Source organism: Eublepharis macularius, chromosome 19 (assembly GCF_028583425.1).
Source record: "Eublepharis macularius isolate TG4126 chromosome 19, MPM_Emac_v1.0, whole genome shotgun sequence".
Taxonomy (NCBI): Eukaryota; Metazoa; Chordata; class Lepidosauria; order Squamata; family Eublepharidae; genus Eublepharis; species Eublepharis macularius.
The window spans coordinates 23,571,501-23,642,935 of NC_072808.1; the positions used below are offsets into that span (position 1 = coordinate 23,571,501).

Sequence of the window (71,435 nt, forward strand, 5' to 3'; positions counted from 1 at the left end):
TCTAGGCCACAGGACTCAAATCTGGCATCAACCAAGCTTAATTTGGCCCTCTTTGGACACAAGAGTCCCTTTGCAGAAACAAGTCTAAAAAGCCAGGCAAAGTCAGTTTCAAGGGATCCTTCTTTGCTGGGGCTGACCCTGATGGCGTATGTATTCCCTTCACTTCTCCTCTGGAGGGGGCTGGATCTTGCCACAAAACCTCATTTCTCCTGCCTAGGTACGGTTTATATGGTACGCTGTTTCCTGCATTGGTCTTCGCAGGGCTTTTTTTTCTGGGAAAAGAGGTGGTGGAACTCAGTGGGTTGCCCTCGGAGAAAATGGTCACATGGCTGGTGGCCCCGCCCCCTGATCTCCAGACAGAGGGGAGTTGAGATTGCCCTCTGCACCGGAAGGCAATCTCAACTCCCCTCTTTCTGGAGACCAGGGGGCGGGGCCACCAGCCATGTGACCATTTTCAAGAGGTTCCGGAACTCCGTTCCCCCGTGTTCCTGCTGAAAAAAAGCCCTGGGTCTTTGCCAAGGGCTGCAGATTTCCCAGAGACCTAGATAATTCCCTACATTCAATTCCCTTGTCCCCCAACCTCTGGCTAGGGCCAAAACAATTGTCTAATGCCTTGAAGCGGAGTTTGGGGGGTTAGGCGGCAAGTAGGGTTGCCAGCCTCCAGGTGGTGCCTGGAGATCTCCCAGAATTGCAACTGACCTCCAGGCTATACAGCTCTCCTGGAGAAAACGGCTGCTGTGGAGGGTGGACTCTATGGCATTATACCCTGTTAAGGTCCCTTCCTTCCCCAAACCCTTCCCTCTCCAGGTTCCCCCCCCCCATTTCCTAACCTGACGCGAGCAACCTTAGCTGCAAGGGAGGGGCTGAAGTTTCAGGGCAAGGAGCATCTCAGGGAGAGGAGCCAGGAGGAGGGGAGCAGGCTCCCTTGGAGAGTTTCTGCCTCCTCCCAGGTCCATCAAGAGTCACCCCTGAAACTCCAGCCACGGCCAGGCTCTTCCCCTGCTCAGGGCAGACCGGCTTTTAATTTACTGGGGAAATCCTTGTAGGCCACTGTAAGAAGAGCTTGCCTGGATCAGGCCAGAGGTCCGTCTAGCCCAGCCACCAGAGGGCCAAGAAGCAGGGCACGGGGCCCCTCCACACACTGACCATGGCTGAGTCACAGCCAAGCCGCCCCCAAAGGGCTGGCTGGCTGCCAGCAGTGGTAGGGCCACCCCCCTCTCCTCTGTGGCAAGGCCTTCCAATTGCCTGCAGAGGCAGCAAGGGGGGCTTTTGCAGGCACACCCCTGAGCACAGCCAGCCGGGGACTGAATCTCTGCAGAGCATTCTCGGCAGATGCCCAGGTCACGCTCAGGCACACGCAGGCCCAGCCTTGATTAGGAGGGCAGGCGCCTTCTGCAAGGTGGGAATGGTTATGGCATTGGGGGTTTTGTTGTTGTTGTTGTCAGTATCGGGAAGACCTCCATGCATATGTGGGGGAAATGCCCTGGTGTGGAAATTTCCATGTGATAGAATACATGTGGCCAGACAGGAGTACAAAAGCTATGTAACTTGTGAACCTGCCCTTCCGGCGTCCCACCATGGCAGCTCTGGGTGGCAGGAAAGAAACCTAACAGGTTCTCCCAGCACTGTCCAGGCTCTCACCCGCCTGCCCCCTTGTCCTCTGCAACCATACAGGCCAACCAAGATGTGCTCACACTGCCTCTGGGGTGCCTCTAGTGCGCCCACCACGCTGCTTCTGGGGTGTCTGCGTAAGCAGAGGGACACACACACACCTCGCCCCAAGGATGCTCTGCACTGCTTCTCCAGGTGTGGCCCTCACGGCATCGCTGCCCGCTTGCTTTTCTATCACAACGAATTTTAAACGCAGGGCTGCTGTCTAGCCTGGCTGGGGCTGGTCCTGGTGGAATATCTGCAGCTTGTTTCCTCTTCCTTTGTTTTTGACATCCCTGGGGAGATCCGCCGCTCTGGCTGGCATTGTCTTTCCGTCATCAGCCCCTGTTGGCTCTTCTGCCTCTGGGTCCCCCACCACAGACCCCCTCCGCCCCCAGAACAGTCCCTGCTTCCCTCCCCCTCCAGTTTCCCCATTGGCTCCCTGTTTGTCCCCCCTCCCCCCTCCCCATAGCCCTCCTCTAATTTCTTTATTTTTTGTAGTTTCCAAACTGGATGGCCAGGCGGTCGGTGGCACAACGGAAGGTTGCCGGTTGGACCTCCCAGTATGGCACGGGATTGCCGAAGAGGCTGATGCCGTGGTAGGAGGCACGCTTGACCCCGAAGCCAATAGGGCAGAATTCATTCACTCCGATCTTTGTAATGTTGTTGGAGTGAAGGTACACAACCTGTGGGGAGAAAGGAAACGGGGATAGAGCTGGGACCATAATTAACTTGCAGGGGGTGTGAAAGCGGGTGGCTAATTCTGTACACAGCGAATGATCACACGTTGATTTCAAGGTGATGTTGGCTGAACACGCTGGGGGCCCATGAGGCATAGTGGGACGAGGAACCAATATGGAAGTCCTCCATATCTCCCCCTCCGGGATGCTCTAAAACATTTTCCACACAGGGAAAGGCTTGTGTGGTTTCGCTGGTGCACAGTGGCAAGGGGGCTTCAGGGTTCCCCCCCCACCTTCCCTGCCCATGCCACCTGCCGTGGTAATTTCCCCTCCTCTGCGCCATGAGCAGGGGCAGCTTTTTCTGAGCTTTAAACATTCAGCAATTGAAATATATAGCATTAGAATGATCTATCTACGAGTTCCTCTCAATTCCAGGCTTTCATTTAAAAACAAAATGGCATCTGTAGCCAATGTGTGTGAGACCAGGAAGATCCAGAGCTTTCCATCCACATTAATTGTCCCTGCCCCCCGGCCTTGCCACAATCCTTCCTACACATTGCAGTGAAGCAGGAAAAGATTAGGAAAACCCGGGAGCTGTGCCATATTTTTTTTGCATCCCTGGGCAGTAGAAACCCCTCCCTTGCGAGGGGGCAGCCAAGTTCTGCTGTGCTGGGGCCACCCGCTCTGCAATTAGATATAGAGATGGAGGGCCTAGAGAGGTTTTTGTAAGCCACTCTGCAGGTAGAGTTGCCAGGTGTTAATTTACAGCAGGCAATCTCCCAGCAATTGACTTTTGAGGCAGGAGAAATTGGGGATGGGGGAAAGGGGGAAGCTCGGCATGCTGACATCATGCTGGCCTGCTGGTGTCACTTCTGGTTTAAACTGGAAACGACGAAGGATGTTCTAGCATTTCTCAAAGACTTCACAGTAAAACTAGAAGAGTTTTTTAGAAAAACCAGAGCGTCCCTAGCAACACAGCAATGTCACTGTCACTTCCGGTGCACAGCGAATGACGCCAGACCATAACCAGTGACACGACCACGTAGCCAGCAGCGCCATGATGTCACCCAACAGCAGGTAACTCCCCTGTCAGTTGCCGTAGGGGACCTAGCATCCCGAACTGTGAAGGGACTTCCACATTCGAATGCTTTGTGCTGCTTAGTCAATTCTACAATCAGTTGTAAGGGGAATTAAAACTGAAGTCCCTGCTTAAGAAACTCGGGCCCGCCAAGACCGTGTGTCCTTTCAGCCGGCCTGCAAGACAGAGATGTCCTGCCAGGCATTTGCCTGAGGCTGGCATTTAGATCCATTAAACCAGCCTCCCTGTTGGTCTCCAACCAGTGTGTGTGGGGGGCAACATGGCCATCTGCCCCCCACGTATGAGTAGTGACCAACGTCTCCAGCCCCTCTCTTCTCCTTATACGGGTTGAAGGGAAGGGTGGAGGGAATCTCGTCCCAGAACACCAGGAATTTATGTTGTGAAGCTATGTTTTATGCCACTGATCTTGTGGTTCTGTGACTTTAGTGTTTTATTTATTGTATTTATTTGTATGCTGTAATCCACCCTGAGCCTGCTTGTGGGGAGGGCGGACTATAAATTTAATAAATAAAATAAAATAAAAAATTAATATGGCACTGTATTCTTTAAAAAACTTTTTTTTTGCCTTTCCTCTGCAAAAATTTCGTATCTTCTTGAAACTGCTCCTGTAAAATGTATTCCTGTTTTTCATCCACACTGCTTGGTTAGGCTTGGCTCCAGACTAACATTTCCGCAGGCACAGGGATTTCTACTCACAAAGCACCGTTTTCTAGCCTCCCCCCTCTCACGGCAGCTCCTGGGAGGGATTCAGGCGGCGGGGGGTGGGGGTGGGGGGGGCGGAATCAGCATTCTGCGAATGGAAATCCTTGCGCTTACAGAAACACCTAGCCTGGAGCCAGCCCTTAGTTACATCCTGTTCAATTGCTGCAACAGTGGCATTCCTCAACTGGACTTTAACGGTCATGCAATTACGATCACAAAAAATAAAAATAAAAATGAATGTGCTGCTAAATAAAAAACAGTAATAAAGTGTTCAATTAAGCAGAAAAACAGAAACGGCTAATAAAACAAAAGAGCAAAATTTAACGTAGCCTAAAGTAGCACAGTAGCCTAAACCTTAGGAGAAGGCAGATGGGAGCGCTATGATGGCATTTTAAGGATTTTTTTTAATACCACAAAGCCAGTCTGGAAAATGATGGAAGACTCACAAAGAAAACCCTGGAATGTAATAGGGTGGTAATGTTGTTGGATGGATTATCCGTAAAAATCTGGATTATCTGTAAACAATTATTTGTAAAAATTATCTGGATTATCTGTAAAGATCTGGATTATCTGTAAAAATCTGTAGAACCTGAGGCACTGAATGGAGTAGACAGCAGCTTGCATGGAAGGGAGCTACACGTTTTTTCATCGAAGGGCCTAATTCTGCACTTGTCTTTGTGGACCTGTGGGAGGCAGACAGCCACACTCCAGAAGGAATTTTGCTTGTAAACGGTACTGATGTGGCAGTGCCGCCTAGGGGTCAGTTCCAGCTTTTGCGGAGTGGGCCTGAAATGGCGGGGCAGAGGCAGCGGAAGGTGGCCCACCCAGCTGTTTCAAAGAGATGGCGACACCCAACTGGACTTAGTGGCCGGATCTCTTAATGAACCTGCACTCCAGCCACTGACCAGTCTCTCTGGCCTCTGGCCGTTCAGAAAAGCCATCCCTGCCTTTCTCTGACCCAGATCCCCGGTACCTGCAGAAACTTAAGATCAGGCAGCCCAGGAGGGACCCGTGACAGCTTGTTGTTATCCAGGTGCAGCTCGCGGAGGATAGGCAAGAAAGCCAGGCTGCCGTTCTCAATCATGCGGATGTTGTTGTGCCCCAGACCCAGCCTGCAGGAAAGGGAGAGGGGAAGAAAGGAGATTCAGAGGGCAACCTGTGGCCTCCAAGACGCCACAGCAAACACACACACACACGAACCTGCCTTCCAGTGACGTTCGTTCCTCAGCATCAGTCTACTGGGGCTGTTAGCAGCTCCCCAGGGGCTCGCGGCAGAGGTCTCTCTGGTCACCTGCCAGGTGACCCTTTCACCTTGAGATGCCAGGCTCTGAGCCTGGGACTTTCTGCATGCCAAGAGATGCTCCCCACAGAGCCACAGTCCCTCTCCATGAGCCTCGACATGGAAGCTTCCCCCCCACCGACTCAGGCCATTGGTCTATCAGGGTCAGCCTTCTCTGTTCTGACTGGTAGGGGCTCTCTGGTGACTCAGGCAGCATCCTGGTGCCCTTAACCTGAGATGCCGGCAGGGCTTTTTTTCAGCGGGAATGTGGTGGAAAGGAGTTCCAGCACCTCTTGAAAATGGTCACATGGCTGGTGGCCCCGCCCCCTGATCTCCAGATAGAGTGGAGTTTAGATTGCCCTCTGCACCGCTCCAGCGGCGCGGAGGGCAATCTCAACTCCCCTCTGTCTGGAGATCAGGGGGCGGGGCCACCAGCCATGTGACCATTTTCTCCGAGGGCAACCCACTGAGTTCCGCCACCGCTTTTCCCAGAAAAATGAAACTTCTGCACGGAAAGCAGGCGCTCCCTGACTGAGCTGTGGTTCCCGCCCTCTCCTCCACCAGGGGAGGAAAATCATTTCCAAAATGTGGAGAAGGAGGGCAAAAATAGACCGGAATAATAACCATAACAAGTTGGGACGGGAAAATAAAACAGGAGTCTAGCGGCACTTTCAAGGCTCATCAAAGTTCCTGGAGTGCCTGTTCATCTCTGGGATGACACTGGAATCCTGTCTGCTTTTGCTGCTTCTGACGAAGACAGCTACCCCCTCCAGAGTGACCGTTGTAGGACTGCGTGTCTTTCGGTCTTCAAAGGCACAAAAGGGAATGCAGGAGTGTAACCCGGACTGTCAACAGACTTGGAGTCCAGTGGCACCTTAGAGACCAACAAGATTTCAGAACTTCTACCCTGAAAGTTTTGTTGGTCTCTTAAGGTGCCACTGGACTCAAATCCTACAGATCTACTGCAGACCAGCCACCACTGCCATGATCAGCTGTACTACAATAGCTCACAGCCTTAGCAATGGACATTGACAGCATTAGGATTATAATACAACAATGACAGTAACAGTTAAACTCTAATGTACCTTATAGGGTGGCCAGGTCCAGACTGGGAAATTCCTGGAGATTTTGGGGGTGGAGCCTGGAGATGGCAGGGTTTGGGGGGAAGGGCCTCAGTGGGGTATAATGCCATAGAGTTCACCCTTCAGAGCAGCTATTCTCTCCAGGGGAACTGGTCTCTGTTGCCTGGAGATCACTCGTAATTCCGGGAGATCTCCAGCTACCACCTGGAGGCTGGTAACCCTAGTACCTTATAACAATCATTAAAAGCCCAACAAGTTTAAACTAAAATCAGCACCAATTGGAGCAATTCAGTCAGAGACTCAGCAAAATATATAAGTTTATCCATCAGCCACAACAGCAGTAGGTGATGATGATGATGATGATGATGATGATGATAATGATAATAATAATATTCGATTTATATACCGCCCTTCAGGACAACTTAATGCCCACTCAGAGCGGTTTACAAAGTGTTATTATTACCCCACAACAATCACCCTGTGAGGTGGGTGGGGCTGAGAGAGCTCTGAGAGAGCTGTGACTGACCCAAGGTCACCCCCAGCTAGCTTCAAGTGGAGGAGTGGGGAATCAAACCCGGCTCTCCAGATTAGAGTCCTGCCGCTCTTAACCACTACACCAAACTGGCTGGATGGTTTTGATAAGGCCTTTATCACCCTTGAAATGAACTTTGCCATTTTGCATCGTTCTCCGTTTACTTTTGTCGGCAAATAGTATAGTTAATCTATACTAATTATCCGCCCTCCCAGGATACTGTAATAAAATATCCCCAAGATATCTTTCATGTACCGAGGCAAATCTTGGGCAATAGAAGACCGCGCAGCCTGCAGACCGACATAGCTGCCTACCTGTAATTAACCAGGAATCGAGTTTTTTAATCTTGGCTAACCAATGGATCCGTAACTACTGCCTCTGGCCCTGGCTAGCAGGTTGGGAAACCCTCATCCGAAACCTGGGATACAATATGAACTTCTGTGCCCCAGCTTGGTCCTGACAGGAAAAATGTCCCCTCACGGGGCACCTGCAGGCCTGGGACCAGCTGAGCCTCTTCGCTCGGCCTTTTTGTCTGCCTTCCCAGCCTCTCTGTCTCCCTCCTCCAATTCTTTCCACTTGAAATAGAGCTTCATGGCAGTGAAGGAGACTACTGATAACTGACAAATGAACCTCCCTTTCAAGTGGAACGAACTGGAGGAGGGAGACAGAGAAGACGTTTCAGGGTCATTCAGCCAAACCGTCATCAATCTAGTCAGATCAAAAAGTGCCACCGTACATCTCAGCCCGCGAGACCCTGCACGGAAGGAGACCAGGCCACAACAGCCCCTCCACAGCTCCTCCCAGGCAACCATGTCTGCCATCCAGCCCTTTCTTCCCCTGCTGGCAAGCAGGTCTCCAGACTGGCAGCACCAGGAAGTGAGGTCCATGGCAGAACTGGGAAGGGAACAAGAGGAGAGCAGCAGTTGTCCCGTCTTCCATTTCAATGACAAGAGTTCAAGCGTGGGGAGGGGCCTTATAAATCATCTAATCCACGCCCCTGCTCAATGCAGAAAATTCAAAGCTAGACCATCCCCAACAAATGGCTATCCTGGGAATCCGGCTGCACCGTCACACCACTCTTGAGAGCTTGCTGCACCTGCTGTCCCACCAAAACATCTGTTCCGGTAATGCAAGCCCGTCAGACCTCGCCCTGCCCTCCTGAGCAGCACAGAACAAGTCTTTGCCCCCCTTCCTTGTGATGCTCCTTAAACACTTGAAGCCCCTTCTGTTCTCTATTCTAAACATACCCAGTTCCTTCAATAATTCCTCCGAGGATCTGTTTTCCTGACACCCACACCCCCACACACCCCTTCTTCGGCAAGCTCCCCTGAATCCTTTCTAATTTTACTACATCCTTCCCACAGTACATCCTGCAGAACTAGACTCGGTACTCTTAGATGAAGTCGGACCAGTGCAGAGTAGAGTGGAACTACGGGCCAAGCTACAAGTGACGAATGACACAGGTTGGACACTTGTCAGCTTCCCTCAAGGTTTGATGGGAAATGTAGGCAGCTTGGCGGAATGTTGGACAAGTGACAGTTGAAAAGTCCATTGGACAGCAGTCGGAGAGCCAAGCTGCGAGACCAGGATGCCTACATTTCCCATCAAAACTCGAGGGAAGCTGACACGTGTCCAACCTGTGTCATTCTTCACTTGTAGCTTGGCCCTACTCCTTTGTGTGATTTGGACGTAGGCTGCTCATATGCTCCCCAAGACTGCATTTGCCTTTCTTACAGCCACACCACAGGGCCAGCCCATGTTCAACTTGGGATCAACTGCAGCCCCAAGATCCTTCGCACTTGCGCGACCCTCCCCAGCCCATGGCCAGTGCTGGGGTCACAAGGGGGAACCCCAGAACAGACTCACTATTTTTGGAGGAGTATATGAGCAACCCTTCGTGGGGCTGGACCACCTCTAAATGCATGGGGGTGCACTCCCCCCGGGTGTGTTACATTTCTACCATCCTACAGGCATGGGGGGGGGGAGGGGAGGATTTCAAACCAGTGGTTCTTTAGTATGCAGAATCCCAAACTTCCCGGGCATGGCAACTGTGTTTATTGGCACAGAATGTTGGATGCTAAAGCTGAAGTGGGTGGAGGGAGACCAGGATCCAGTAGGTTGGAGTCAGATTTGGAGAATCCCATTTATATGCCAGGAACTTGGCTGTCTTAGGAGATTGTGCTTGTGTGTTTCATGTGGGCGACTGTCTACAGGAACTACTTGCTGTCCAAGGTGGGAGTGGATTCTCCCCACAGGCAGTTTTTAAACCAAGATGTTCCATAGAAGGAAAGAATAAAACCAAAATTAAAAGGGAAAGTAAACCAGGAGTAACAAGCGTGACTCTTTCTCCCTCTAGTGGCTAAATCGTGAACTGACCTGACAAGACGATTGATTCTTGAGAAGGCACGGCTATGACCCAGTTTCAAACCAATGGGGCAATGGCAGTACTTACCAGCATTTACCAGCATACCAGTGAAGAACTACCTGTATTTTGCCCTTTGGAAAACATTTGCTCTCTAGAAATTCAGCGTCTGAGGGCCAAGCTACACATGACGAATGACACTTGAACGGCAAGTGGATTGAGTGGAGGGCAAGTGAACAGGGAGAAATACACTTGCCATTCAAGTGTCATTCGTCATGTGTAGCTTGGCCCTGAGTGGGCAGTCAATGAAACTGGACTGCAGGGCCCATGCAGATGAGGACTGGCCATTTAATTTACAGGGAAATTTCCCACTGGTGGCCAGGAGCAAGCAGAGCAAAGCACCAGCAGCTTGCCCCCTCCTCAGTGGCCACTTGGCTCAGAGACTCTGCAGCTGCAATGAGAAATTATGTTGCCCCACCAACTGCTTCCTCCCATATTGATGCCGGTTCCCAGGAGATGACGGTGGGTGAGCCAGTGCCCGTAGCTGGCACCACTGAATTGAGTGGCCCTGCAGTGACAGCTTGCAGTGTTGCAAGAAGGCAACTCAGCTTGGCTTCTCCAGGGCCGTTTTCACTCCCCGGGCTGGTCCTGGACACATTCATGGAAATATTCCAACATGGACGCAACATGCCAGCGCACGGCTTCTCTCTATCCTCTTGCATATACAGACACTGCCTATACAGACACAGTTATTGCTTCCTATGTTGGGAGTTGGGATTCAAATCCATTGTGAAATTAAACATTACATTAGAACACTTTTAAAGATCCCCCCCCATAAAGCATTATGGTTAGTTTTAATGTGCAGTGGGTAATGAAGGAACTTCAGCAAAGTTGTTGGTTAGAGAAGAAGGTCAGGCAGTGAACCTGGCCATGAGAACCGACACCAGAGTGTTCTATTTCATCTGTGCAAAGTTAGGAAGGTTATTGTTGCACTGCTGGAATCCCCAAGCAAGTAGCCACGTGGGCTGTGGTTCCATGCAAGGGCTCTCTAACGAAGACCGTCCAATGACTTCAAAACTATCGTTCTTTGCTGGAGGGGAATCATGTGACAGTTCAAGTGGTTTCAGACTGGTTTACAATTTGGAGTAAAACGCAACGGCATTTTACGTGGTTGGTGGTTGCTGCTTCTGCCGCGGAATGCTCGTAATGTTTGAAGAGACCCTGTTTGTAAATGGAGAATCTTAAACCTGGTGCGCATCCCCTGTGCATGCACACATTACAGCAGAGTGTGGGGCAGAAACGAGGAGGTGACAGTCCCATCGGCTGCGGCAAGCACGACTCACCCCAGACTTGTGGCCTGGGTCCCCTCTTTGGGTCCCCGTTGGGGAGAAAAGTGGGAGAAAAATGGACTAAATAAATAAATTGTAATGGGATCAGATGTGAACTGTAGCCCACCTGTGCCTGGCAGTCGCCCTGCTTCCTGACAACAGGGTCCCATAAGGCAGGAGGAGGGCTCCACATGGGCAGCAGGCTACTCTAAAGTAACCACTACCTTGGCAGTGGAAGAGGAAGCGGTTGCACTTGGGTGCTCCTAAAGACAATGACCGACATGAGATGCTGGGATTCACTGAATGAGCAGTTGTCACAGTGTCACAACGGTCCAGCGGGGTCACACTTGACTCTAGAAAGCCTCGGATCCGACCCCGGCCGGCCTCTCCATCTGAGCAACTCAGGATTTCTTTTAAACTTCTTTTATACCCAGCCTTTCTTCCCAGGGTGGACCCAAAGCAGCTTACAATATTCTCTTCTCCGTTTTATCCTCCCCACAACAACCTTATAAGGTAAGCCAGGCTGAGAGAGTGTGGCTGGCCCCAGGGCACCCAATGAGCTTCCATGGCAGGGCCTAGCCTTACACTCTTAACCGCGAGTGCACGCTGGCTTTCGCCAAGATTAAAGATTACACTGTTTGCAGCTTCTTTGCTTGCTGCCAGCTTGCCAGTTTGTATCTTCCTGCTTATTGGCTGCCTTGGTTCGCTTCCGCCCAATGCTGCCCCTTGTCGGGAGGCAACCAGCCTTCAGCCTGCCTGGCTCGCCATTGCCAGTGTTCCAGTCCTGAGACGATCGTGTTGTCAGGATACGGCTCCCTCCTCTCTGGGGTCCTGCTCACCTCCCCTACCCTCTGGGTGCATGCTCCAGTGCCAAATGGGAGGCTGTGGGAGCTGCCAGGCAAAAGTCTTTGGTCAAAAGCTAGCAGTCCCCAAACCAGTCAGTCTTCTAGGATTGCCAGCTTCCAGGAATTACAACTGATCTCCAGACTACAGGGATCAGAAATGGCAGCTTTGCAGGGTGGACTCTATGGCGTTATATCCCTCTGAGGTTCCTCCCTACCCCAAACCCCGCCTGCCCCAGGCTCCACCCACAGATCTCCAGGAATTTCAAAACCCAGAGTTGGCAACCTTAGAGATGCAGGCAGTTGCTAAGGGAAACGTATTCTCCCCCACTGCCCTAGGAGAGTAGAAAGGCTGCTGGACCCCCATCAAACTCCCTCTTGTCTCCCAGGGCACGTAGGGCCAAGCTAGAAGTGACAGTTCTAGTGGAGTGGAGTGCAATTGGAGCGCAAGTGAACAGGGAGGAATACACGTGAGTCTGTTCACCTGCCATTCAAGTGTAACTCGTCACTTCTAGCTCGGCTCTCAGAGGCAATCAGCAAAAGAGACCAGGGGGCCTGGCGCTGTTTGCATTGTATGAGTGAATGGCTCCCCCTAGTGAACGCTAGAAGGAAGTGAAGGGTACAAGTTGACTGGTGATACTTCCATCAGTGCGTATGAGGGATGTGTTAACTCCCAAATGCACATTTCCCTGCAGTCCAAACGCTTTTTTATTCAAATAATATAGTCATTATTCTTTTTCAGTGTTCTATAAAAAGCAAATTCTGTCATTTAAGATAATTTGAATCCAGTACAGTCTTAATAAAGTTGTTGGGATTGCTTTTGCACCACAGCCACAGCGGCAACTTTTAGCGATCATAAGCCAAACCAACTGTTGTGCGGTGGTGACAGCGTGTGTGTTTATTTATTTTACATGATTTATACTGCACCTTTCTGCCCTCATAAGGGCCACCAAGGTGGCAAGGCAGGGTGTGGGCAGCGGTCGGGCCAGTACACTAATTTCTGCTCCCCTTTAGGGTTGCCAGCCTCCTGGAGTTACAACTCATCTCCAGACGACAGAGAATAGTTTCCCAGGAGAAAATGGCCGCTTTGGAGGGGGAACTCTCTGGCATCACATCCCGTTGAGGTCCCTCCTCTTTCCAAACCCTGCCCTCCCCAGGCAATGCCCCCAAATCTCCTGGAGCTGGCGATGCACTTTGAGCTCACCCTTGATATGAACTGGGCGGACAGCGAGGCAGCACTGGATGGGCCAGGAACGGTAAAAAATCACAGTTGCATCTCTTTCAACATTTCACAGATGCAAATGGAGACATGCTGGTCTTAATTTTCATAACACGGATCTCTTCTTTGTTTCATTCAGAAGGATTATGGACAATGGACGGTGTCCCATGCAGCCACTCCCACCCACGGCTGAATGGTCTACTCTGGAGATAGTGACTCTTCAGTGGCTGTTGATTTCAAAGCCAAGAGGGTTCTCTTGGCTGAAAGCTGTCCTAAGAAAACAGAACCATACTGCAGCCGCTCCAAGTGCTCACCCTCCTCCACGGACCCCCCAGTCAGGGATCCCCAATGCCCTTGCAAGCCTGGTTAGCACCAGCAAGAGTTGGCCGTGCCGGGTGCCTTTCACGCATGCTCTGAGGCTTGTGTTTTATAGTAAGTGGTAGCGTACGAAACTGGCAAGCCGTGCACAGCGTGGCGCCTTCGTTTGCGTGTCCACAGAGTCAAGATGCTTCCATTACCACTCTAGTAAGAGCCAAACCATGTTTGCCACATGAATAGCCACAGGGACTTTCAGCGGAACTCCAGCTGCAATGGTGTGCGTGGGTGGGGGGTATCTGCCCTGTCAGGCGGGCTGCATGGGCACTGCATGCTGGCATATGCAACTGACGAGGCTGATAACACCCCCTGGCATCATTTTGGGTTAAGGAAATGGCATGGAGGTGGCAAGACCACGTGCCGCGGTCCCTACCAGAACTGGATCCCTTCAGTGCTTCTAAGCAGAGATCTCATGGTCAGCTTGGACCCGGCCTCCTGTGGAAGGTCCCCACGACCAACCACACGGCAGGTGTGACAAGTAGGTTGGCCCTTGGGGATTTAATTTCTAGGGGCCCTGAGGAAGCAGCAGGAGTTGACCTTGTCTGTGGGCGGCTCCATTTCATTGGTCTGTTGAGCTGGGGGCCCCCACAAAGGGCCAAGCTACGAGTGACGGACAACACTGGAATGGCAAGTGAACAGACCCGCGTGTATTCCTCCCTGTTCGCTTGCGCTCCACTTGCACTCCACTCGATCACGTGAGTCTGTTCACTTGCCATTCCAGTGTCATTCGTCACTTGTAGCTTGGCCCAAAGACTTTGGAAATTGCCTGCCTTGGCTGATTAACTTCCCTCTCCTGCTCACTTCATTCCTCCTGCCCCCCCACCTTTGACTGTCAGCTGCTCTCATCATTCCGTGAGCCCTGGAGAAAACTCAGTCCTCTTCAAGCCATTTGTGACTCCCCCCCGCCCCCCTTCACCTTGGTTAATTTAATTAAGTTTTTCCCCCAGCACAAATGGGGAATGCCCTAAGTCTGTCGCGAGCCCTGCTGTGCTGTGCCCCTGGGCAGCCTGGATTTCACAGTCACCAGGAGCCAACCGGTTTGCTACGGAATGCATTTAGAAAATGTACGCGTTGCTTCTGCAGGGAGATGGAGCAAGAGAGAGAGTAACGTGGAGATCTGCAACAAAACGTTGCCGCATGCGTTCACTACCCATTACAGGAGGGGCTCCTTTCCAGGGCTCAGCTGCGACTTGGCGCCCTGACGACAATTCTATGCAGGCCTGGGAGAGGGTTTCAGAAGAGCTGACAATGAAAGGGATTCCTGATATATATTTACTTCATTTATACCCCACCTTTCTCCCTAATGGGTACCCAAAATGGCCTGCATCGTTCTCCAGTTCTCCATCATTCTCCAACCACAAACCCACGGTCTCCCAGCAAGCTTACATGACAAAGTGGAGAATCGAACCTGGGTCCCCCAGATCGTAGTTCATCACTCTAGTCACTATGCCACACTGCTGGTGGAGGGTGGGCTACCCCACACTTACTTTGACAGCATGGATGAGGAGCCTAGCCCTCACTCTCCCCCACCCAAACCCCGCAGCCTAGAAAAGTGTTGAACTGGATGCCACCTGTGGGTCTGACCCTTTTATCTGGAGGGCAAGAGACTCGCTGTGCTTCAGAGCCAAGCTACAAGTGACACCTTACACAGGTTGGACACTTGTCAGCTTCCCTCAAGTTTTGATGGGAAATGTAGGTTTTACAGCTTGGCTCTCCATTACAGCTGCAAGACCAGGACGCCTACATTTCCCATCAAAACTTGAGGGAAGCTGACAAGTGTCCAACCTGTGTCAGGCATCACTTGTAGCTTGGCTCCAAGTCTGAGCCTGTACATAATACTGAAAGCAGGGCGATCCCTTCCCAAAGCTCTGGAGGCTCAGCCTGATACAGACACCCCCCCCTTACTCTGGAGTATGGTGGAAGGGGGGGGGCTCCAGCTTCTTCCCTGTGACAGCTGCAGGTGCCCCCATCCACTCGGGCAGCAGCTGTTTCCGCCATGAGAGCGGCCAGGAATGACACCTCCCTGTCCCATCCCCGTGCAGCAACCTGCTGCCCCTTCCTTTCATTTATTGCACTCTGGAAAAGAATGAGGGCAAGATACAATTTTCCTACAGGATTCCTTTCCCCACTACCTGTGGGGGTTGCCAACCACAAAGTGGGACCTGGAGATTTCCCAGGATTACAACAGATCTCCAGACTACAGAGATCAGTTCCCCTGGAGTAAATGGCTGCCTTGGAGCGTGAACTACATTGCATAATACCCCGCTGAGGTCCCTCCCCAGGATTCTCCCCCAAATCTCCAGGCATTTCCCGATCTGGAGTGTGCCACCTTAGCGCAAAAGACCCCACCGCAAGTCCCTGCCAAAGTCACTTCAAATAGTGTGGGGTTCCCATATGAAGGTTCCCCACAGGAACGACACAGCTCAGCCCTTACTCACTTTTACCATGAGATTTCTATGTGGGGTGGTTATCTGGGCCAATCAGAGGTAGGCTTGCCAATCTTCAGGTCAGGCCTGGAGGTTTTACAGTGGATCTCCAGACTAAGAAGATCAGTTCCCCTTGGAGAAAATGGCTGCTTTGGAGGGTGGACTCTGCGGCCTCAAATCCCCACTGAGGCCCCTCCGCTCCCCAGACTCTGCCCTCCTTACGTTCCACCCCTCCTCGTCTCCACGAATTTCCCAACTTGGAGCTGGTTGTACCTGTAGAGTTTGGAGTAGCTGATCAGGTCCTCCAATTCGATTGCTTGGATCTTGTTGTGGTCCAGATGTAACTCATGCAGGGTTTCAGGCAGATCTGGGAGGGAGGGAAGGAAGGAAGGAAGGAAGGGACAAGACACGGGAATTAGTCTTTCATGGATGCTGGGGGAGCAGGGGGCTATTTAAAGGAGGAAACGGCAGGGAAGTTCTCCTTTACCTTTGGGTATCCCGGTGAGCTTTGCTTCTGAGATTCGCAGGTAGTTGAGCTTCAAGCCGTCAAAGGCTCCAGGTTCAAACCCGCTGTTCTCTAGGGGGTTCCCACCCATCTCTGCGAAGAGAGGAACTGGCTTGCATAGAGGGTACAAGGAGATGTTTGCTCATATCCCCCCCTTCCTACTATTATACAGTGGGTTTGAAACTTCTTACCATTCCTATCCTTTTGACATTCATTATTCTTCTACAGAACAGGGGGCATTGCAGAGGTGGATTCTGGGGTACACATAGGTGGGGGGGGGGAGTGGCCAGGCTTTGGGGTAGGGTTGCCAGCCTCCAGGTGATGGCTGGAGATCTCCCAGAATTACAACTGATCTCCAGGCCATAGAGCAGTTCCCCAGGAGAACATGGCTGCTTTGGAGGGTGGAGTCTATGGCATTAAACCATGCTGAGGTCCCTCCCCTCCCCAAGCCTCGCCCTCTCCAGGCTCCACCCCCAAGGTCTCCAGGAATTTTCTAAGCTGGAGCTGGCAACACTACTGAAGCCTTATGCAGTCCTGTGGGAATGGAGCCGGTGTGGCCCTACAACATACTCAACAAACCCCTGCCGTGTGAAGGATGGAAGTGGAGAGCAGGCTGTCTTCCAAGCAACCTTCCTCTTGGGGAATCCCTGGAGGCTTCCGAGGAACCCAGAGATTCCCAAGCATGCAGTCTGCAAGCCATTGGCAGAGAGGGAAGACAGCACAGCAGGCCAATCCACACGTCCCATAATCCACGTGTCCTCCCAGTGGACTTCCAACAGAGGTGTTCTGGGAGTTCCGCAGGAGCATGTGGGCCTGATTCTTACTGGGGAGTGCAGGGGAAAGGAACCTCAGTCTAGTCCCTGTGCCGTTTGCCTTACCGAAACGGCTCAGAGGAGCCACGGTTTTCCTGCTGCAGAGACTTCCATGTACATAAGTTCACTTGGGGGCAAATAGTATCCTGCCAAAGCTGTTTCAGGTGAAGGAAATGGTGCAGGGAGGAAGGCTCAAGCTTCTTCTCCCTGCGTACCGTGGTCTTGATCCACCTTGGGGCCTCCACGCACCTGGGAATTGAGGTTCCAGCACAGAACTGCAGGTGCACGTCCTTGTGGTGACCATCTGCCTGTCATGCGAGCTCTCAGGAGCTGGGAGGGGCCACTCGGCCCTGCTTCGGCTGAGGACTGTACGAGTAGGGCGAGGGGGGCTTCCTCTTTCACCTCTCGTGCCTTTTGCCCAAGCCCAGATGGACCCGAGGGCGTTATTTGTCCCGTTTGGGAGCTTCATGGGTCATATTCAAAGCATGTTAAAAGTCTGTGTTGAGACCTAGGCCATTTCCATGCTACTTTCCGTCATTCGGAACGCCGCGGAACGTCATGGAAAAAATGCAGAAGATAGCGTCCTCATGTGAGTTTTGCACAACATCGCGCAAAACTTGCACGAGAAGACGCCATCTTCCGCGGTTTTTTTGCGATGTTCCGGATGAAGGTAGGTAGTGTGGAAACAGTTCAACTCGGGCCTAAATCCTGCACTCCAGCGTAGGCCAGGCACGATCCCCAGCACAGCTTTCTGAAACTCAATGTGGCATAGTGGTTAGAGTGTTGGATGAGGACCAGCGAGACCCAGATTCAAATCCCCCACTTGACACAAAGCTTATGGGGTTTACTTTGGGCCAGCCTCCCTTTCTGTCTGCCTAGTAGACCTCATAAGGTGATTGTGAAGGTGAAATGGACATGGGGAGAAACATGTTGGTTCTTACCTTTAAAGCCCTGAGTGGGTTGGGACCAGCATATCTTCGGGACCGCCTCTCCCTGTACGTTCCCCGGAGATCGCTTCAATCAGCGAATAAACATTTACTTGTGGTCCCCGGCCCTAAGGAAGCCCGCCTCGCTTCAACCAGGGCCAGGGCCTTTTCAGTCCTGGCCCCAGCCTGGTGGAACGCTCTGTCAATGGAAACCCGGGCCCAGCGGGACATATTATCGTTCCGCCGGGCCTGTAAGACAGAGCTGTTCCGCCAGGCATTCGGTGATTGAAGGGGGCGGTGCCATGTCAGCCTCCCACCTTTGGGGTGGGGGAGGGTTCTCCCCACCACTGCACTTTGTTAATTTGTTTTATTTTTTGTATACTGATTTTAGTTCTTGTTTTTATCGATTTTAACTGTTCACCGCCCAGAGCCCCTGGGGATGGGCGGTATATAAATTGAAATATAATAATAATAATAATAATAATAATAATAATAATAATAATAATAATAATAATGTACGCCTCCCTTAGGAGGAAATGTGACAGACAGCACAGCAAGATCAGGAGTACTGCTCTGGGGGTACGGACAATGCTGCTACACCCTCTCCCCGTCAACGGAGTGAAGACATTTGTCATGACGTCGTCCTATAGCCAGATCTGCCTGGTTATCTGGTGCCATGATGCCACCCTTTTCACGCCATGATCCCTGATTGCACTTCCTGTACAATCCCACCCAGTCAGGGATCACGTAGCGAAGACCCTTTCCACATGTCAATGAGGTGAGCACTCCCTTCTCCCCATTGTTGCCCCGTCTCTGCTCCAAGGGGGGGGCATCGTATATGCGGGTGCGTAGCACTTAATTCCACCCACCGGATGAACCTGAAACATTTCTAATGCTTCTCCCACAATGCAGCTTACCAGCCACGTGAGATTTTGACCCAGTTCTGTTCCAGTCTCACCAGTCTCCCCACTTTACAGGACAAAAACCATCTGCAGCATCCACTCTGGTGCGACTCCTGGGCCGTTGCACAAGTGCGATGTGGATGACAAACCCCCTTTCCCGCATCCATGCCTCGGGAAACCTTGAAGCGCCTTGATGGCAAATTTGTAGAATTCGGTAGCATAATATATGAAATGGAACCATTTGCTTCTTTCATTGAAATCCGAGCAGAGTGCATTTGATGTGGTCAACATATTCAAAAGAATCAATCTGCCATTCTAAGGCCCCCGAAGTCCATGGGATTGCTCTGTTTAGAATCGCACTGTTAATATACCAAAAGGCATTTTTGTTTTGGTCTCTGCTGGTCTTGCAATTATATTTTAGAATGCTGAGAAAGAGAATTTCAGAAAAGATACCAGATATTTCTCTGATCATAACAGCTGCATGATAGAGAAGAAAACCACATACCCCATCGGAATGAGTTTGACTTAGAATCTTAAAAATCCTAAACGTGTCAAAACGTATGAACTATAAGCGGTTAAGATTAAGAGTGTCGTACTAGGATCTGGGAGACCCAGGCCTGAATCCTACTCACTGGGTGACCATGAGCCAGTCACACACTCTTAGCCGAACCTGCCTCACAGGGATGTTGTGAGGATAAATTGGAGGAGAGGGGAATGATACAAGCCCCCTGGGATCCCCCTTGGGGAGAAAAGTGGAATATAAATAAAAACACATCATCAGTCAATAAAATGTTCAAAAAAACAATGTTCAAGCTGCACCAAAAGCCTTCACTGGGTACCTGAATAGCAGTGCAAACCTCTGCAGAGGTATTCCAGTCTAAGTACACTGATTTCAACGGCCTTAGAATAGAATAACCCTGAACAGGATTGCGCTGTAAATGTACTTTCTTGTGGGTTTCAGGTAGGTAGCACTGCTGGTCTGCAGTCGAACAGCGAGATTTGAGCCCAGGGGCACCTTGACGATCAATGAGATTGCTGGGCAGGAGCTCGTGAAAACCAGAGCTTCCTGACAAAAGTATCTGATGAAGGGCGCTTGGTTCTCAAAAGCTCCCGCCCTGGAAATCTCGTTGGTCTTTAAGGTGCCCCTGGACTCAAATCTTTCTTGGGGGTGTTTCTTATAGTGGGAACAGTTGCCGGAAAGATCAAGAGGGGTAGCCATGTCAGTCTGTCTGTAGCAGTAGAAAAGAGCAAGAGTCCAGTAGCAGCTATAAGACTAACAAAATTTGTGGTAGGGTATGAACTTTCATGAGCCACAGGTATCTGAAGAAGTGAGCTGTGACTCACGAAAGCTCCTACCCTACCACAAATTTTGTTAGTCTTATAGGTGCTACTGGACTCTTGCTCTGTCCAGATAACAGGAAGACGTGTAACACTGAACTAGTTGCCCACTGAATAAATCACTGTCCTACTCTTGAATTTCCAAAGCCTGGTTATTTTAGGTACTGTGACTTTAGACTGTTGGTCTACCTTTAGCCTGAGGGTGTCTGCAGTGGACTAGCTCCACTGATCTACTCTGGAGTGGGAGAAGAACGTTCTTGGGATGGGCCAGCCCCACTCATCATGCCTTGAGGATGGCAGAACAAATATCCGCTTGATACTACCACAGGCCTCACCAATGCAGTTCATGCTGTTGAGCCCATTGAAGACATCCTTGGAGATCTTCTTGATCCTATTGTCATGGATGCGGAGTTCAACCAAGGAGCTGGGCAGGTTAGGAGGAATCTCCACCAGGTTGTTCTTGGAGATGTAGAGTTTCTGAAGCTTGTGCAGGGGACTGAAGGCTTTGGGGTGGATCTTGGAGATCTTATTGTTAACCAGTACCAGGGCCTAGTTACCACAAAATACAGAAAGATCACATAAGGGGGAAGTAGAGGGTGGGTGGGTTGTACATCAATGGGAAAGGAAGAGACACAGTTCCCTAAAACGGGGCACTGAGAAAGAGACTCCGGGAGGTATTTTCAGCCCTTCTGATGCAGAAGGGAACGTTGAAAGGAGAGGAAAAATTGTAGTGGGAGTTCCACTACACCTTGCAGGGAACCAAGTGTGAACAAGAGGAATGCACACCCAGCTCGGCCAACGGGAAGTGCTACTGAGAGAAGGATTGTGAACGGTACATGCAAAATGTGCCTTTGAAGGTGGCTCAGGAGCTAAGAGTGGAGTGGAAATACAGATTACTAAGTACCTGGGGGTGCTCAAGTGCAGGACTTTGTGTGTGTGCCTGAATTCACATGCAGACTGTGTCTTGCTCGCTCACGTGCATCCCAGTTTCACAGGAGCTCCCTTTGTGAGACTGCACCTGCGAGTCGGGAGGGCGGAGCACCAATTCAGCTCTGTTTTTGCTGTGAGAACAAGTACTGTAGGCTCCTTTGACTTGCTGATTTGCATTTATTTAAGGTGTGAGAAAGTGTCAAGATCTGCATTTTAATAAATGGCGATGGGAGGTGGGGGAAACTGGCGGTGGGAGGTGGGGGATTTTGGCAGTTTTAGACAGAGAATTTCCTTGTCAAAGATTACCTACAGGGGTAGCAAAGAAAGGCATATTTCTTTATAGGAAAGTAACGCAACATTGTGCATCACTTTCAAACCGCATTGAAAGCAGAAGGGAAAAATGGAAAACACTGGAGCCTCACAATAAATGGGATACTTTCGGCAGTCAAGGAGGAACTGATATCAAAGCAATGGAAATGTGACTGTGCCTAGGGTGTGCATGGGAAGTGGGAGGGGAAACACATAGAATGAGGTTCACTTGAGCATCCCTAGGTATTTAGTAAGGTGCATTTCCATCCTTTCTCTGTAGGGAAGCCTGGTGGAAGAGAGGAACAAAGCTGCAAAGCCACTGGGAAATCTGGCTCGTCAAATCTGTGGTCTCTTCTACTGCCGGGGGCCATAACAGAGCTGGAAGGCTACGTACGTATAAGTGGTGCAGCCCTTTAAAGTCATCTTTGCGAAGTTCTGTAATCTGGTTGTTCTGCAGGTCCAGCAAACTCGTGTCTGGTGAAAGTTCTTTGGGCACTTCCTTGAGGCCTGAATAGGATGGAGGAAAAGGCATGGATCAATTAGGACCGGCTAAACTGGGCACATCGTCTAACTTGGGAAGTGCCAAGCGGTTGGCAAGGTTCTCCTGCCCTGAGGCAATGACCACGTAGCCAGAGAGGTGTGTCCCAGGACACCTTGCGGTACTGCGAAGGGTGCTGCTGAGACAGACTGATTGCGGCCGCACCTCTGGAAATGCTGCTGCCTCGAGCGGCTCCTGTGGTTGCTGGCTCCATTAGGGTAGTTCCTTGCTGAGGGGGGCCATGACAGAGCCAGAAGGGGGGGGGGCTTTTATGTGACATACATATAAGCTGCACAGCCCTGTGCTTGTGTCCAGGAGTGGGGAAGGAAAGTTACAGCTTAACCAGCTCCACAATGCAAATCTTGCTTCTTCATTAGGGGTTGGCAGAAAACAGGATGCCTTAGAGCAGGGATGGCTACAGTGTGCATTCTTGTGGTTGTGTTCTCAGAAGTATATTTTGCGTTCCAAACTGCTCCTTGATGGGTGGTCAGGCCCTTATATGGAAGTTGGCCCCGTTAGGATGCCCCCACCCCACCCCCAGTCACAGACACAGGAAGTCAAGCATAACTGGCCATTGCCCATTCAATCCAACAGTCTTAACAGTGCTGTCCTAAACAGAGATAAGCCCTTCTAAGTCTTACAGCCTTCAGTTAACAGAAGAGTATATCTTTGTTTAGGATTGCACCATAAATTGTGGAATACCTCTAGCTCTTGTCATTTTTAAGCAGTTTTATTTTCCTTATGGATACCGCTTTACTGACTCTTAGTCACTAGGGGCCAGGGAAAAAAATGCCTTTCGGGAATGACAACTAGCCGTTCCTGCAGCAGAGTGATTAATTCTTGCGGCTGATTCCGCACACGTTGGATAATGCACTTTCAATACACTTTATCAATCGTTTGAGGTGGATCTTTTGTTCCACACACAAAAAAATCCGTTCCAAATGACCTATAAAGAGGATTGGAAGTGCATTATCCAACGTGTGCGAAATCACTCTGATTCAGGGGTCCAGTGGCAAATCAACAGGAACTGGCTGGTGCATTGCTGTCTGGCTCAGGGCTCCGTGGCGACCTCATGCTATATGTAATGCCTAGTTCGGACCGTAGCAATTCTTCTAAAGGAGCTACAAACACAGCCTGCAATTTGACAACAAGCCAACTATAACACTTCCATTATCGTATCTGGTTTAAACTTGAAGGTGGGTTCACATGAAGAAACGTTCCTCTATATCTGTCTATGTATTTATTGGGAAAGTTTAGGAGCCTCCTCTACAGAGAACCTGCTCAGGGTGGCTCTAAGCTTGCCACCTGCCTGGAGAAAAAAAATCCTGTCCCTTTAATAGAGGCTTGATGGGATGCTACTTACTGGTGATGTTATTTCCATGCATGTCATTGAAAGTTTCAGCTGCCTATTTCTACAAATTAAGGGCTTTCCCACCTACTCATCTTATTACTGGTTTTCTGAGCGGTTGATCTCCAAGCAATGGAAGCAATTTAGATATGGTTCTTCCACGCATCTCCCCTCCCTTTGCATTTTAACAGTTATGGAGTCAGTCTATTTTGTTCTACGTGCCTAAAATAATCAGGGGGGTGCAGACATTATCGGGGGCATTATTGGCGATGACACTGCAAGGGGAAGGGCTAGAAACTTCCTTTTTTAAAAAAACATGAAAGCTGGGAACTTTAACATTTATTTAATAAAACTTGTTTGAAAAAAAAAAGCTGGGAACTCAGAGGATCTGCTTCAGGAATGATAGGTTGATATAATGCTATGAAAATGACAATAAAAAAAGACAGAAAACAAAACTGGGCGGGAGGTTTGTTTAAGATTAATTGATTAAGACGAATGTTAACTGGATTGGAGGTGAGTGAAGTGGGTGGGACAAACAAAACTAAAAGAAACATGATGCACAAGGAATAAAGGCAGCTCGGAATCAGCTTGAAAAAAAGATTGGGGTAAAAGTGGTCGTAGAAGAACAGGGGGAAAAGTGGGGCACCAAAACACTCAAAGCAAAAACTAAAGACAACAAAAATGCACTTGGAAATTAGGGGATAAATCAAAGCATTATGGGACTAGAACTGATGGGGGGAAAGCGTGCTTTAAGTCTCTAAAGGACAGGACATTTTTTCTTCAGGCCGGGCAGCCCCTTAGCGGCTTGCAACACAAAACATGATAAAATCATAAAACATGAAGATCATTTTTAAAAATTAACAACCATGAAAAAAATCCCGACCAATTGAAAACCCAGCCATCCAAAGACACAAAAAGCAAACCATGTTGCTGACGACTCACCTCTGATTCCTGTGCAGGTGCTGTATGTAGAACTTAATTGGTAGCAACACGGTTTGCCTTCCCGGTGCCTCGGGGCTTCCAGAGCTGTGATCGTGGGGGTGCACGACGGCGGGCAGGAATGGGTCACCTGCCCTGCCCTCCTCAAGCCACAATCAGGGCGGGGGCAGCGGGCACGTGGTGGTGGGCAAGCCTGGCTCACCTGCCTTACCTCCCTTAAGCCGCAATTGTGGGGGCAGGGGGCGCACAGTGGCAGGCAAGCCTGGCTCACCAGTCCTCCTCCACTGCCACAAATTTGGGCATGGGGGAGGGGGCAATTGCCCTGCCCGGCCAACCTGCCCTCCCCCCACTAGTATAGGGGCTGGGGGCAGTGATAATGCTTGGCCTGACCGTCCTGCCCTCCCCTGGCCTCAGGCCCTGGCCTCTCCTGGTAATAGGGGTGAGGAGGGGCAATGCCCAGCCCTGCCACCCTGCCCTCCCTCCACCATGATTGAGGCCTGGAGGAGGCGTCCATGCCTGGCACAGCCGCCCTGTCCTCCCCTTGCCACGATCAGGGCATGGGGAAGGCAGTAATGGCCAACCTGGCCCTCCTGCACTTTCTAGAGCCCCTTGTATTTTTTGCCACGATGGGCTTTGATGCTAGTAATATATAAACAGCAGCCTAAAAGAATTGTCATAAAACACACCTCAGGCTAAAAGCCGAGTGTGTTTGTTTGTTTGACGTATCCCCTGCCCTTCCCGCGAACAGGCTCAGAGTGGCTTCCAACAATGTCCCAATAAAGACACAATAAAACATTAAAACCACTTAATCCAGATAACATGATCAAAAGATGGAAATGTAAAAAGCAGTTTTTAAAAAACCAACCCAATTTTTCCACCCTTGCATGTGAATTTTTGCAAGAAAAAGGAGACCCACTTCATGCACCTTTATACTCTCAACCCCATAACAACAGGGAGAGAGGGGAATTTAAACTGGTTGAAGGAAAGCAGTCATTCAATGGAGGCTGAAGTGAGACTCGATATCCCACGTCGATGCATAGCCTCATCTCAAATGTGTTAGAATATGTGCAGAGAAGGCAGCCGAATGACCGTGGTGGGGATGGAGCACCTGCCCTACGAGCCAAGCACCTGGGGCTTTTGATTTTGGGGAAAAGGCAGAGGAGGGGTAAAATGAGCGAGGTTTACAAAATTATGCATAGCATTGTAAAAAGTGGATCATGAGGAACTCTCCCTCTCCCATAACACGAACTCAAGAACAGTATGAAACTGGTTGGCAGTAGATTTACAAACCCCGAAAGGCAGCACTGCATGCAGCAGAGAGGGGGTTCATGGAACTCACTGCTACAAGGTGTGGCGGTAGCCTTTGGCTTCGGAGGTTCAAAAAGGCAGCTTAGATTCATCCACAGGGGACAAAGCTACCCTGCCTATCAGCAAGAACAGGTGAGCGGGTTGAATGGCACCCTGCCTCTGACTGGCAGATGGGGGGAATGGTGAGCAGGGGGAGGGGGTGATTCCCAGCAGGTCCTGCTTGAGAGCTTCTCGAGGCATCCAACTGGCTGCGGTTGGAAAGCTGGACTGGATGGACTTCTGGTCTGTTCCAGCAAGGCAGCTCTTCTGGTGTGCTTTGTCATCAACTCCTGGCAACACTTCTTTCTGCCCTGAGATCGCAGCCCCACCCCTGCCCCCAAAGCACGCACTCACCCAGATCGGAGCACTGCACCACCCTTAGTTGGCAATGGCAGCCAAAGGGACAGAGGCCTGGAAAGAAAGGGAACACGTCTTCAGCCTCGGCACCCCCTGAAGTAGGGAAGATCCCTGAAGCCTCTTCCTCCTCTGGGGCGACGGCTTGGGCATCGTCCATGGAGAAATCCCAGAAGCCTTTCTGTGCAAAGGGGATGCTGCTGGTCGCCAGACCCAAGAGGGGGAACAGGAGCAGAAGGTGGTCCATCGTGGGAGATGCCAGGCTAGTGGGGAGAGGGGGGGGAGAGACAGAGAGAGCGCTTAGGAGGTCCACTTGCATTGTGAGGGTACAGCGGAACGTGTGTGAGAGACTTTATCACCCGCTGGACAGGGGCAGGCTAGCCCTTGACTTACTGGGACTTCCCCCCCCCTCCAGGCCTGCTGGTAGCCCTGTATATGTGTCAGTGGGCAAACACATGAAAAACAAACACGGCTGCTGCCACCACATCTGTCTCAGTCTCAGCCTGACCTGTCTCAGAGGACCATAATGAAGATAAAGACGGGGAGGGAACCATGTACATCAGGCCAGTCTAGGAATTGCTGGAGAGGCTATGGTAAAACCATAGACTTTTAGGCAATTCCTAGATTAGTGTGATGCCACTTCTGGGTTTCCCATGGAAGTGATGTCACGTTATCTTTTCCCCCTACTGCTGCCTTCTGGAGTACAATGGGCAATGGCACCCGGGGGCAGAAGGTACCCTGGCCCAAGTGGGCAAATGGCCTCTGAGTACTTTTATCCTACCCTTTTTAAAAGAAGCTCAGGATGGCACACATAGTTCTCCCCCATTTTAACCTCACAACAACCCCGTGAGGTAGGCTGAGATTAGCATAACTGGCCCAAAGTTATCCAGCACGTATCTGTGGCTCTCCTGCCCCTACCAGTGTTTAAACAGTCCCACCCACTGGGTGAAGAGCTTTCCCAAACAAGTCCAGAGTCTCTGATGAATAGACACACTTAGCAATTACAGAAACGGACGGTTACCGTCATCCTTTCAACAACCCTATAGGCAGGGCTTTTTTTCAGCTGGAACACGATGGAATGGAGTTCTGGCACCTCTTGAAAATGGTCACATGGCTGGTGGCCCCGCCCCCTGATCTCCAGACAGAGGAGTTGAGATTGCCCTCCGTGCAGCAGCACGGAGGGCAATCTCAACTCCCCTCTGCCTGGAGATCAGGGGGCAGGGCCACCAGCCATGTGACCATTTTCGCCGAGGGCGATTTAAACTTTTATAAACTCCCCCCTTGTTCTAGCTGACCCAAAGTGGCATCATTGTGTGATCCTGGGAGCGTGCACGCACTTTGCGCATGCGCATGCGGTACCAGGGGCACTACCTCCCGCCAAGAGTTGCCCCCTGCACTGGCAACCCACTGAGTTCCACCACCTCTTTTCCCAGAAAAAAGCCCTGCCTACAGGTATCCCTGTATTGTAGATGGTGGGATTGAGACTGAAATAACTGAGTTTGGTTTCAGAATCAGGCTCATGGCTGAGGTACCATTTAAACCCAGGGCTTCCTAGCATCACACCAAGAACAGAGTGGGGGAAGAAAAAGCAGTGCTGACGATCCACAAAGCAGCAATGAGTTAAAAGCAGGAAGAGTGCATGAGTGAGCACACGTGGCACACTCATTGCGCAAGACAGCTTTCCAATCCCTGCCCAGAGGGGCCAAATTAACAGCCTGGCTCTCTGCCCACAGCCCTGGCCTGCCAGAGATGTGTCAGGCCCTGCAGCTTGCAGCTGCGCCTCGCTGTGCGGCATTGAGTCCAGGGCTTGGTCAGAGTTGGCCAGCCAGCTGCGGTAACATTGCTCCTCTGAGGATGCCAGCAGGTTCTGCCAAGGCGCGCAAGACGTAGTAACATCTTAACAGAGGGTTCTGACTTTCCAGGTTGCAGAGGAAATCTGTGTGGGGCGCAGAGCCTCTCGCGTGGCATCTGCTTGAGGCTAACAAGAGCTCTTGCCTGGTTCAATCCAGAGCTCTGCAGACTCCAAAGGGAAGGAGGTAGGATCCTGGCCACTGCAATTTCTCACGCTCCCTACAAGGGTGATAAAAGGTGGGCATTTAATGGGATCCAAAACTAGCAAGCCCCCACTCCACGATCATCTTCATCTTTTCATGGAACACCCCCCAAAATCTGTGGCACGGAGAGAAAATTCACCCTGTCTCCCTTTTCCGTAGGAACAGGACCCAGTGGGGGTGTCTTGCCCAAGCGACTCCAGAATCCTGGAGCTAGGCCTGCTGCAACCGACCCTCACGAGAAGCTTTGCTTTGGAGGAAACGTTTTTGTCATATTTTTACTGTGCGTAAGGCAGATTGTCTCACTTCATTTTTACCACGGGTCTTTATACTGTGACACTGTGACACTGAGAGATCTCTGTCTTTTGGTGCTACACCTCTGAAGATGCTGGCGAAACGTCAGGAACTACAATGCCAAGACCACGGCAATACAGCCCGGAAAACCCCCAACAACCATCGTTCTCCGGCCGTGAAAGCCTTCGACAATACATCGGCCTTTATACCGCTTGCTGCTTCTTTCTCCTGCTTGGAGTCTCCTCTTTTCTTGATGTCTCCCATTTCTTGTCTCTGCTTTGCCAAACTGCCACTAACAGCCCTCTCTTTAGTCTAGGGCGCATCTACCCAGCATTGGGTAGCTCAATGATTTGGCAACGTCCAACAAATGCAGTGGCACAGCCTCTCCTATTTGTAGTCGTTTCACTGTAGTCGGATGATTTCTCTGTTGCAGTGCAGTTTGCTACTGGTTTGAATGGGTTCTTCCCAGTGATTCTGCCATCAGGGGTTTTGTCGCTTGAACAATCTTAGCAACCGTTCTTCAACTAAAGTCATCACCAGCTCTGCGCCTGTCCTGCTCCTCCCACATCCAAGCAGTTTCCCCTTGCTGTAGCAGCTGCTAAAAGACTCGCTTCATGCTATGGTGACAACTGCACATCTGGTCTACAACATCTGTATAACCCGCTTTAGTAGCCTTCCCTCCAGTTCTTCTCCATCTCCCCTATTCCAGCTAGTTCGGGGTGACTGTTGTTAAACTAATACTTTGTTTCTCCCACCACGACCACAGCTGTGCTTTCATCAGATCCTTACAGCAACTCCCTCTCACCTTCAAGGTTCTAGACCTCATTCATTACGGAGTAAGTTTCCAACTAGAGTTCCAGCTGCCCTCCCCTTTCTCTGTCCTCTTTATCCATCTCGGTTTTTGCAGTTTTCCTGCAGAGACACTCATATTGATCCAGCATATCTGCAGAGCCACCAAAGATGCCACTGCCAGGGCCAAGGATTTGGGCTAGCCCTAGCTTTGGCCCTGCTTTTTGGAAGATATAGTCAGGAGCAGGGGCTTTTTCTGGAGAAAGAGGCAACTCCTGGCGGGAGGTGGTGCCCCTGGTACCAAGTGCGCAAAGTGTGCGCACGCTTCTGGGACTGAGCAATGATGTCACTTTGGGTCAGCTGGAACAAGGGGGGAGTTTTTTAAAGTTTAAGTCGCCCTCAGCAAAAATGGTCACATGGCCAGTGGCCCCGCCCCCTGATCTCCAGACAGAGGGGAGTCCGCTGGAGGGCGATCAGGGGGCGGGGCCACCGGCCATGTGACCATTTTCAAGAGGTGCTGGATCTCTGTTCCACCGCATTCCGGCTGGAAAAAAACCCTGGTCAGGAGTGCCGAGGGCTGCCAGTTCTGGGTTGGGAAATTCCTGGAGATTTGGGGGTGGAGACTGGGGGTGGGGGGTGGGGAGGGGTCTCAGTGGGGTACAATGCCAGAGAGCCCACCCTTCAAACCAGCCATTTCCTCCAGGAGATTGATCTCTGTCATCTCGAGTTCACTTAGGGTTGCCAGCACACCGCTCAAGGGGTGCTGCCCCCCCCCCCCGGCTAGCAGGAGGAAAGAATGTAGGGAGGCTGACTGGAGTCCAAGGAGCATGTGAAAAAGGCCACACGTGCTGTAGAGGCCTTCCACTGAGGTGACTTGTGGTTAAGCAATGGGGACCAGCGCCTCACACCCCTGCCAGCAGCCCTTCCTGTGATTCTGGGAGCTCTCCAGGCCTCACCTGGAGGTTAGCAACCCTAGGAGTGCTTGTCATCAGCTTACTGCTACTAAACCAACTCTGACCCTTCCTGACAACCTCTGGCTTGGAGCCTCAGTGAGACGTGTCCTGGTAACAGCCAGGCTGGACAATTTATTACAATGCGCTCATCCGTGGTGTGTCGCACTAATCATATGACACCAGTTTTGTTCCAGTTTATCATGACTTCTAGTTAACAACTGGGGCCCATTCCAAATGCTGGGTTTGACCTTTGACATCCTAATCCATTGGGTATCAGAAAGGCGTCCTTCTCCAACAAGGTCATCAGCTGAGGGCATGCTTATTGTGTTCTACTATCACCGTTGAGATGTTTGACGGATAACAGTCAGGCCTCTTCAGTGGTGGCACCAAGGTTGTGGAATGCACTCACTTGCAAGTTACATCTGACACCTGAGGACAGAAAGAACTTCTGCCACGGGTTTGGGTTCACCTGAGGCTTGGTGGCTGGGCAGATCAATTTGGCTTCTGCAGCTCTGATGAGGTTTGTATTAGTATGTGTTCTCCTCCTGTTACATTTTCCTCCTGTTCTCATAGTTTATTGTGCTGTGTTACTTTTTACTTATTATTAACCATAGATTTTTATGGTGTTGTATGCAGCCGTGGCATTTTGGCACCAAAAAGAAAAGTATGAGTATGTTAATAAACAAATAAACCATAGATTACAATTCTTCATAATAATAAACAAGGAAAGGGGAGGTTATGACAGAAAGGGGAACTGGTGCTACAATAAAAACCAATCACTTGTGTGGTTGAATATGAGTTTCAAAACTTAGTAAGAAGTATGTAATAGAAAACAAATATCCTGGTCCTCACTTTTAATTGAAGCTTTCCTCTTCTCTGTTCTACATCACTCCTTCTTGCTGGCAGATTGCCCTACTGAAACCAGGGCCGATTCCGCATGGCTTACCTGAAGCCGGGACGTTGCGGAACATGCCGGCAAAACCACGGAAGATCGCGTTTTCTCGTGCGAGTTTTGCGCGACATCGCGCAAAACTCGCGCGAGAAAATACAATCTTTCAGGTTTTTGCCAGCATGTTCCACAATGTCCCACAACATTCCGGCTTCAGGTAAGCCATGCGGAATCGGCCCAGGTTCAGCTCCCATATGAATCTTCTTGTCAACAGAGACTCAGGGCAGGGCTTCATCTGTGTAGGCCCCAATGTTCTCATTACCCATCGAGAGCTACCTCAGCCTTGCAAGATTTTATCCAGAAACGCCATCCCGTTTTTAATTTACCCGGGATCTTAATTAAATTATGCAGTCTTAGCTATCAAATGTTTATTCCACTCCCTGTTAGGGAAAGGGTGCCCCTCTCTCTTTCTAGGGGGAAGGGAAGGTTCCCTTTAGCTGGCTGTAAGGACGCCATGGATCCTGGTAACAGAATTGACTTTGAAGGAAATGCCTGGAGAAACTGACTGGGCGGTGCAATGCCGAGGAAGGTTCGGCTCTCCTCAAACATGCCTTTTGCAGTTAAAAGCAGATCCTCCTTACATTTCCTATGTGAACGGGGCAGATAGGCAAGTAAAACACACGGCTGACACCATGACTTCTAGCTTGTCCTTGTACCAACGGGTGGGAAATGCTCCTGAAAATTCAAAAAGCATGCTATAAATGCTAGCTGCATTTTACAGCAAAAATTCATGGCTTCCTGTAGTGACTGGTTATGCAATTTTTTTGTAATGTGTTTTTAAATTTAGTGAGTATGTCATATCCATCTTGGGAAGATAATGGAACATAACATAGATATTTTAAACAGTAACTTCCTCTCACTTGTCCCTCCATTTGACCAGCTACTCCCGCCCCTTCCGCTGCCCCTTGTCAGCTCCTGTCCTTTATCCCAGGCATGCAGGCTGTAGGGTTGGGGACCAAGCCGCTTTACTCTGTATAGAGCTTGACGTAGGAATGACCAGGGCTTTTTTTCAGCAGGAACGCGGGGGAACGGAGTTCCGGCACCTCTTGAAAATGGTCACATGGCCGGTGGCCCCGCCCCCTGATCTCCAGACAGAGGGGAGTTGAGATTGCCCTATGCGCCATGTGGCGCGGAGGGCAATCTCAACTCCCCTCTGTCTGGAGATCAGGGGGCGGGGCCACCGGCCATGTGACCATTTTCGCCGAGGGCAATTTAAACTTTAAAAAACTCCCCCCTTGTTCCAGCTGACCCAAAGTGACGTCATTGTGCGGTCCTGAGTTCCATCACTGAGTTCCACCCCCTCTTTTCCCAGAAAAAAAGCCCTGGGAATGACCATTCATTATTTTACCAATGAACTTCCTATGCTTTTACCTGAGACATTTTGATGCGTGGAGACAGAAAACCTCCAGAAAGCCTTGACGCAGCGCCGGCACCTGTCCTCTGTTCAGCCCAGGGCCCAGTCCACTTGGAGGCATGCTTGGAAAACCCGCAAGGAACGGGATGGGGTCAGTTTCACGTCAGTGCTGCCATTCCTTTCAACGAGGGCGGCGCAGGAGACCATTCTGATTCCCTGCATGCCCTGGCCAAGTCTGATTTCTCCCGCAGTGCCGCCCAGTGAACTGCAACAGGCTGCACCAGGGGAGAGGTCTGGCTGGAACCAGCTGTCATTTGGCTCCTGCCCTCCCAGAAATTCACCCATCAGCAGCCTTGGCCATTATTTAACTATGACAGGAGGACTCGTACTCATAGGGGAGAGAAAATCTCATTTTCTTTGCTCTCCTACATCTAGGGTTGGAAACCACTGTGTTGGGAAGTTCTTGGAGAATTAGGGGTGGAGCCTGGGGAGGGCAGGGTTTACGGAGGGACCTCAGTGGGCTATAATGCCATAGAGTTCACCTCCCAGAGTGGCCATTTTTTCCAGGGGAGCTGATCTCTGTCATCCCGATTCCAGGAGAACTCCAGCCCCACTAGAGGCTGGCCTGGCATTCTCCCAGAACTACAACTGATCTCCAGAATAGAGAGATCAGTTCCTCTGCAGGAAATAGCAGCAGGGAGGGAAAGGGGGCAGAGTTTACGGTGTTGCATTCCCACCGAGCTCCCTCCCCTCACCAACTTCTTCCTCTACAAGCTCTGCCTCCAGATCTCCAGGAATTTCCCAAGCTGGAGTTGGCAAGCCTATCTTGCTTCTTCCTTCTCTGCCCCCTTTTGACTATTAAATTATAAAGCATTATTTTGTACTGTAAACTGCCTGGAGTGCATTGGCAGCGCGGCATCATTTCTCCTGGAAAATCAGAAACACCCTAAATCTCCTGCCTGAGGCAGCTGTTTCACCTTCATGGTGGGCCCGCCTACTGCGCGAATGTAAACCTCTTCAAACCTTCTAGGACAGTGATGGCGAACCTTTTTGAGCCTGAGTGCCCAAACTGCAACACAAAACCAACTTATTTATTTCAAAGTGCCAGCACTGCAATTAAACCTGAATACTGAGGTTTTAATTAAGAAAAAACAACTCATACAGTTGTCCCAACTAATTAACATCTCTCTCTCTCTCTCTCTCTCTCTCTCTCTCTCTCACTCACTCAAGAGCCACAAATGAAAGTAAAGCAAGTTACATCAAAGCAGTTTGCCCTTCTTTAGACCAGCAGCCCTGCTTGCAAGCACTCGTACTCTCTCTCTCTCACTCACTCACTCACTCAAGAGCCACGACTGAAAGTAAAGCAAGTTAAATCAAAGCAGTTTGCCCTTCTTTACACCAGCAGCCCGGCTTGCAAGCACTCGTACTCTCTCTCTCTCACTCACTCACTCAAGAGGCACGACTGAAAGTAAAGCAAATTAAATCAAAGCAGTTTGCCCTTCTTTACACCAGCAGCCCAGCTTGCAAGCACTCTCTCTCTCTCTCTCTCTCTCTCTCACTCGCTCAAGAGCCACGACTGAAAGTAAAGCAAGTTAAATCAAAGCAGCTTACTCTTCTTTAGAAAGCCAACCCCAGCAGCCCGGCTGCTGCCACTGCTTCCTGCTGCTAAAGAGACAGGCAGCAGGGAGGCAGCCTTGAGGAAAAGGAATCACGTGGGCAGGGCCAAAACCTATGTGATCTCTGCTCAGAGCTACTGGAATGCCATTGCAGGCGTTCCCCCTCCAAATGAACCCTGGACCTAGTGATCGGCGACTTGGCTCGCGTGCCCCCACAGAGAGGGCTCTGCGTACCAGCTGTGGCACACGTGCCATAGGTTCGCCATCGCTGTTCTAGGAGAATGCAGAATGGAAATGAAATTGATTAATCCGTGTATTTAGCAACCTGTCCTTTCTTCCCATTATGCATCACTAACATGTTAGTAAGATGGTGTGTGTGTGGGGTGGGAGGATCAGAATTCAAAGCAAAAAAAATGCAAAGTTGAATCAAAATAATTTATCTTGGTGATTATTTGCACCGACCTGTCTGATCCCTTTTGTGAGATTTTTTTAAAGAATATAGGTTATTGTTTTCTAAAGAAAATAAAAGTTTTGTGTAGATAAGAGAGACAGGGTGGGGAGGCATAATCCTATGAGTCAGGCTGCTATGTAGCCTCTTCTGCCTTGCTTTGGCCGGATATATGGACTTCCCGATAGGATCTGCTAATAGTTCTGCTAAGAAGCTGGGTGCAGGCAGCTCTGCTTGAGGGTCCCTTGCAACGTCACAGAACTGCTTCTCACTACACCCAGAGCAGTTATTCAAGTTTTAAAAAATGATATTTAACAGCACTGCCCAAATGTTTAATTGGATAAACTTGCAAGGAATTGAGGATGGGGGGTGGGTAGGAAGGCAGATAAGGGAAGAGGAAGCCAGCTGTGAATTTGGAGGCAAGTACGTGTGTCATTTTACATCAGCATCTGTTCATCTGTACATCTGAACACAGCTGGAGTCACACATATAGTTTAAAGAGCATGAATGGAAGCCGAAGAAGACACAGAGGTGTCTTCCACACGGTCATTTTTCAGCATCTCATACTCCATTCTGCTTCCCATGTTCTCCTCATTTCCAGACATCAAAGGTAGTCATGGGACACAGATACGACTTTCGTCCATCTTTCCCCCATCTTTCCCCATCTTTTGAAGTCGATGCCTAGTCGACGCTGCCACATGTTACGTGTGAAACACCACACTCCCGTTCCGTTTCTCGTGGCCTCCTCTTCCTTTCCCCCGGGGGCTGGTTGATCTGCCTGCCGGTAACCCCTCTGACCCTCCTCAGCTCTCTGCTCTCTTTCCACCATTTTAACAGTAAAGTGAGGTAAGGGTCATAAGGCTCCTTCTCCGTTCACTTCCTTCCTCCCGGGTATGTACACACACTCTTATTATTTTTTTCAAAGCCAGGAATGAATCCTAACATCGCTGCTCATTCCTCTTGCCTTTAAAAGCCAGGAAAGGGTTATATGGCTGCTTTTCCCGCCATCCCTGCAAGTTTCAGGTTTCCCCTACCATTTGCGAAACAAAGCTGCTGGGAGAGAATGAAGCTGCAGCATTTTAACCCTTCCCTGGCTTGGCTTTTTTAAAAAATGAGAGTGGAACAAGCACGAAAAGTACATTTCCCCCAGAACTCTGCCACCAATTGCCTCTCCAGTGGGCAAGGGACAGCCCAATCAGCAAATACAGGGAGAGGAGGATGGGGTCCAACACTGTAACGTTACAATGCACGTGAAATTTTTTTTTAAAAAAATGATACCAGCTCCAGCCCCCACAAAATGCAGCTCCAAACAGACACATCTCAACTTGTAAGCAGACACCAAATTGCACTGAGGTCATGCAGTGCAGAATGATGGGACCCCAAGCCACTTCAGCACTGATCGGCCTGAACGCTCAGCACTGCCAGCTTAACGTGTGTCGTGTGGAACGGGCCAGAAAGTAGTCAGGCTGTAGAACCTCCAGACACGCCCCCGGTCTGAACACAGAAGATTTTTATCATCTCTGGGTGTTTTTTCTGTTGCATGTTTATAAATGAACAAAATTCAAGCCCAGTAGTACCTTAGAGACCAACAAAATACCTGGTATCTGACAAAGGGAGCTTTGACTGACAAAATTTTATACTCAGGAAAATTCTGTTGGTCTCTAATGTGCCCTGGACTCAGATTTTGTTGCTGCCCACTTGAAACCATGTTTTAAAATGTTTCCTTAACTATGAGGTCTAGGAACTTGCTTCCAAAACAAAAAGAGCCAAGATTCTCAGAGTTCTCTGCCACTCACATAGGTGTATACTGCAGAATGCTCTCTTTAGCCATCGATCTATCAGACCACTACCTAGCATCCCTCCACTAGATCCAGTCGATCTGCTGTTTGGCATTGGCACCAGCTACTGCTGTTCTGTGCTTCTGATAGGCCCAGCAGCCAGGAAGGATCTCTCTGTGACGGATGTAGGGCTGCCAGCTCCATGTTGGGAAATTCCTGGAGATCTGGGGGGTGAAAGCTGGAGAAAGTGGGGTTTGGGGAGGGAAAGGACCTTGGCATGGCATAATTCCATAGAGTCCACCCCCACCCCCCCCCAAAGCAGCCATTTTCTCCAGGTGAACTGATCTCTGTGGCCTGGAGACTAGTTGTAATTCCAGGAGATCTCCAGCCACTACCTGGAGGCTGGCAACCCTAGACGGATGAGAGCCTACTGCTTCTTACAGCAAATCTGCATGGGTTGTAGCTATATAAGTGTATGGCTACCCCAGCAAAAAATAGTCCCTGTACTTGGCTTCTGGTTGCGAGCGAGCGTCCTGTAATTGTGTGAGGCCAAGAACAGGCTGTAATTTAGCAGCTATTTTAGCCTGCCTCCAGGCCTGTAGTGGTAACAAAGACCACCCCTTGCCCCCTGGAGAGCCCTAGCATGGACAGGATAAGTAGGGGACTCAGGGCAGGCTTAGCAATTTTTTTCCTCACATACACACACACACACAGAACTTGCATACGCTGCCCATTCTCCTGACGTGGAAAATTGTAGTAAGTCCTGAGGTTCCAGATGGCTCTGTTTTTGGAGAGGTGAGATCATGGTGACTAACTTGGACAGGATCCCTGCCCGTTTCTCTTACTGTAAGGAACCAGAGCTGATGTCACTAGCTTGCGCAACCCCTCCCCCACCCCTGGAAGTTGTGTTACTAACTACAAGGAACCGGGGTCCTTCTGCATGCAGCGTGTCTAAATGGCACAGGGTGACTAAGGCAACCTCCTCTGCGCTGCCTCTGGGGCAGAACCGGGGGGAAAGCAGGCAGTGTGACAATATCTACCACTATAAAGAGAATAATTGGGACAAAGAGCAGTGGCTCAGTGCTGGAGCACACATGGTACACACACACACAAAGTTCTGGGCTCAGTCCTAAGAAAGACACTTCTCTGCTAGGCAGACCCGGGGTCTGGCGTGGTACAAGGCAGCTTGTTTCAGAATGTGAATATGGATTGCCTGATGAGATGATGTATGCCGAAGGCGCAAACAAGACTGGGTCATGCTACATTTCTTTCTTTACCTGTCTGCCTTCTGGGGATGGGGCCATATTTTTAAAGATACACTGCAGGGAAACAAAACCCTCCACTTCCTTGGCTTTACCTCCCCCCATTCCTTCGCTTTAAGCACTTTCACCCCTGCTTAGCATACTTCTGTCTATAGGAACTGGGCTGGAGAGAAGGAGCCTGCGGTGGTGGAGTCAGGAGGATATCTGCTTTGCAGCAAAAAAAATGCCCTTTCCTTTTCATAGAGGCTTAATGTGACGCTTTGCATGGCCCAGAGGTCAAGAACATCACCTGGTAAATAGCATCCCATTAGGCCTCTATTAAGAGACAGGGACATTTTTTTCTCCAGGCCAGTTGGCAATCCTAAAACGAGGGGGGGGGCAGTCACCCTATCAACAATGTTTGGTGGCCCGTTGATGCACAAGAGGGACGTGGCTGCATCCCAGGTGTCAGTGGTATGGGAAGAGACAGGCATTCCCGCCCAGATCTGGGTCACAATCTCACTGCCACTGTTGATTTATTCATCTAAAACATTGATTAGTCTCCTTTCTACCTTGCAGGAACTCAAGGTGGCTTACAATATAGATAAAATAATGATAAAATGAATAAAAACAAGCTTTAAAAACCTAGTTTAAGACTGCCAGTAAACACATTGCATCTGACAAAGAGAGCTGTGGTTCTGGAAAGCTTCAATATGCCTCAATAAAGTTGGTTAGTCTTAAAGGTGCTACTGGACTTTTTACTATTTTGCAACTACAGACTAACGTGGCTAACTCCTCTGGGTCAGTAAACACAGAGCCTCTCTACACAAGGCTTATGGCACATGTTCTTTACATGTCGGGAGATGTAATGTTAGCCAGGAAATGTAGTTTTAAAAGACAGAATCGGCACACCCTCCACCGCCTCTGGTATGCTGAACTGTCTCCCCTTCCAGAGCCTTTGCCCTGCCACCGTTGCTGCTTAAAACTTAGAATTAACCGAGCCTCGGCGGAGCAAAGGCTCTGGAAGGGGAGACAGTTTGGACTGCCAGAGGCAGAGGATCATGAGAGAATCTGTCCCCTCTGCTGGGCTGGCTTTGGGCCAAGCTACAAGAGACGAATGACACTTGAACGGCAAGTGAACAGACTCACAGGTATTCCTCCCTGTTCACTTATGCTCCACTTGTGCTCCACTTGATCTACTTGTGATCAAGTGGAGTGCAAGTGGAGCGCAAGTGAACAGGGAGGAATACACGTGAGTCTGTCCACTTGCCGTTCAAGTGTCATGCGTCACTTGTAGCTTGGCCCTTTGTCATTTAAAACTACACTTCCTGGCCAACATTGTGTTTTCCAGCACTTGATGCACACACTCTCAGGCATCTTGTGTAGAGAGACTCATAGAAACAAAGTTAATTAAAAGCAGTTCTAAATAAAAAATATCTTCAGTTGCCTCCTGAAGATCGGCAGAGCAGGGGCCAAGGGCAATCTAAACTCCCCTCTGTCTGGAGATCAGGGGGCGGGGCCACCGGCCATGTGACCATTTTCAAGAGGTGCTGGAACTCTGTTCCACCACGCTCCAGCTGAAAAAAAGCCCTGACTATATGTGAATGGGTTACTAAAACATGAAGGACTTTTTAAACCAATTTTATCACCAGATTTTAAAGTTTTTATTAGCTATTGTATCTTATGATTCTGTAAACTTGTAATGGCTAATGGCCAAATACAATAAAATCCGGACATACTAAAACATGTGAGAGTCCCTCAGTTTCCCTATTGGAGAAACTATCCAAGAACTTAGGCCATCCTGCCAGGTGCGGGGAGAACGGTGGAGTCAATCTCATTTTTATCCTGTCTTGTACCATTTTCTCATCACAACCTCCCCGTGAGGTAGGTTTGGCTGAGAGATAGTGACTGGGTCCAGGTGAGCCCAGGTGGGTGACTGAGGTTCTGAACCCAGGCCTCTCCATTTGCACCTCAACACTCTCAATACTGCACCCACATACACACTGCTGGGCATGTCTTTTCCACATTTTAAAATTACCAATAGCTATCCATTTCAGACTGGGGCTATCCCGTGTGGAGAAGGATAACAGGTTTAACCCTCCCACCCTTTCACAGTTTTACCAACCAAAATGTCCCACCCCAACTCTGGCATTGTTAATACCCTGAAAAGAGACAAGATAGGCACCCCCTCTTTGCCCATTCTTCTCCCTTTCCAAGGCTAATATCAGCTCTGGGGCTGGGGCTGGGTTTGACAGGAAACCACACATGAGAGGAAAGATAAGCCCCTTTCCCACGCCCACCTCAGATCCTCAATTCACATCAGAGTCATAGCGTCATAGACCTGGAAGGAATCCCAAAGGTCATCTAGTCCAACCCACTGTATAATGCAGGAAATTCACAGCTACCCTCCAAATTCCCTCAGTGACCCTTGCTCAATGCCCAGAGGAAGGCAAAAAACCCTCCAGGGTCCCTGGGCAATCTGGCCTGGAGGAAAATTCTTTCCTGACCCTGAAGTGGCGAATGGCATTGCCTTGGGCACATATAAGAAAGGGCCATGAAAGCTTATTACTGGCTCATCCCCTCCTGCCCTTCTCCTCACAACCAGCCTAAGTTCGTATTGAGTCACAGAATCAGCATTGCTGTCAGGTGGCCATCTAGCCTCTGCTTGAAAAGCTCCAAAGGAGAGCCCACCACCTCCTGAGAAAGCCTGTTCCAGCAAGGAACTGCTCTAACCACCAGGAAGCTAATTTACTAACCAAAAACTATTTTGATCTAATTTTCACCCACTGGTTGTGGACTGATTCTCTGGGGCAACAGAAAACCACTCCACTCCATCCTCTAGGTAACAGACCTTTAAATACTTGAAGAGGCCTATTATATCAGTTGTCTCTTTTCCAGGCTAAACATACCCAACTCCTTCAATCTTTCCTCATAGGACTTGGTCTCCAGACCCATCACCATCTTTGTTGCCCTCCTTTAGACACGTTTCAGCTGGTCAACATCCTTCTTAAACTGTGGTGCCCAAAACTGAACACAGTACTAACTAGAGCAGAGTAAAGCAATACCCTCACTTTGCATTACTGGACACTAGACTTCTGTTGACACAGCCCAAAATCCCATGACAGGTATTTACATAAAAAATAAAACACGGAGAGATTCAGTCATGGATCTCCCAACTTCAACATTGGCCCTTTGTTTGAAAGAAGAGTTGGGAAAATCAGCAGTCCCTTTCAGAAGGACCATTCCTATTACCTCACAGAGCTCCTGTAGCATAGTGGTGAAGTGGTTGGGCTGCGAATCAGCGCTCTGCCGGCTTGAATCTCACCACTGCCATGAGCACAGCAGGTGGCCTTGGATAAGCTACAGTCTAGGCTTCCCGGCAATAACAACAACAACAACAACACTGACTCCCTCCCCCCCCCCCGCCCCGGCTCTGAGTGGTCTAGAAAAGAATTATATAAGCACAGCTGTTGTTTTTGTTGTTATTGTTAATAGTTAGAGCTAGACTAACCATGAAGCTAGGTGAAGGGGCAGGTTGGTTTAAAGTCATTTGCATTGCTGTACGTTGCAAAAAACCAGTTGAATCTAAAGACTGGATCTATTTCAATCAATCTGGAAGGTCCATATGCAAAAGAACCTCCTCAGGATACAGTGAAGCCTCCCGCCATTAGCATTCCACACCCTGGGAAACTCTTACAGGATGACTCAGCCCAACCCCACCTTCCTGAGTAGATATAAATTACCTGCCAACATCTTCTCCACACTGTGACACTGAGAGATCTCTGTCTTTCGGTGCTACACCTCTGAAGATGCCAGTCACAGCTGCTGGCAAAACGTCAGGAACTACAATGCCAAGACCACGGCCATACAGCCCAGAAAATCTACAACAACTAATGTTCTCCGGCTGTGAAAGCCTTCGACAATAAATCTATTGAAGCTCTATAGAAAGGGAACCCTCTGGCAAGATGTGGTGGTTAGAGACAGTTTGGTGTAGTGGTTGAGAGCGTGGGACTCTAATCTGGAGAACCAGGTTTGATTCCCCACTCCTCTGCTTGAAGCCAGCTGGGTGACCTTGGGTCAGTCACAGCTCTCTCAGAGCTCTCTCAGCCCCACCCACCTCACAGGGGGATTGTTGTGGGGATAATAACAACATACTTTGTGAACCGCTCTGAGTGGATGTTTTGTCCTGAAGGGCAGTATATAAATCAAATGTTATAGTAGTAGTAGTAGTAGTAGTAGTAGTAGTAGTAGTAGTAGTAGTAGTTGTTGTTGTTGTTGTTATTGTTGTTGTTGTTAGAGTGTCTGACTGGGATCTGGGAGAGCTATGGAAGCGGAGGAGATGCTCTTGGGGCAGTCACACTCTCTCAGCTTAGACTAACTCATAGAGTTGCTGTTGTGAGGATTAAATGGAGGCGGGGAAAACAATGTAAGCTGCTTTGGATCCCCGTTAGGGGATAAATAAATAAGTCAGATGTTCGTTGGGGAACAGATAGAGAAATGGGGGGCTTGCTAATGTGATTTCAAAGACACATCTCTTATGTACAAAACTGAAAAACATGTTTAATGGAAAGGCGTGGGGTATACACAAGGAAAATGTAATATCTGACTTAAGTGAAGCAGAAAACGGTGCTGCCGGAAAAGGAACCTCCCCGGATTGTTCTAGGGAAGAAGCTGTTCCCATATATAACATTTCAGGGGAATGCTGATGTTCTAAAACCCATGCAAGCAAAAACAAGCGGACAAAAATGCCCAGATCAGAATCTGAATGAAAGCTTATGCTGAAATAAAGTGTTAGTCATTTAATGGCTGCTTGACTCTTCTGTAATTTCAGATCAGACTCTGACCCTTTCTTGGCTACTTGCACATTTTAGACCGTGGAGACTTTTGATTTTACACCAGGGGAGGAAGTGAGCTTGTAACCTGCCCCTGACCGCACTGCCCACCATGAATGGCTCTGGATTTCCTAACGCTGGAGGGATTCCGGTCACTTCCTTTCTTGCTTGGCCTTGCCCTTGGGGCTCTTTCTGCAGATGCACAAACCGCATCCCACGCTCCAGCTGCACCCTTCCCCACTAGACTGGGCAGGCATTAAACATCTTCCCCTCCTCCTGCCTTGGCTACAGGCAGGCAAGATTTGAAGGCAACAGCCTTCAAGCAAGTGGACAGAAGGAAAATGAAAGAGTCCAGGGGCCACCCTAGCAAAAATCTTCGCACAGCTGCTTCAAAGCTTGGGTTAAAGGCAATTCCCTGTAGGATAGTGTAGTGCAGTGGTTGGATCAAGGAGATCCAGTCATGGATCCCTCTACTTGAGTCATGAAGCTCTATAGGAGACCTTGGATCAGTCATGCTGTCTCTCAGCCCCACTACTTCACAGGGTTGTTGTAAGGATTAAGTGGAGGGGGGAGAACCATGCTCACTGGCCCAAACTCCCAAAAGCAAGCATTTCCAGCACAGTGCCCGTGGGCACCATGGCACCTGCCAGTACTTTTCCTGGTGCCAGCCAAGTGCTTTTAGAAAATGGGTGAGACCAGGTGGGGCTCTTGCCCAGTAGGGCTTTTGATTGGCTGTGCCGATTAAAAGGGAGCCTGTTTGTTGAAATGTTGAAGAGTTACTATTATGCATAACCTCGCTTCCTGACATTTTGTTGTTGGTTCTGCCCGTGGCAGCTATTTTACGGTTGTGCCCACCACCCTGTGGCAGAATTCTCAAGGTGCCCACAGACTCAAAGGACTTTGTATATGGCAGCTACTACTTTGAGTTGAGACTGGTAGCTGATGGATAGCTAATGGAGTGACTGCAGAATGGGAGCGATATGCATGCTCTTCCTAGCTCCTGATAATAACTGAGCTGCAACATTTTGCACTGAGACTCGAGGAGAAGTTGACTTCGAGGAGAAACCTATGTAGAGGGTATTATAGTACTCTCATTTTGATGTTACTGTGGCATGGGTCAAGGTGGCCAGACGGGCCATGTTACGGTAAGGGGGGGGGCATCTTCTGAGCTAGACTGAGTTGGGAGAAGCCTTGCATTAACATGCTTCTCTAGTAGCAGCGCTGGATCCAGTGTAATCCGTAGGTTTTTAACTGAGTCAGCAATTGTCAGTTGAACCCCATCGAAGGTGGGAGCACAATATCTTCCCCAACCAGCATCTCTTCTGGCTTGTCTAGCTTCCGTGTCATTTTGTTCCCATTCAGCCATTTGACCACAGCAGTCAGGCAGCAACTCAGAACCTCTACTGGATCTCCTGGGGATCTGGATGGAGAGACACAGGCCGTTTTCACACTGCTTACCGGCCACGGAACATCGTGACAAGCTCCCGGAACGACAGCGTCTTCCTGACGTGATTTTGTGCGAGTTCTCCATAGCCAGTAAGCAGTGTGAAAAGAGCCATAGAGTTGGATATTGTCCACATATTAATGGCATCCAATCCCAAAGCTACAAATGATTTTTCATAAAGACTTTACGTAAAGGTTGAATAGCGTGGGGATAGGATTGTACTCTGTGGAACGCCGCAAGACAATTCCCACTCTGGAGACAGCTGGTCTCCAACAGCAACCGTTTGAGTCTGTTCCACCAGGAATGATTTAAATCAGTCCAAGGCACATCCCCGAGATCCACTTCTGCCTCCAGGCTAGAGCAACATGAATCATGTAGGAACTGACAGGAAGTGTGGGGCGCCCTGAACAACCACTCCCAGGGAGAGTTGCCAACTCCAGGTTGGGAAATTCCTGGAGATTTGAGGAGTGGAGCCTGGAGAGGGGAGGGTTTGGGGAGGGGAGGCATTTCAGTGAGGTATAATACCATAGAGTCCAACCTCCAAAGGAGTCATTTTCCCCCATGGAGAGCCAGTTTGGTGTAGTGGTTAAGAGCACGGGACTCGAATCTGGAGAGCCGGGTTTGATCCCCCACTCCTCCGCTTGAAACCAGCTGGGTGACCTTGGGTCGGTCACAGCTCTCTCAGAGCTCTCTCAGCCCCACCCACCTCACAGGGTGTTTTGTTGTGGGGACAATAACAACACACTTTGTAAACTGCTCTGAGTGGGTGTTAAGTCATCCTGAAGGGCAGTATATAAATCAACTATTATTATTATGTTATTATCTCTGTAGTCTGGAGATCAGCTGTAATACTGGGAGATTTCTAAGCCTCACTTGGAGGTTGGGAACCATACTCCCAGGGGACCACCTTAGCTATCAGGTGGATGTGCCAAGTGGTAGATTTGAACTGGCTCAAAAAGCCAGCTAATTGTGCGCTCGTGTTCCTTTCTTTCTTTTTGTAAAGGAAAGTTCATGAAAAGGAAAGACACCTTTTCTGTTTTCTGCCTGGGGTTGCTGAAGTGTCTTGAACCAGCAAAGCTCCCAGGGTTCTGTTCCGCAGCAGCAGAGCTCTCTCCTGTTTTTACTGCCCCGGCTGCCGTGTCTTAACAAACAGCCTGGCATGCAGAAAACAAGCAGCTAACCCACCCACCCCCTGCAACTCCCACCTTATTTTTATGCTTTACCTGCAACATTTGTTTCTGCCAGGCTGCTGCTGGAGACATTGGAACAAGGCCAGAGCGGGGGGGTGGGTGGGGGGGTCAGCAGCATGAACCAGCGGATTGGTGCAGCCTCCGTCTGAATGAGTCCTGCCCTCTCTATGGGTAGGCAGGAGACGAGCTGCTTCCAGTAAAAGTTCCTCTCGGAGCAGGCCACAGCCAACAATTACAGGAGAGCCGTCTCTGCCGACGCGCTTCACATCCCTTCCAAACCCACAGCACCCCCCCACACCAGAGCCCACAATAGCAGCCTTTATGTGAGTGTTTGCGATGACAGGCAGGGGTCACGCCCAGACCCGTTCTCCGTTCCAGTCCTGGAGCAGATACTGGGATGGTGGAAAACTTGTCCTCTCTGGCACCGAGGTTCCTTCCTTTGGCACTGAGCCCCAGTGGAGCTTGTGATGTGGCTGGATGTGTGTGTGTGTGAAGGGGCTGGCAGAGAGGGGAGTGGGGCATGGTCCAAGACGTGCACACAACTCGCGGGGTTCAGCTAGCATCTGCATGTTTCAAAAACGCAGAATATGCATAGCTATCGCAACAACAGCATCCAATTCTTAAATGAAGTGGCATGCGTTGGACCCCTGTGGAGGCGCAGAGACTCGAACCCAGAGCTCAAGCGTCAGCCCACTGTCCCTGGGAATCACTTGAGCCTCATTGCTGTACAGAGAGCCTGCCTCATTCTCTTGCATGAGGAAGAACTGTGATGCTTCCAGGCTTGCTGCCGCCGCTGCAAGCCTGGAAGCATCTCTCATCGGAGGTTGCCACATTTGGGGCTCCTCCTGCTCCTCTGCAGAAAATGAGCCTGTGAACCTACCCAGCAAGAAGGCAGAGTGACAGGGAACAGCTCCGCCCACTTAATTTGTGCAGGCCTGGAACACAGAAGATCACGACCAGCTAAAAATACTAGCTACTTTACTCCTATTGGAATCTTAGGTTGTAGCTTAGGTGGATAGCTATGTTGGTCTGCAGGGAACAGCAGGATTGGAGTCCAGTGGCAGCTTAGAGGCCAACAGGATTTTCAGAGTGTAAGATTTTAAGAGCCAGAGCCCCCTTCTTCAGATACATGTAGGAATGAAGGAATCTCAAAATCTTACACTCTGAAAATCTTGTTGGTCTCTAAGGCGCCACTGGACTCCAATCCTGCTGTTCTTAGGTTTTAGCAGTGCTCTTAACAGTAACTTTTTTGGTCTTTAAGTTGCAGCTGACTCATGGAGACCCCGCGGGGTTTTCAGTGCAAGAGACAAACAGGCGGTTTGCCACTGCCGGACTCTGTACAGAGACCCTAGACTTCCTTGGTGGTCTCTCATCCAAGTACTAACCAGAGCTGACCCTGCTTAGCTTCCCCAATCTGGCAAGACTGGGCTAGCCTGGGCTGTCCAGTTAATTCCACTGGCAATAAGTTTGATGCACATCCACAGCCCAGTGGCCCAACCAGCTACAAGCGCTGAGGAGTGCAAACCATGGCAACTTTCTTACTTCAAACGCCAGACAGATATCCCAATTGCTCTAATGTAAATGCCTCCCCATCAAAGTGCCCATCAAATTGTGCCTCAGCACACACCAACACTGACATGCCCTTTCTCCCTGAATATGAAAACAGGGGCTCACTTCTTAAGCTGCAGTGTCAGCCCAGCTTCTTCCAAGTTCTATAAATGAAATGTCAGATGTTCAAATGGCACATTGTACACTGTTTCCACAGGGTCAGTCTGACTTCTGCACCCAGGACTGCTTCCATATGAGCTTTTTCCCCACACATGGACAGCAGTGGGGCCCTGTCTTTAAAGCCCAGCTCCTGGGCTTCCCCGGGCTTCCCCATTGAAACCAGATGAAATATAAACCCACTTTGATCTGGTTTCAAGGAGTTAGTGTAGGCTGCAGGTGGAGCATCCATGCAGGCCCTCTGCCCTCAGCCAGAATGGTGGTAAGGCAGACCTAAACTCTGCCTTCCCAATGGCAAAGCCAAGCTACAACCCCCTCCCTTTTCAGCCCTTTACAAGGCATTTTTAACATTTGCAGTGGTAGTTTTACCCTGCAGCTCAACTGCGATTTATAGGGTTGCCAACTCCAGGTTGGGAAATTCCTGGAGATTGGTGGTGGATCCTGGGGAGGGACCTCAATGGCATATAATGCCATAGAGTCCACCCTCCAAAGTAGACATTTGCTTTGTAGTCCAGAGATCAGTTGTAATTCCAGGAAAACTGCAGGCCCCACCTGTAGGTTAGCAGCCAACCTGCAAGTGGAAGTATGATTTTTTTAAAAAATCAAGTCTGCATCAACACAACGGAGGCAAAGGGAGAGAGGTGAGGTACCTGGGGGAGGTATAATATTGAGAAGTCTACTCCATGCGTCATTCAAGTTCTAGGATCCCAGAGACTGGAGCAGCTCCAGGCTAGGCTTCAGTTATGGCTCTAGATAGGTCTGGTCTAGGCATGCTCCTATAAAGGACTCTGGCAGGCTTCGTTCTCTTTTCTTTGTTTCCTGTTATTCATTCTGAAGAAAGTTATACTTGGAAGAGCCTCAGCATATTCCTGAGAGATTGCATCTTACAGGGGACCACGGCGGGGAAACAGCAATGGGGACGGGGCGCTGGGACGCTGTTCTCTGCTTTCTTGCTACTGCTGCTGTTGTAGTGGGGGTGTATTTTCCTTGGCCTCCCAATATAGAAACAACAAGGGTTGCCAACTCTACACTGGGAAATTACTGGAGATTTGGCGTGGAGCCTGGGAGCTTGGAGAGGAAAGGGACCTCAGCGGGGTGTAATACCATACAGTCCAACCTCCAAAGCAGCCATTTTCTACTGGGGAACTGATCTGTACAGTCTGGAGATCAGTTTTAAATCTGGGAGTTCTCCAGGACCCTCCTGGAGGTTGGTAACACTAGAAAGAACCCAATGTTCAGATGAGTTGCCTGCTTTTTAGTTTTAAAAGTGCTGAAGGGCACATTTTTTCAAAGAGTCCAGCTGTGTACTGTGTGTAAGGATTGGTGGGAGGTTTTTTTAGGTGGCGGAACAGGCACCAGCCAGTCAGAACTGAAGACAGCTGGCTTCTGCTCGAATCTCGCCAAACCATTTCTTCCACCACAGAGCTCAAGACTCCGTATGTATATTTGGATTTGACTCTGTGACGGCCCTGCTAAGTCAGCAGGACAGCTCCAAAAATGTTATGTCTGACTGGATCCTACACGTAGATGGGCATTGTAATCATGTACCTTCTGGACCTGTTCGAACAGAAAAATGCAGCAATAGTCAGTGACCTGTAGGATCCAGCCTCTATCTGCAGCCTCACACTTATTCACTAAGTTAATGTGGGCCAAAAGAGAGGGGGCTCTTCCCCTGACCTGACTCCCCTTCCCACCAGCAAGATGTTCAGACAGCACCAGGGGAGGGGTGTGTGTGTGTGTTGTTGATAAAAAACCATAAACAGGTCCAACCATGGCTGTCGCTAACAGTTCTGCAGACCTGAGGGGATTACAAACTTTGGACCAAAAAAATGGTGTGGGGGTAAAAAAACAACAACACTCCGACTTGGATGGGCCAGGCTAGCCCAATCCCATCAGATCTTGGAAGCTAAACAGGGCCAGGCTTGGTTAGTATTTGCATGGGAGACACCAAGGACGTCCAGGGTCATTACACAGAGGCAGGCAATGGCAAACCATCTCTGTTTCTCTCTTAACAACAACAACAAAAAAAAAAAATACTAAGAGTCCAGTAGCAGCTTTAAGACTAACCAACTTTATTGTAGCATAAGCTTTCGAGAGCCACAGCTCTCTTTGTCAGATGCATCTGATGAAGAGACCTGTGGCTCTCGAAAGCTTATGCTACAATAAAGTTGGTTAGTCTTAAAGCTGCTACTGGACTCTTTGCTATTTTGCTACTACAGACTATCAAGCTAACTCCTCTGAACAACAACAACATTCAATTTATATACCAATTTATATATACAAAACGCCCATTCAGAGCAGTTTACAAAGTGTGTTATTATTATCCCCACAACAAACACCCTGTGAGGTGGGTGGGGCTGAGAGAGCTCTGAGAGAGCTGTGACTGACCCAAGGTCCCCCAGCTGGCTTCAAGTAGAGGAGTGGGGAATCAAACCCATTTCTCCAGATTAGAGTCCCATACTCTTAACCACTACACCTAACTGGCTCTTATCATGAAAAGGGGTTACCACGAGTTGGCTGTGACTTGACATCTCCTTACACACCCACAAACGGTGTCTGTACTTGAGCAGACCTTGGAAAACAGACGCCCAGAACTTAGGTGCCATATTGGGTTGGCATAGCAACCCCCAAAAGGCACCAGGAAGAGCCGGAGGAGGATGTGTGGGAGGGAGCAGGAGCCAGATTCAGGCAGGAAAAGAATTAGCAGGAGGGAGGGAAAGGAAGGCGAGCCAGGGCCGGAGGGGAGAGGCAGGGGGTTGCAGGGGGGAAGGTGGAGCCAGCAGAGATGGACGGGGGAGAGGGGGGAGGACCCACAACTGGGGGGGGCAGGATTCCCTCCCCTGTAAGTCCTGGCACGTCCCCCTCTTGCTTTTCCAAAATTCTGCCCCCCTCATCATTTTTAAAAAGCCACACACCTCTGGGGCAGATAGGGTTGCCAGCTCCACGTTGGGAAATTCCTGGAGATCTGGGGGGTGAAAGCTGGAGAAACCTGGAGAAAGTGGGGTTTGGGGAGGGAATGGACCTTGGCATGGCATAATTCCATAGAGTCCACCCCCCCAAAGTAGCCATTTTCTCCAGGTGTACTGATCTCTGTGGCCTGGAGACCAACTGTAATTCTGGGAGATCTCCAGCTACCACCTGGAGATTAGCAACCACCCCAGGGGGAGAACTGGCAAAGCATTCAAAATGGCGCAGATAGCAAGGGGAAGTCGGACTTATGAGTCGTGTGTGACACACACCCCGCCTGCAATGATGTCACTGGCATAGACGTACTTCCCACAGCCAAACGTCCATGAGAAACCATCGCTTCAGAAAATAATCACCAGCAGCAGAAGAAAAAAATTAAAATGCCTTCAGGGGGGAAAATAATGTTTTACTAAGCTGGACACAGCATAGGAAGAGAGTGCCAAATGGTGTCTCTGGGGAGGCAGTTGTACTACACAAAAGACTGACACCATCAGTTCCCGAGAGCTCTGCCTCCGAGCCTGTCTTTAATCCTGGGACTTAGACCAGGGAGGTGTCAAGTAACAATAAAGAAGAGTGTGCTTCTGAATATGTTTAAAGTCCATTTTCCTCACTTCTTGGCATCCAGATTCCACAGCCTCCTTCGCGTTTAGAAATCTTATTCATTAATTCCATGGTGTAAGAATGATTTAGCCCCCCTCTCTCCTATAAAATTGTCATTATAGTACATTCTCATCAACCCCCTTGTAGTTTTATTTCCTTAGGCCCAGTTTCCACCTCCTGTTCTACGAAGCTTGTTTTTCCGTTACAAGGGCTCAGCTGCTCCACAAGTTAATGCAGGTTGGCAACTGACGCTCTGCCAGAGCAGGGCTGCATGAGGGGAAGTTAAAAGCAATACCAAAAGGAGATTTGAATCCCCCTTTCTGCCTCAACAACAAGCAACTTAAAATTCTCTCTCTTTTCCTTTTTTTAAACGTTTAACATTCGTCCTGGAATGTGATAGGAAGGAATGTAATTTTCATCCCCTGCCTTTACTACCAGTGCAGGCTGAGGGGTGGGCTTTTTGTTATGCTTAAAAGGTCCGCTTCTATTTGAAATCTTTGCAGGTGCAAAAAAACCAGCTGTCTTGCAGAGCGCTCTGCCACAAGGTGCGATGGCCTCTAGCTTAGATGGATGTAAAATGGGGTAGGAAAGCTTTCAGGAGGCTCTCTCTGGCTTTCAGGTGTTATGGAGCAGCCAGCAGGTGAAGGCGGTTGCCAGCGAGCCCTGCGTTTGGCCTTCCCTGTGGCATCTGACTGGGCACTGCTGGAAAGGGGACCCAGGGCAAGCGGATCGCAGGAGGGCTGCTGAAGATCATAGCTGGCCCTGCCACGAGTGCAAGGTGAGGCAGCCACCGTCAGGTCTGCAGAGTGGGAGACTCATCATCACCTGCAGAGTCCACCCTGGTTCTTTTGTGCAAAACCCCCTGAAGCCCCAGAGCGGTTCTCTTCCCCAGTCATTTCAACTGGATCGGCGGAAATTTGATTTTTCTGAACCAAAGTGTCTTGGGCTTGCATCTGATTCAGTTTCCCCGAATGGCTCCTCCCTGGGGAGGCCCTGAAGTGAGGGGATCAGGCCCCTTGGTGTCTGTGTTCCAGCAAAGCACACTGCAGTTCCCGTTCCAACATCAGGAACGAAAACTTAAATCCTGCCGTTTGCCTCTCAGCCAGACTTGACCTCTAATATGAATTGGCTTCTGTCCCACCATCTAAGTAACTGTTACGGGACTGGTTTTGTTTTGTTTTTTACAGCAAAGCCAAAGAACAGTTCTGCAAAAAAGCACCATGCAGCCCCAAGGCCCCAGACCTAGGGTTGCCAGCCTCCAGGCAGTAGCTGGAGATCTCTCAGAATTACAATTGATCTGGGGCAAATCCACATGCCCTTGGCGCATCCCGGCGTTGCGCTAAATGTTCGCTAAACACCCGGAAGTATAGCGTCTTTCTAGCACAATTTCAGAAATCACGCTAGAAAGACGCTGTACTTCCAGGTGTTTAGCGAACATTTAGCACAATGCCGGGACGCTCCGAGGGCGTGTGGATTTGCCCCTGGCAAGATAGATCAGTTGCCCTGGAGAGAATGGCTGCTTTGGAGGGTGGAATCTACGCAATTATACTTTGCTGAGGTCTCTCCCCTTCCCAAGCCCCACCCTACCCAGTCTTCACCCCCAAATATCCAGGAATTTCCCAACCCAGAGTTGGCAACCCTACCCAGGCCAGTTGTTCCGGATCTGGGTAGGGTTTTCACCTTTTAAAAAATAGTTTCTGGCCCTCATGCCTGTCAAGATGGTGGCCCTTTCTGCACAGGCAATTTTTGATGCTTTTGGCCCCATAGCTCTTTGGATTTTCTTCTGAATTCCAGACGCTTAACTCCGTCTTCAGATTTCAATGCGGTGTTTTCAAGACTTCTCTTTGAATATTCTGCCTGTGCTTATTCCCTAATATTTTTCTCCATGCAGTTTTGAGTCAGTGTTTTCAAACAGGCAGAATTTTCCTTTTGTTTTTTTCCCTCTCTGTGCCCAGGGTTCCAGGAGTTTGCCCTGTTGCCCACTGATCGCTGCAAGGTATGCTCTTGGCAAGGCATGATGATGTCATTTCCTCAAGTGACATCATCACAGCGGCAGTGGACATGCTCCTATGCTTCGCAAAGGCCAATTTTGGCCCCAAGTGGACGGAATTGGCACTGCACAAAGCGTGGGAGCATGCCCACTGTCAGTATGATGATGTCACTTCCTGGAAGTGACGTCATCACACCAGCACGAAGAACGTGCATGCATAAGTGCCAGGTCTTCCCCCTTCCCACCAGGAGCGTATAGGGACCTGGCAACCCTTTCTGTGCCACTCCCCCCTCCCCCACGCTTGCCTCTGCCTCCCAGCTCTGGGTCAGCCTGCACCGGGCTCTCCGATTTGGACCATGGCGGGGGGGTCATAAATCCTAAACAAAAATGCCTATCCTGAGCACGGCTGTCCTATATCAGGTAATTTTTTTTAAAAACCAAGCAAAATGACGTTATAGTAGTGCATCATAACAATATAATGACGGTTAGTTTGTGTTGTGGTTACATGGATCTCTTTTAGGGTTCTAGGCTTTTGGGATTAAAAGTTCTCTGTCTGGGGTGACTCTGTTTCAACACTGCACGCAGACCATGTTGGATTTCTTTTTGCTTTTATTTCTGTTTTGGTTTTTTCCCCTACTGCTAACACCTTAGTGATGGGCGCCTTTTGTCATCATAACATCTTGATGTTGGCAGGGCTTTTTTTCAGCGGGAACACGGTGGAATGGAGTTCCAGCACCTCTTAAAAATGGTCACATAGCCAGTGGCCCCGCCCCCTGATCTCCAGACAGAGGGGAGTTTAGATTGCCCTCCGTGCCGCTGGCCATGTGACCATTTTCGCAGAGGGTGATTTAAACGTTTAAAAACTCCCCCCTTGCTCCAGCTGACCCAAAGTGACGTCATTGTGCGGTCCTGAGTTCCACCATTGAGTTCCACCACTTCTTTTCCCAGAAAAAAGCCCTGAGCATCATAATGTAATAATACAATTGGGCATACATGAAAATTTTTTTAAAGGGGTGGTGATGATATAACGGCACTGGTGATGCCGACTGCGATGCCAACGATGATGTCCACATCTCACCACATACCCCTCTTTATTCCACGGAAGTAACGGCAGAAAAAGACAGCCCCTACACCAGGATTAAAAGCGGTGTGCGGAAAGGTACACGGGCCAAAACGAATCTCATCCTTGAGGAGTGAATACTCAAAAAGAGAGGAGTAAATTGCTGGTGTAGAAAAGGCCAGCGATGCCTCAAAAGTTGTAGGATGAGCCTCAAAGACAAGAGAAAAGAAGCCTAAGAGCGGGACCACAAGTGACAAAAGACACAGATTGGACACTTGTCAGCTTCCCTCAAGTTTTGATGGGAAATGTAGGCAGCTTGGCGGAATGTTGGACAAGTGACAGTTGAAAAGTCCATTGGACAGCAGTCAGAGAGCCAAGCTGTGAGACCAGGACGCCTACATTTCCCATCAAAACTTGAGGGAAGCTGACAAGTGTCCAATCTGTGCCTTTTGTCACTTGTGGTTCTGCTCTGAGTTGCTGTTTCAGAATATTTTTAAGATGTAGAACCTGATTTTTCACGGGGGTGTGGGGGAAACTAGGGGGACACATTTCTGGAGTCCCCGGTCACTCTGGGGGCCCTAGAGATAGGCAAGATGTGTGATGTGGTGTCATAAGAAGTTTGGGGAAGAACAGGGCAGTATGTTGAGGAACTTGAAGGGAATCTTAGGGGGTGGGAGTTGCATGGTAGTTGCACCCCTGACGCTGGCCAGTAATTCTCTCCCTCAGCCCAACCTACTTTGAGGGTTACTGTGGGAAAAGAACGGTGGAATCCTAGTAGCACCTGCCCTGAGTTGTGTGGAGGAGAGACAAGAAAAGAACAGTGGTAAATAAACCAGCTGGCACTTTGGTGTGCAATTAAAATGATTTGCGTAATTTGTTAATTCCATGTGTCACAGCTCACTTCTTCCGATGACTCATGAAAGCTCATGTGACTTACGAAAGCTCATCCCCTACCACCAATTTTGTTAGTCTTAGAGGTGCTACTGGACTCTTGCTCTTCTCTACTGCTACAGACAGTACCTATCTTGATCTATATTAATTTCATGTTTACCAGTTGAAATGGTGCCCCTCCTGCTACGTCGCTCTTCTGTCCCTCCGGTCTCAACCACCTGATCCCTTCCCCTCTCTGAGGCACCACACTGTAGTGAAATGTGCACCAGGCGTGCAGCCTCTCACCAAACACTGCACACCAAGCCAGCATCACAGTCTGCTGCACCGCTGTTCGAGTGTCAAGTGGTGAACCGAGGGCCACAAAGTCTCCTGTTGCTGCAACCCCACCTCTGCCTTAATTATTCATCCTTAGCTAAACAGTATGAGATCACCATACTGACTTGTTAGTTTGTTTATTTCGTACGGTGTTGACCCTGCTGTTCCTCCAAGGAGCTCAGGGAATGGTACATGGTTTTCCCCATCTCCAGTTTATCCTTACAACAGCCTTGTGAGGCAGGCTAGGCCGATGACTGATCCAACATCACTTGGCTAGCCAAGCAGCAGAGTGCAGTTTGAAAGCCAGGTATGGGAGATCTTAGTTTACACCAGAGTGGCACTCAGGGAGACTGTAAGAATTACAGGGTAGAACACAAGAAGTGTTTTGAACACTCTCGTGCACTTTATTGCTGCACGCTGCTGTCTGGCTAACATGAATGGCTTTAGCCTAGGAAGACTGGGCTGTAGCTGTGCTGTGAGTGTGTGAGAGAAGAGTCTGGCAGGGTTGGAGAGAGACGCTATGAGAGTGCTGAAGTGCCCTGGGAAACCGAATCGCTCTCTCTGGGTGGATCTGCATTCTACAGGGAGTGCCTCTCTGGGTCTACTTGTGTGATCATGAATGAAATAAATGCTTAAACAATCTCCAAAATTTCTGCTGTCCCCTCCTCTTAAAGTAGGGTCACCAACCTCCAGGTCGGATCTGGTGTTCTCCTGGAATTACAGCTTATCTCTAGCTAACTTCCCTTGGAGAAATTGGCTGCTATGGAGGGTGGACTGAACAGCATCCTATCTCTACGGCGGTTTCTCCCCTTAAACCCAGTCCTCCTCCTGAGGTTCTGCCCCCAAATCTCCAAGAATTTCCCAACCTGGAGCTGGCAACCACATTCAAAAGGGCAATGGAACCTCTTGCCTCTGGGAAAAGTGGGATGTATATAAAGCCAGATAAGTTTTGTTAACAGACCTAAAATATGATTTTTCAATAAATAAAAATAATAAAATAGCCCTCTCTTGAACCTCCCACCTTGCCCCCCCGGCATTCGAGCTCCCAGCCCCAGGCCATCTCCTGACGGGCTTTGGATCCCAGCATAGTGCTGCAAACTGGCGGGTTTTCACACACATCCTAATTCTCTGACAGATTTGAAGGATACCCATGCAATGGAAGGAAGGAACTGGAGGAGAGGGCAGCAGCCTGGCCAAGCTTTGGGTAGCAAAATACAATCTCATGAAAGAGTTCAGATATTCTAGGAGGCATTCTACGAAGTGGGGTGGCTGAAGTTTCACCACGTGCTGTAGCCAGGAAGAACCCACTTGGCTTTGGCATCTGTGGGGGCTCTGCTGGTGATGTAGAGGCAGGCAATGGGCCATGGCTGCCAGCACGGCAGTCCTTGTGCCAAGGAAACCACATGGCCTCAGGGCAGGGGCTGGCAGAAGGCTGTAGGTTTCAGGAGCCTAGGGTTCTCCCAGCCCTCCCTGTCCAAGCCTGCTGGACCTCAGAGATGGAGACAGAACTCGGGAGCCCTGCCTCTCCTTCCCATTGGGTCACCCACGTCCCTCCTCCTAAAACTCTGCCTGTCATTCTCTTTTGCTCAACGCCAGCCGCCAGCTCCCCTCCACCTGACCTGATGTCTTCCCCTCCATCGAAACCCATTCGGAACCGGGTCCTCTTCCCTTCTTTTTGTGAAGCTAGCATTTTTCCCTTCTGCATAACTCGTTCAAAGAACTGGAACTGGCAGGAGAAGGGAATTCCCACCCGCCTTGGGGCCCCCACATGTCACCGGCGTTCAAGTATAGGAATAGGATGCTCCAGGAAACGCTGCCGGCTTAGCCATCCAGGTTTGCAAACATTTATGCTGGCGATGAATGAAAACTTCTCCCAGGCTGCACCACTCATGTTTCATGCTCACTTTGGACAAAGACAAGGCAGCCAAGTCCCGTATTCCACCCATAACTAACAGCCACACTTGGATCAAAAAAGACAGAGCGGGATGTGTACACCACAGGACCCAACCTCTGGGGGCCTGGTTCTCATCTGAGAAGGGACAGGGTTCCTGGGGTAAAGGCTTTCAGTTGTCGTCCCCAGCTGCGGGAAGGAGTGGAGCCCTGTGGTCAGACTCTGGCTGGGGGAAGAGGAAGCAAGAGCTCCTCCAAAGGGGAGGACGACGATAATTGGCAGTCGGTCCTGGGCAGACCAGAGAAAATACTTTGCCACAGAAACCATTGTGAGATTATGGAATGTGATGGCTTAGAGGAGATCAGACAAGTAGAGGATAGGTCTGCCAGTGGTTATTAGCCAGGGCTGCTCCAAGGGACTTCCGTGTGGGTGAACTGCTGGAGGGCAAGGAGGCGGCTTGTGCCTTCCTCCCCTGCTTGTCAGCTTCTTGGGGGCACTGGGGGGGCCACTGGGGGAATGGAAAGCAGGGCAAGACAGACCTGGGCACTGCAGTCCTAAACGGAGTCCCTTAAAGGGGGTTGTAACTGTTTAGGACTGCACTGGTGGTCTAATTCAACAGGAACCTTGTGGGCTAGAATCAGTAAGCAGAGAGGGCTAGACACTAAACATCTATGGGACAGCAAGATTTAAACTTCCCAAGAACCTCTATGGCCGGGGGGGGGTTGTCTGTTAAAAAACAAGTTTCTAGTCCTTATCACAGAAGAAAAAAACCTGCTTGAAAGTGTGCAGGTCCTAGCCCCCAGAAGCCTGCATGCTACCACATGGACCACTATGGCACCTGCTTTTCAAACAAGAGCCAATCTTAATAAAATTGCAGAACAAATTATGTCGCAATGTTTTTCTTAATTTACATAATTCATAGTGGTTGTAATAGCCGTTTTTAGTGCAAATTTTTAATTAGTACAGGAATCTGAAGTACCTAAAGCCCTGAAAGGATCCAAAAGCTAGTCAGATAAAACCAAAGGGATTCTGAGCCCAAACCGCACTCAGAAGACCACGGAACCAGAACCTCTCCATGTAAACATTTCGGTGTTTTCTCAGGCACATGCTAAAAGGCGAGGGTGGTAAGGTGTCAGCTCGGTATATCCTAATACAGCCCAGGCTACAGTCCACAAGTTTCCAGCAATCACCCCATTCAAAACATTTCTTCAGGCAAGTTTGTATGAAGGGAAAATGAGGACTAGGCACATGGGTGGCCCAAAATATTTTGGTGTCTGAGGCGTAAAAGTCCAAATTGTGCCCCACCCCCCAACATGCAGCAGACCCTCCTCCAGTGTCATTGTGCCCAAGAGCTGTAGTTCTGACTGTGCATGAATAAAAAAGCATTTTGCACAAACCACCCCTCAAAAAAAAGTTTGCAGGACATGGTAACAAGAATAACTCTTGATCGGAATGGCAACGGTCGAGGTTGGCGTACGAGCCCAAGTTTGGTTTATGTGCCACTACAAAGCTCCCTTCCAGAAGGAGGGGAGGGGGAAAAAAAAACAGCACCAGCCGCCTGGGAGCACAGAAGTTTCTTCCAGGGGAATGAAACCAAAAAGTCTCATCTTGTTCTCACAGTGTCATAAGGCAGCTGCCAAGCAGATGAAACAAGCGGAAACCTGAGAACAAGGGAGTTTAAGAGCAAGCTGTTAACAGCCCCAGTTCCCATCCGCTTGGTAGGAGAGCGGAGGTGGGGGAGCAGAAACGGACTGGACAGCCACAATTCCTCTAAAACATACAAGATACATATTATATGGTCAGAAGCTAAAGCAGAGGTAGGGGAGCCGAGACTTCAGGGAAGGAAATGTGACTCAGAGGAGGAGGGGGCTTGGTATCTAGGGTTCCTTGAGTTTGTTCCCAGCTCTGTGACTTGCCGGGAGTGGTCTCTAATGGTTAGATGGAGGGGGACTGAACAAAGTATAAGTTAAAACAGTGGGACAGAATTATGTCCTCAGAGGAGAATGGAAGGGTGATGAGTAATAAGCAGGAATTGGGGGTGGGGGGGTGAGAAATCTAATGGTTAGAAGGAGACAGCATTGAGGTGAAGATTTAGTGAAAGGACTCCTGGGTTCCATCCCCATACCAGGGGTTTCTGTGTGGTCCCAGGAACATAACTCATACACTGTCAGGAAACAGAGGAGTTAGCCTGTTAGTCTATAGTAGCAAAATAGAAAAAAGTCCAGTAGCACCTTTAAGAGTAACCAACTTTCCTTTATCAGGAAACCTGATGTAAAAACGTTGCAAAAATGTTTAAATGCACTGCAGGGAAGGAAATGAAGAAGGAAAAGAAGGAAAGAAACCCTACCTTTGAGTCACAACAATATGGTCCTGTGGGGCAGGCTTCCTTCTCCAACCAAGCTCCTTGTCCCTTCTGCCTGGAAACGGACTTCTTCTTCCCTGGTTCCTCCACTCCGCTTTTCCGCCAGCAGATCGGAGCTGTGTCAAGCCCTTTGCAGGCTGGAGCCTGGAGGAGGCTGTACTGGAGGGAACTGAGAGGGGTTGACTTCCCTTGTAGGCAGGCTGGTTTCAATGAGGTACAGAGCTCATGCTACACACACACACACACTCCCAAAAAAAAAAAGACTTCAGGGCTGAACCGTCATGTGGTTTCCATCAACCACCTGCCAAAAGGGGGAAAATTAAAAGACAGAGGGGGGAAAAAACCGCCCAACCTCAAGGATGGAAGTTTTCTCCCACCCCCTGCCCTAGTCCAAAATGGCAGTCTTTTCTTGTCAGTCTTTCTTTTCAGACTGGTCACAGGAGCCAGGGGTTAGGACGGCAGTGGGGAGACACTGGTCTGAAATGGGGGTAGGATGGGGTGGAGGGTGGGGGGAACATCCTAGTTTTGTGGTGATGGAGAGGGCGGTTTCTGTGTTGGTTTAAGGCCATGCAAAATATTTGTCTTCTCTGACTGGGCAATGAGAAAGAAAGGGAGGAAGCCATCTTGTTGGAAACGATCTGGGCAGAGGCTATTTCAGGCCTTTGAACAAACAATGGGCAGGAGGGAACAGACGTTAGGACAGGAAGAGCAAGCGGGAGAGAAGGCCCTGTGGGGAAGGGAGGAAGAAGGCCAGGGAGCACAATGGCGACAAAGAATGAAATGATGGATGGTTGAGGACACAATCCATGGAGAGAAGGGTTATGAGAGCACAAGAGACAGAACATGAAACCCAGATGCAACTGGCTCGTTTGCTATGGCGGACTAACACGGCAAGCCTCCGGCACCGACTCAATTTCACCCCCTGGTCTCAAGAGTAAGTCAGCCAGTCTCATGGGAAACGAGCACAGAGCAGCTCTGACGGGCCATTTCAGGACAGGAGGGGATGCGTAACCTCCCTTCACATCACAATCCAAATTCCCACACACACCCCCACTGCTAAAAAATCCATCAGCTCCATTCATGGAACAAGGCCTGATTCTACGGATGTAAAAAGTTGTGCAGAAGTTGTGAACTCTTCTCTGTTTTTTAAAAAAAGTTTCCTTCCATATTTGAATCCTAAACTGGGCCGTTTCTGCATGGCTTACCTCAACCCAGAACGCTGTGCAACATACCGAAAAAACCACGGAAGATCACGTTTTCTTGCGCGAGTTTTGGCGATGTTGTGCAACATTGTGCAAAACTCGCGCGAGAATATGCGATCTTCCGCGGTTTTTTCGGCATGTTGCGCAGCGTTCCGGGTTGAGGTAAGCCGTGCGGAAACGGCCCTGGTTTTGTGAAAGTGACCTCATAGGACACCAGTGCAACAGAGCACATCCTAAATATCTCTCATTTTCAGCCTCTTGTTCTGTCTTCAGGAGGGGATTTCACGCTAGCATCCTGGTGCAGCTGCTGTTTCCTGATCCGGGCAGGGCTTTCACAAGAGAATCTCTTGCTGGGCTGTGGCGCAGAGAATGAAGGGCTCCTGGAAGTAAGGGCAGGTTCGTGGCCCCCTTTCCCTGTGGCTTGCAGTAGGATGAAGAGGACTTTGTTAAGTGCACAAGATGACAGAGTAGTCAATTAAAAGCCCCACCCCATCAAAATGCACCCACCCCAAACCTCCTAAACCACCGAGTGTCCCATGATGCAAGCAGATACACAACAGGAAAAGATGCTTGGTCACAGTTCCTGATGATATAGGCAGCGACGCCGCCCTGCATGGAGGCAGACCACCCCTCTCTCGCCCACAGCCAGCATGGAGGTATACAGGGGCAGTCCCTGCAGGTGGTGAATCTTGAACCCCACAAACAGGGCAGCAGGTTGCCAGCCACTGAATTCGTTTCTTTGTGCTGCATACCCATTTTCTTCACTCCGTGGATTCTCTGTAGAGGCTATGTGCCCTGGACACAGCTGCTTTCGCTTTCCTAATGATAAGGTGGCTTTGAGAACTGAAATGGAGGAAGGGAGGCGTTAGCAGTCAGACCCTACCCTCACTCTAGAAGGGCAGCTTATGAGTATCCTAAACCCTTTCCTCATGTGCCATAAGCACAAAACACTGCCTGGCCAGTCAGAACAGATGCCGGCCTCCTGCCTGGAGACTGGAAAGTTACCAGCATGTGAGCCACAAATGGGCCATTTTCACACTTCTTACTGGCCGCAGAACATTGCACCAAGCTCCCGGAATGACAGCGTCATCTTGGCATGATTTTGCACGAGAACTACTGTTCTCGCGCAAAATAGCTCTAGGAAGATGCTGTCGTTCCAGGAGCTTGGTGCGATGTTCCACGGCCAGTAAGGAGTGAGAAAACGGCCATGGGCTGATTGACTAGCTGTCCCCATGCCCCAGCAAGCAGGGAACGATCATGGTGTACATTGGTCGAGATCCCTAGTTACCCCTACTTCCTGTGTCTCCTTGAATGCTAATTCTCCCAACTCACAAGGAGACCTCCCCATTTACGTAACAGAGGGAGGGCGAGAGTTTACATAAGTGATTCTGTCCCTCAGAGAGACTGATGGTCAGTTGGCTTGATTTATGAAGGGATAAATCAATTGGATAAAATTGGCATTGCAAAATAAAAGACCACTTTGTGGCCAAAATCCTTTGTGCCAAAGCCTAGTCATGTACCAAGATCCAGCCTATCTGCATTTGGGCAAGCATGCATGCATGCGCGCGCGCGCACACTCCTCTGTTTAAACATGTACTGAAGTACGTCTTCTAAGTTCCCATTTCAGCTCCTTCTCGCTCCGAACAACCAACTGCGCTGGTGAATCTGCAAACTATCTGATTTGTATAGTATGCTCAAAAAATTGGCAAAATGCCAATTTTTTCCACATTAAAATATCAAAAGAACCCTGCTAGTGCAGAGCAAAGGCCTGGCAAGGCAAGCACCTTGTTTCCCCCAGTGGCCAGCCAGACGCCTTTAAGAAGCCCACAGGGAAGGTCTTCTAGAGCCCCTCCCACCAGCTTCAGCCACAGCAATTTGTCTTCCTAAGTACCCTGCCTCTGAAGCTGGAGGTTCTGTTTAATGAATGATGAATAATAATGAATAAATAATCTATCTTCCATGAATTTGTCTAACCCCCCTTTAAAGGTGTCGAAACTAAAGGCCCACATGACACCTTCCATAAGTGAATTATCTGTTTGAAGAAATACTTCCTTCTGTCCATAGATCCAGAGGAGTTAACCGTGTTAGTCTGTAGTAGCAAAATGGCAGAGTCCAGTAGCACCTTTAAGACTAACCAACTTTACTGTAGCATAAGCTTTCGAGAACCACAGTTCTCTCCGTCAGATGCAATGCTACAGTAAAGTTGGTTAGTCTTAAAGGTGCTACTGGACTCTTTGCCATTTTCCTTTTGTCCACTGTCCATCAGTTTTATTGGCTGACCACAAGTTGTTGCATTGTGGAAAACGGGAGTGCTCTCTCTCTCTCTCTCTCTCCCCATGTTCTACATCATGTGCATATGTGCATACTTCTGTCACGTCCCCTTTAACTGTCTTTGTCTCTGAACGTAGGTGGGTTCAATTCAGATCAGGACAATAGCACATGAGAAGAAAGGGCTTCTCCCCACATTGTGTCCTAAGTTACATGTAATGGCCTTGGTTGCTGTTATTCCCCGTGCTGAGGAAATTGACATGAGACCATCTGGACAAATGTTTCAGATCAAGAATCCAAATCTGGCCTAGGTGACCCAGTAATTAAGTTCCCAGCTGGAAACTCCCAGAACACATCTGTACAAAGTCTGCTTGGCCGGCGCATGGACTTCATAACGTGTGCCTCAGCGCTTTCACTGGTGGCATTTGCAAGACCCTGTGGAAGTGACTGGCTCATAATGCTTCCTCTTCCTCTATGACATTAAAAAAGATGTTCATCCTAGGTCATATATTCATATTTACAGTTACAGCACAGGCAGCTGAATGCCAGACCTGTGATACTGGAGTGCTTTCACTGGAATCCCAGAGAGTCCTTCAAACGAGCGATGTGGGAGACAGCATGGATCAGGCTTGTGGTGCTGAGGAACGCTTCCTCTGCCATGCTGATTCCCTAATTAGAAATGGCAAAATATGGGTACTTCTTACCCCTATCAGGGCTAAAGCAGTCCAGGGGGGAGGCATTTGGGGGGAGTGACCCCCCCCTTTCCCATTGCTGTAGTCTTGAGCCAAACCTCATTATGAAGCGGTTCTTGCCATGGGATGCCAACATCATGTGCAGTTAGACTGTGCTGGGGGTGGGGGTTACATAAGCGATTTTAAAGAGTTGGTTAGAGACCGGCTAGGCTAGACTTTTATGAGGATGAATTGCTTTGATGAAATTGGCATTGCTTTGGAAAAAGAGCTCATCTTTGCCAGAATCCTTCATGCCAAAGCAAACTAGCTGGATTCTTATGGTATACTGAAAAAATATAGGAATTGCACTGCACATGTTCCAGTTGACAGGGAAACGTATGTTCTATTGCTATGCTAAATCCCAAAAAAGTTCCATAGGGGAACTTGCCAAAACCCTGTGAAACTTGCACACAATACTTACTTTGCTGTTCATTCTATTGGAATTTTTTTTCAACCTAGTTTGCAAAAACAACAACAGTCTTTACATTCCAGATTGATTTGTGGAAAGGAGACAGCCCTTTGTCACAATAGCTTTAGGGTTGCAGAACTCTCAATCAAGGATTTTAACATCTGGGAGTCCCAGGTTTAGAAATAAAGAAGGCAAGTCTAGAAACCAAGACTTCTGAGTTCTGTTCATGTGTCAGAGTGGGAAAGCCTTCAGAATGTCTTTGGAAGAGTGAGAGTTTGAAAGCACCTTTTAAAAGTTTGCCTCTCCTTTTCCATCTCTCTGACAAGTCTTTTGAGCTCTTTCGTCTGTACATACAAGCTCAGTCTTTTGTGGTTCTTGCACATGTCCCAAGAGCCTCCCAACCCCTTCAGGAGTTGGTCCCAGCTGGGCAGCCGCAGCAGGAATGCAGGCTGGATAGGACTGTGACGCCAGTGGGAACATTCCTGATGTGATCTTTGATCCCCACAGAGGATGGTGGTGGCTGAATCTTAAATCTTGGAATCTTAAATCCTGCGCAGAGTTACTTACGAATCAGTCCTCAGTCTCCCCACCACCACCATGCAAATCCCTCATGAATCTTCTGTGATTGGAGCAAGGCACGGACACAGTCAGGTTCAGGACACATCACTAGATCTAATGTGGCAGCCATGTTTGTTATTTATTTATAAGGATGAAATCCATGTAATACCTTTCATCGGGACCAGCCAAATTGACGCCAAACAGTGTGTAAGCTTTTAAGCTTGATGGAACTCTTCATTAGGCTGGATATTACAAAAGTTAAAAAGATAGAAAGGTGGAAAAGAGATTTTTTTTTTTTTAGGCTACAGTGAGAAGATTTGGTCTTGCAAGCATCGTTTGAAGGATTCAAGCAGACAATTAGTTCAGCTTCATTACTGATGTGTATCTCCTTATGCTTCATTGGTCTTTAAAGTAGAGAGTCTATTATAACATCAAAAGGGATATGAGGAGAATGAAACCTCTTCTGCTCCTTACCTTCCCTATTTTTGTTTCCTGGGATTTCTTTTTTCCCCTCACCTGAGCTTCAGTATAGCTCTGCTCACCTGTGTGTCCTCTTTTGACATTAAAATAGAACATGCACACACACAACCCTGCTTCAGGACTTCATGCTTAGAATCATAGAATCATAGAATCACAGAGTTGGGAGGGGCCATACAGACCATCTAGTCCAACCCCCTGCCTGGTGCAGGATCAGCCTAAAGCATCTCTGACAAGTATTCATCCAGCCTCTTCTTGAAAACTGCCAGTGAGGGGGAGCTCACCACCTCCCTAGGCAGCTGATTCCACTTTTGAACTACTCTGACCGTGAAAAAGTTTTCCCTAATATCCAGTCGGCTTAATTGTGTGTTGGTGGTTTCTGATACTGCATTAACAACTAACTACTGGGAATGCTTCATTTCAATGAATGGGGTATGCCCAGCGTTTAACAAGCCACCGGCCACCAGAATCCCTCCATACTCATTTAAACCAGCATCTTCAAGCAAGCAGTGCTCGAGAAGTTGGTAAGCGAGAGCTTACAGAAAAAAGTACCTCTTTATTCTATGACAGGAGAGAGAACTTTCCCCTCACCACCGGTACCTTTTTTCAGTGCCAGCAGGCCAAACCCTGGAAAATATGAAAAGGTGTATTTAAAATCTGCATTGGTATTTCCTACTAATCACGGATGGTTTCCCAGTAACTATAGATATTTTTTTCCAGACACAGCTATGTATATTCTACTGTGCTCGGAGTATTACTACAGTATGGCTAAAACTGTTCAAGCAGAAATAAATTTTTTAAAAGGTGGAGTGAGAAATCTTCCAACTGGAGATCATGGGCAAAAATTCAAATTTATATTCTCCTAAATTATGTTTTCAGCATTCCCAGTTATGCAAGATTTAGGATCTAGAGAGAATGACAAAAGTGGGGCACAGCTTATGGTATTCTGATAGGAGACCCTCCCTTACATATTTTAGCATGTGAGTTTTCAAAGTAATTTCAGATATGGCACTGGGGGGAGGTAGGGGAGGGGCCCCAGCTTTTCAAAGACCAAAAATTCCACTGAGCACACCCAAGCCCTCGAGGTTTCCTGAAGTCACAATTTGGATCTCAGCCAGAGTGTAAAAACATTGAATTTGGCAAGTTGTTGCTTAACATAATACCCATTATTATACCCATTATTATACCCGTTAATATAATATCCAGAATACCCATCAACAATAATTAAGGTATAGGGTTTTTTTAAAAAAAAGGAAAGTACTTTCCTTTACATTACTAAAAAGATCTGTCTAACCAAATGATTTAGTACGTGTGTTCCCGTAAAGAATTCATATACCATGTGTCTCCAAATCAGATAAAAATTTAGACAAAAATCTCCCTGGTCAAGATTGCTTGCAAAAAAAAATAATGTTTTCAGCATTCTCCATTATGAAGGAACAATTCTTGCACTCTTAACTGTGGTGAAGAACTTGTAAATTCTTTCATGAGTTCGATCAGTCACTTGATCTACTCTAGCAATGTCTGGTAGCTTTACCAACTATTCTGTGATTATAGCAGATTTTCAATGATGCCACCTAAATTTTATTTGGAGCAGCCAGACCGCTTCATCATGAGAAAGTTGCTGCTCCCTGGATAATCTTCATCCAAATAATTCAATACAATAATTAACTGATCAATTTTAATCTAACTTCCATCATTCGAAAAAGGACATCAGGCCACTTAAATGTAATGATTTTGTACATAAGAACATCTCCGACAGCTGATGAAAGAAACCAGCACGTTTGACTTGGATTTCCTGCACTTGGGTTAAGCCACACATGATGACTGCAAAAAGCAGCCGCAAAGTGTGCGAAGGATGGATTGGGCTACAGCGCTGGGGAAAGGGGGATTGGCTTTTCCCTTCTGCCATTTTCCCATTTCGACTCACCCCACGTGGTGATGTTATCACATAAAAGTCCAATGTAATCAATGATAATTACATTCACCCTGTACCTCACAGCCCTTGGGCCTGGCTGTGTATTCCCCTAACTTCATCTATAAATGTCTGCCTGGTGAGGCACTGCCACAAACATCAGACAAAATGGGCTCTCGACCAAGAAAGCTTCTGCTGGAATAAAATCTTGTGGGTTTTTAAGGTATCACAGACTTTGGTTTAGTTTTTGCAACCACAGACTAACACAGCCAGCCCTCCAGACTTATTAATTTCAGCATAGATTCAACATAAAGCAACAGATCTTTGTATATTAAACCAAACCATCCTGGGCAGAATTCTCCTGGACAAGTTTCCCACGAGCAGAGGAACCCAGCAAGGCAGATTATCAAGAAAAAAGCGAGGGGGACAGAGGGAAAGAATTGCTGCTCCTGGAATGCAAAGAATGTGTTGCTATTGCAGAGACATCCATGGCAGGAACCACATCTGAAGGCAGCTGGGTGACTCAGGGCTTGGTCTGCTCTGCAGAGACAGGGGCCTTCAGGAACCTCAATGCAAGTTGCTACCATTCCAGTACAAGCATCACGGCCCCTCCTTTCCAAAAGAAGCGCCCCCCCCCACGGGGGCTCAGCTCAGTGCCGTGTCATGTACAAAGAAGGGAAGATCCAGAGGAGTGAGCCGTGTTAGTCTGCAGTAGCAAAATGGCAAAGAGTCCAGTAGCACCTTTAAGACTAACCAAGATGCCTAGAGACAAAGAGAACTGCATCTGACGAAGAGAGCTGTGGTTCTCGAAAGCTTATGTTACAGTAAAGTTGGTTAGTCTTAAAGGTGCTACTGGATTTGTTGCCAAAGAAGGGAAGCTTTCTAGTTCTCTGACCAATCGCAGAGTAGGGTTGCTCCCCACCTTTTTTACTGGTACAAGAAATCCCCCCTGGTTGCAGGTAAAAATAGCAGTAATTCAGGGTAAACTTTTCCTCTGTTCAGCACATTCTTCTTCTTGGTGCTCCTGCTTTGGACTCTCTTGTCAGGTGAGGGATTGTCCCCCAAATTAGTGGGCAACCCTAAAGTCTCATGGAAGAGCACCAAAGGTCTTGTGCCTCATAGGGAAGCTGTTTATGTCTGTATTTCCAGCCACATTGCGGGGCTTAGGACCTCTCAGCAAGCCCCCATCTGCACCCTACTCAGGCAGTCCCCAACTTCTGCCTCCCTGATCCCATCTATAGACGATTTGTTCATTTTCAGCCAATTGGCCACAGCGGTCAGGTAGCAATTTACAACCTCTAATGCACCACCATGTACCTATTATGTGTGTCGCACAGCTTTGGACGTTCCTTTTGCATCTATTCACATCCACAACTGGACGTCCTTTCGGCTTTAATCCAGTCCCATCATTAAGAATAGTGCTGTTCGTACTTGTCCTCGGCTCTTCCCCAGTAGCCAGTTGAGTGCCATCCAACCTGGGGGTCCTGTCTTCCAGCACTATATCTTTTTTTCATTTTGGATTGTCTCGTCATAGGGTTTTCAAGGTAAGAGATTAGCAGAAGTGGTTTACCATTGCCTTCTTCCGCTTCGCAGTACTAACCAGGGTGAGTTGAAGTGACACTGCCGTTGTCTGTGAGAGATCCTTGGCCAGAGTCACCTTCCACTACTGCTGCTGCCCAGTAGCTGACCGTCAAGAGTTCCTCCGCTCCCATCGCCATTGGAACATTCAGTTCTCTTCTGCTGATGTGACCATTGATTCTTGAAGGGGGTGGAGGCATCTTAGTCTGGTGTCTCAGCTTTGACCATTCCGCCTTGAGTGACTCTTCCAGAAGTTTAGACTTTTGACCAAGCCGGTGCTCCTGGCGGTGTTGCTCTTAACTTCACTGACACACTCAAACCCCCTCACTGCATTAAGGTGTGTATCCAAAAAGGGCGACACACATTATGTGCGACACACGTAATAGGAACATGGAACGCAAGAAGTATGAAAACAGGTAAGCTAGAAATCGTAAAACAAGAAATGGAACATTTAAACATTGCAGACCTGGGTGTGAGTGAACTAATGTGGACCGACTCAGGACATTTTCAGTCAGAAAATCACACAGTGTTTTACTGTGGAAATGAACTCAAAAGAAACGGTGTTGCTCTAATAGTGAGGCGAGACATAGCACAAGCAGTTAAGAGCTACAATGCAAAGTCTGACCAGGCAAATCCAGTTAATATAACCATCATTGAAGTTTATGCTCCAACTACGGTTGCTGAGGAGGAAGAAACAGAAAACTTTTACACACGTGTCCAAGAAGAAATTGACCATACACCTAAACAAGATATGCTGGTAATGATAGGTAACTGAAACGCAAAAGTAGGCGATAAAGCAGAATAAAAAATAGCTGGAAAATTTGGATTAGGATCATGAAATGAAGCAGGAGAGCAGCTCATAGAATTTTGTGAAGCCAACAACCTGTTCATTGCTAATACATGCTTCAGGCAACCAAAACAATGATTGTATATGTGGAAATCACTGAGTGACCAATACAGGAACCAAATAGATTACATAATTGGAAGCAGAAGATGGAGAAGCTCTATTCTCTCCACTAAAACAAGACCAGGAGCTGATTGTGATACAGATCAGAAGTTGCTAATATCAAAAATTAGAATAAAGCTGAAGAGAAACACTAAAAGAATCATAGTACAAAAATACAATCTAAATAATATTCTTGAAGAATATAAAGACCAGGTAAGGAACAGATTTGCAATACTAAGTTTAATTGTGAGCCAGAAGAACTATGGGCTGAAACTAGAGATATTATCAAGGAAGAATGTGCAAAGACTATTCCTGTAGCCAAAAGAAAGGAGAAGCCTAAATGGATGATTGAGGAAACTCTTAAAATTGTTAAGGTAGACGAGAAGCAAAAGCAAAAGCAGACAGAAATAGGGTCTGTCAGGCTTGATCCCTAGTTACTTCGCTGAAGACACTTCAAGAGTCCAGTTAAAGTTTCTTTATTAGAGATCCATCAGTATCAGTGCACTCAGACAGCAGCATTGGCAGAAGTGACGTAAAGGGAAAAGCAATGTTAGTTACAGGGCAGGATTCCTGCCTTGGGATAAAGACCGTTAAAATTTAGGCGCGCAGGGCCTAGAAGGTTGGAGCGGGGAGGGGAGGGGAAGACATGTCTCAGGGAGATATGGCTCCGGCTGGCATTTTAAGGACACTTTCCCATGCCAGTCGAGAATGTGAAAGTAGCCACCTGCAAGATAAGCATTTCACAGCTACACAGACAGCTGCACAGATAGTTCTTTACACATTCTCAGAGGCTCAGAATACAATACAAAGTATAACAGGCACACATGGCAGATAAGCAGAGCGCATCTGATGGTCAAAACTCTAAATGCAGCTTTTCAGTGACTTGCATGCAGAGACAAAGAAATCTATTATAATAACCAGGGCAAAGAAATAGAACAACAAAAAAGGAAGAACAAGAGACTTGTTCCAAAAGATCCGAGAAAGCAAAGGGAAATTCAAGCCATGGCTTGGGATGCTGAAAGATCAACATGGAAATACAGTATCTGATCAGGACAAAAGAAAGGAAAGATGGAAACAATACACTGAAGAACTATACAAAAGAGATGGAAGGATGACAGACACTTTGCCGAAGAATCTTTTGATGAAGAACCAGAAATCCTTGAAAGTGAAGTAAAAGCTGCACTCAAAGCAATTGAGAGAAACAAAGCACCTGGAGTAGATGGAATACCAATAGAGCTTTTTCAAGCCGCAGAAATGGAGTCCATCAGAATCTTGACAAGAATAGGTCAACAAATATGGAAAACAAAACAATGGCCCACAGACTGGAAACGTTTAGTCTACATTCCAATCCCCAAAAAAGGGGATGCCAAGGAGTGCAGCAACTATCGGGGCAAACACGTTAATTTCCCGTGCAAGCAAAGTGATTCTCAAAATGATACAGCGAAGACTCTTACCATATATGGAACGAGAAATGCCAGATGTTCAAGCTGGATTCAGAAAAGGAAGAGGCACCAGAGATCACATTGTAAATTTATGATGGCTAATGGAACACACGAGGGAATTTCAGAAGAAAATCAGCCTGTGTTTTATAGATTACAGCAAAGCTTTTGACTGTATAGATCATGAAATGCTACGGAGAGTCTTAAAAGAAATGGGGGTGCCACAACAGCTGATTGTTTTGATGCGCAATCTGTACTCTGGACAAGAGGCTACTGTCAGGAGAGAATATGGGGAAACAGAATGGTTTCCAATTGGCAAGGGTATCAGACAAGGATGCATATTATCTCCCTACCTGTTCAACCTCTATGTAGAGCATATCATAAGGAAAGCTGGATTAGATCTAGAAGAAAGTGGAGTGAAAATTGGTGGAACATTAACAGTCTGAGATATGCAGATGACACCACATTACTAGCAGAAAATAGTGAAGACTTGAAACTACTACTGATGGAGGTTAAAGGAGAAAGTGCCAAAGCAGGATTACAACTGAATATCAAGAAGAGACTGAGCCCTACGAGGAAAGGCTGAGGGCCTTGGGAATGTTTAGTTTGGAGAAGAGGAGATTGAGAGGGGACATGATTGCTCTCTTTAAATATTTGAAAGGCTGTCATTTGGAGGAGGGCAGGGAGCTGTTCCAGTTGGCAGCAGAGGGTAGGACGCGAAGCAATGGGCTAAAACTACATGCACAAAGGTACCGACTGGATATTAGGAAAAACTTTTTCACCGTCAGAGTAGTTCAAAAGTGGAATCAGCTGCCTAGGGAAGTGGTGAGCTCCCCCTCACTGGCAGTTTTCAAGAAGAGGCTGGATGAATACTTGTCAGAGATGCTTTAGGCTGATCCTGCACTGGGCAGGGGGTTGGACTAGATGGTCTGTATGGCCCCTTCCAACTCTATGATTCTATGAGGAACTACACAATTTTAAAGTTGACAATGAGGAAATTGAAATTGTTCAAGTTTTTCTATTCCTTGGCTCAATCATCAACCAACAGGGAGACTGCAATGAAGAAATCAGAAGAAGATTGAGACTTGGAAGAGCAGCTTTGAGGGAGCTAGAGAAGATCCTTAAAGATAGAAGTCTCTCTGGGAACTACGATCAAGATAATCCAAACTACGGTATTCCCCATTGCCATGTATGGATGTGAAAGTTGGACAGTAAAGAAAGCTGATAGGAAGAATATTGATTCATTTGAAATGTGGTGCTGGAGGAGAGTGTTGCGTATACCATGGACAACCAAAAAGACAAATAACTGGGTACTAGATCAAATCAAGCCAGAATTCTCCTTAGAAGCTAA

At 48.8% G+C, this 71,435-nt stretch overlaps 1 protein-coding gene across 1 annotated transcript; it reads right to left on the reverse strand.

The window, feature by feature from the left end:
• Nucleotides 1-468: 468 nt before the first annotated feature.
• On the reverse strand, nucleotides 469-58,757 carry BGN (biglycan). Its single transcript, XM_055003619.1, has 8 exons — nucleotides 58,550-58,757; nucleotides 25,825-26,087; nucleotides 21,693-21,805; nucleotides 20,395-20,608; nucleotides 16,064-16,174; nucleotides 15,850-15,943; nucleotides 5,105-5,243; nucleotides 469-2,336 (listed from the first exon to the last, which is right to left on the reverse strand). The coding sequence occupies exons 2-8, from the start codon at nucleotides 26,069-26,071 to the stop codon at nucleotides 2,139-2,141; spliced, it is 1,116 nt and encodes a 371-aa protein (XP_054859594.1). The 5' UTR covers nucleotides 26,072-26,087; nucleotides 58,550-58,757; the 3' UTR covers nucleotides 469-2,138.
• Nucleotides 58,758-71,435: the final 12,678 nt, after the last annotated feature.

Excerpts from the sequence above, each read along its gene's own strand:
- BGN (XM_055003619.1), bottom strand. The coding sequence starts at position 26,071 with ATGGACCACCTTCTGCTCCTGTTCCCCCTCTTGGGTCTGGCGACCAGC. Across the intron at positions 21,806-25,824 it reads GGTGCAGTGCTCCGATCTGG|GCCTCAAGGAAGTGCCCAAA; the intron begins GTGAGTGCGTGC and ends CATCCTATTCAG. Across the intron at positions 20,609-21,692 it reads AAGGGCTGCACCACTTATAC|GCCCTGGTACTGGTTAACAA; the intron begins GTACGTAGCCTT and ends TGTGGTAACTAG.